A 72,089-nucleotide genomic window follows, 5' to 3' on the forward strand; every position below is an offset into this window, starting at 1 on the left:
GATTTTTTAAGCCACTCAAATTGTTGTGTTGCCTTACTCTGGGGAAGGTAGGTGTTGCAGTGGGTGTTCCCACGCTACTCCCATGTTTTTCTTACACATTTCTAGATTTACAAGCAGTTGTAAACCTGGGAATGCACCAAAAAGATATGCCTCTCAGGAGAGGTGTAAGGCGGAGAAATATCTTTATTACTCCTCATTTTCTCCTCTTTCTACGTGTGCTGCATTTTGCAGCAAACATAGAAAGAGGAAAACGCCTCTCAGGATTATTGTTTTTTCATGCAGGAAGGTGCCCCTACCTGCACCAAAACAATTCTGCCTACAACACAGGCACCCTTGCACCATGGTGCAAGGGTGCCTGTGTTGGTGCTAGGCTGTCAAAATAGAAGCAGTGCCAGCAGGAAAGGACAGCAATGAGTCGTATTAGATAAATCCTGTGTATTCTTGCCCTTTCCCTGTGATGCAGGGCAGAGCAGCAAGTTGACTTGCTGTGCTGCCCTGCACTACCAATTTCATAAATATGGCCCGTAGTAAATGGGATCTCACTAGGAATTTACAATGTCCTAGATGAAACGTATCCACACCAGATAAGATATACAGGTTTGCGACCTGTCCATCAATTTTTCCTTATTGGTTTGAGGTATTATTCAAAAATTTGCATGTAAGTATGTCAGATATGATCCATTATTAATTATGATGGGATGCATCAAAAACACACATATCCTATTTGCTTTCTTAGCTGTCCTGATTGCACACCTGCATAATTTATATATATGGAAGAGCAGTGTTTGGCCGACGTTACTTTATGGTCTCAGGAGAATATAAATATCTCTAATTTTGACAAATTAAGCAATGAAAGAAAATCAGGGGAAAACTTTAGATATGTTTGGGAGGGCAACGGGTATATGGGATATTGTCTTATTATAAGTAATATACGATTGACCTTACTTTTCTGTGTATTCTAGTTAACTCAGTCAACTATTTGAACATACTATTTCTTTTGTTTATCCGTTGTTAATGCACTTGCTGTGTGGCTCTCTTTCTTCTGTTACTATAACTGCTAATAAAAATATGTAAACGGAACCAAAAGCAAGTCTTAAGCATAGAGCTAGGTTTCCCTAATATCAATGGGATTCCAATATTTCAACTAACCTTTTAAAGGCCAACTGTTTTTAAGGAGCATGCAAAATTTGCATAATTTGCTTTGGTGTGATCATGTGAACTGGAGACCAAATTAGGTGAAATTAAGCATAGTTACGCAAAATGTAAATCCGCCATTTAGAGCTACATTTTAGCATGAAATGCGTCTTTGTGTGAACTTTTGGCAAAAAGACGAATTTGAACAAAAGCATACCAAATGACAGCAATTTATGTTTGGTGCTTCTCAAGGGTTCGTTGTAAAAATTTACAGTACATTTTTAGGTCGAGCTTCTGTCGACCTGTTACATATCTCTTCTGTTGGGTTTGACACACCCACTGGTTGCCATTGGTTGTTTCAGGTGGCATTCAGAAATGCTGGCTTGTTATTTGTGCATTACTCTAAATGTCCCTCCTTTGTATGCTTAGCTCTCTTTCCGAGCATTTTGATTAGCCATCACATTTTACATGGTGTGATGGCCCCTGTCCCTCCTACTCGCTCTCCCATTGGACGCCCTCAGGGTCATATGACAATGCCATAACTTATGAGTGCTGGAGGTCGTTGTTGTGCATTTCCCTGCACAGCATGGTAAATGCAGCATTTACAGAGGGTCCGTGTAATTAACAGGCGATTAGTCACCTTATATTACAAACCCAAGTGAATTCCCCATGCAGGTAATTACATTAAAACCGTTTTCTTCGCCTTAGGGGAAATAGTATTAGGAAAGCGTAATGTGCATATTGTTTAATAAAGGACCTGTCACAGAAACGGTTTCTGAGCCATGGCGTCAGGGCTCAGTCCCCTTTACTTTCATTATGAAATTTGCAAAACAAACTCTTTAATCTATCTTAAAAATATGTGTAGGCTGCACACACATCTTTCTTGGGGCTGGGGCTGTTTGTTTTTGCTGTGATCAACTCATTGTGAGAGGCTGGCTCAGTATATGATGTACACTTATGTAAGTGGACACCCTGCACTAATCCAGGCAACCCTTATGGTGATTTTAGTGGTCTTAGACAACCTTAGAAAGCTCTCTCAGTGGTAGCTGTGGAAAGCAGCCTTCAGGCTTAGTCCAGAAGGAGGGTAAATCAACTTGTTTTACCAGAACACTATCTTATAGGTATAGATTAAGTAAAAAAGAACCACACATTTAAAACATATGTATTTATTATAAGACACTCACTAACACATACAGATATCTCCTAGCCGGCGATGTACACAATGCACACAATACTTTACAATAGAAACAGGTAAGTAGGACAGAATACACAGTGGTCACCAGTGGGGACCAAACCATATACTAAAATAGTGGTATGCGATCCACGACTCGAGTCAAGACAATAGTTAGAGGACATAGAAGTGCCGGGGCCAAAGGAATCACCCAAGGTGAGTATTTAGGAGCCCCACGGAGGTTGTGTGCAGTGTGAGGACACAACGCGTTCTCCGTACAAATCAACATGTAAGTCGCAGTTGCACTTTTGAAGAAGAAGGGTCCTTCCCAGTGGACCCTAAAGAAATCCCATGGAAGACAGCAGGTTGGAGAGCCACCCCACCAGTGGATACCTTAGGAACCAGGATACCGGCCCCAGGGGAGCCGGGTTCATAGGTGTGAAGTGGCATCGGAATACGCTGTCAAAACCAATGGAGGACTTCAGGAAGGTGCTGCTGCTGAAGAAGGTGAAAGTGTCTAGTGGAATCCAAAGGTAAGTTCAAGTTGAGAAGTACCTGGAAGCAGAGGGGACAGAGTCTATGCCACTTGGAAGTGACCAGGAGGCATGGAAGACAAATGCCCACCGACATCAGGTGTCATAAAAGAGTTGACAGTGCACTTGGAGCTGCAGCTGTGAGGACCAGGCGATGCACTGGAAGACTATGAGCCATTCATGAGCTGTCTCACATCGGATGCTGAGAGTTGAGGGGCCGGTGTCCAGCAGGAGCGCCAACAAGTCTTGGCAATTGCAAACACCGTTGAAGTAGAAGAAGGTGCAATGTCAGAACCAGAATGGTCCAGGAGACTTACCACAAACAGGGGAGTCAGGGCAGACCAGAGCAATCAGGGGAGCACAAAATAATTCAAACGTGACCCTCAAGAGGACCCACAGGCCGAAGGCACTGGAGTCGCAGAGGAACTTGAGCAACTCACCAAAGATGCAGGTCCACTGTGCAAGTGATGCTGTGAGGATGAAGATCTTGGTCACTGGAGATGCTTGAGGGTGGGGCTACTCGAAGCCTGAAGATCTTGGTGGAAGGAAGCCAACAATCCTATGCAACTGCAAGTCGACTCTGTGTACGGGGGTTCAGTTCCTGCAGCTCTGACGAGGGCTACTGACCTCAAACTTGGTGAGAGGACAGGGCATGTCTCAAGGGATATGAAGAACCACAATCTGTGTTGCTGAACCTCTTGGAGTCCGTAGGAGCCCAGGATGAGTAGACCCCTCATCTTGGTTGCAGTGCTGGAAGATGCAGGGAAGTGACTCCTTCACTTAAAGGGAGATTCCTTCAGGTGTCTTGGATGTCCACAGGCCCTGGACGGGTTCCTGTATGGAGCACAGGCACGGATGTGGTGGCAGACAAGCAGGGTGAAGAGATCAGGAGCAGCAGGAGTCTTCACGGTTGCATCCTTGATACCCAGAGCGAGGTCCAGCGAAGTCCAGAGTGACCAGACGGTTGAAGTTGAAGTGGTGTCTGAATTGTATTGTGTCCCATGACGAATCTAGGGATGCATCCAGAGGTAAGCCCTTAATTACCCTAAGGAAAGGGTTGGGAAAGTACATGGGTCCCTCCTTTAATGAGGGGCTGGACAAGGGGAAGGATGCTCCCCTGTCCTTTGTCCAGTTCCGTACCCGAGCGGGAGCCAATGGCTCCCTGAACTGGTTTGAATTGGACTATCTATGGAGGGCACCAAATGTACTCTGCACACAGACTATGTGGCGCTGGCAAGCGCTCCCACCCTGCCCCAATACACTAAACCCTGTCTGGGATGTGGTCACACCTTCTGTGACAGGATGCCTATTGTTTTGCCTTCCCCTGCTCAAGCTTGGCTCAGCAGTAGGAGGGCAGAATCGTGTCTCTGGTCGGCAGCAGCCTTGTTGTGCTGTCCAGGTCTAGAAGACTGGTACCGGGAGCACTGAGGACCTAACAGAGGGCCTTTAAATTGCTTGGAATCATACCTCCCACACCGTTTACGGTGTGGGGTATGATTCCAACAAGCACAACAGGGTTTGTTACAGCCAGTTTTAAGACGGTCATCACATAAACATTAGGTGCCCCTCAGTATGCCATATGGCTGCTTCACTTACAACCCGGGAGAATGGACTACATAGGCTGTAGGGGTATCCTGCTCATGCAGGGGCACCCTCACACTTAGAACCAAGCACCCTGCCCTCAGGATTGAAAAAGCCTGCTGTAGGGGTGACATAGGTATTAATTTTAGTGAACCTAGATATAGGGAAACCTATATCTTTCGTAAGTGGTGCTGGCTCCTGCTCACACAGGCTGCAATGGCAGGCCTGTAGTGATAGTTTGAATGGTCTCCCAAAGGTGGCATAATACATGCTTCAGCCTATGGGTGACTTCTGGGGTACCTATGCCCTTGGTACCTTGGTACCATATACTAGGGACTTATAAGGGTACCCCAGTATCCAACCTGGGATGTAGCAAAGTACTTTCCATAACATTTTAAGGGAGAAAGCAGAGAGACTGGGGTCCTAATTAGCAGTGTCTCAGTCAGAATAGTCAAAGCCAACATTACATAAAGCAAAAAGTGGGGGCAACTATGGAAGCAGTTCCTACTTTCCTACACAACCCCCTAAACATAAGGGGATGGGACTAACCTTGCCCAGTTGAGTCTTCATTTACTAAGTGGAAATATCTGTTGAGTCCATCTGCATTGGCATGGTTACTCCCAGGTCTATGTTCCACTCTATAGTCCATCCCCTGTAAGGAAATGGCCCACCTCAAAAGTTTGGGATTTTCACCCTTCATCTGTTTGATTTATAAGAGGGGCTTGTGGTCTGTCTGAACAATGACATGAGTGCCTAACAGGTATGGTCTCAGCTTCCTCAAGGCCCAGACCACAACAAAGGCTTCCCTCTCAATGACTGACCACCGTTTCTCCCTGGGGGTCAGCCTTCTGCTGATAAAAGCTACTGGTTGATCCTGGCAATCTGCATTAAGTTGTCATAACACAGCCCCTACCCCTATCTCAGATGCATCTGTCTCGGCAATTAATGTTTTGGAGTAGTCAAGACTTTGCAGGATGGGAGCAGTGCACATGGCCTGCTTTAGGTCATCAAATGCCTTTTGACAGCTTACTGTCCAGTGTCCACTGAACTTTCTTGGGCATCCTTTTTATGAAAGATCATTTAGGGGAGTCACAATGGACCCATATCCCTTCACAAATCTTCTGCAGTCAGGCCCAAAAAAGCTCTGACCTGAGTCTGGGTAGTGGGAGCAAACCAGTCCACAATGGTTTGGATTTTGCTCGCCAATGGCTGAACCAGGCCTCCACCTACCAGGTGGCCCAAGTACATAACCTTGCTCTGCCCTATCTGGCACTTAGTGGCCTAGATAGTGAGGCCTGCCTTTTGCAGGGCTTATTGAACATTTCTGTGGTGGACCAGGTGATCTTCCCAGGTGAAGCTAAAGACAGCTATATCATCTGGATATACTGCACTATAGGCTTACAGTCCTGTTAAGACATTATTCACCAGCCTCTGAAATGTGGCAGGTGCATTCTTCAGAACAGAGGGCATCACAATAAATTGATAATGTCCACTAAGGTTTGAGAATGCTGTTTTTAGCTTGGCATCTTCAGCTAGTCTGATTTTCCAATAGCCAGCTGTCAGGTCAAATGTGCTCAGAAACTTGGCTGAGGCCAAAGAATCTGTGAGTTCATCTGCCCAGGGAATTGGATGAGCATCTGTCCTACTGACTGCATTGAGGCCTCTGCAGTCTACACAAAACCTCATCTCTCTTTTTCCACCCTTGGTGTGAGTTTTTTGTACAAGGACTATTGGACTAGCCCAGGGGCTATCAGAAGGCTCATTGACCCCCAATTCTAGCATCTTTTGTAACTCTGTCCTGGTGCAGTCCCTGACATTGTCAGGCTGTCTGCAGATTTTATTCTTCACAGGCAGACTGTCGCCTATGTCCACTTCATGGGTACGCCAGGTGGTTTTACTGGGTGTCGGGGAGAACATGTGTCCATACTGATTGAGGACTTGCCTGCAATAAGTCTGCTGTTGATCAGTGAGGCTGCCTGCCAAGGCTACTCCATCCACTGATCCATCATCATGGTTCTGAGAGAGGAGATCAGGGAGAGGATGACTCTCTTCCTCCTGTCCCACCTCAGTTGCCATGAGCAAGCCCTTGTCAGCCCTGTCAACAAAAGGTTTCAGGCGGTTCACATGAAGTACCCTATGGGGACTTCTTAAAGTACCTAGGTCTACCAAGTAGGTAACCTCTGCCTTTTGTTGAAGGATGGTGTGGGGTCCACTCCATTTATCTTGAAAAGCTTCTGGGTCTACAGGCAACAACACCCACACTTTCTGGACTGGCTGGTACATAGTCAAGACAGCCTGTTGGTCATACCAAGCTTTTTGAAGTTCTTGGCAGGCCTCCAGGTTTTTGCTGGCCTTTTTCATGTACTCAGCCATGTGTGAACGCAGGCCAAGGACATAGTCAACAATGTCCTATTTAGGAGGTTTGAGAGGTTGCTCCCAACCTTCCTTCACTAGACCAATGGATCCCTAACCGGATGTTCAAACAGAAGTTCAAATGGGCTGTAGCCAACCCCCTTCTGAGTAACCTATCTGTTGGCAAAGAGAAGGCAGGGTAGTAGGACATGCCATTTTTGCCTAAGCTTTTCTGGGAGTCCCATGATCATACCCTTGAGGGTATTTTTGAACCTTTCAACAAGCCCATTGCATTGTGGATGATAAGATTCCCAGCAGGGCCCTAACCACCACAGGATCTGTGGTGGTCCTAAGGGGAATAGCTTCTGGGTATCTATTGGCATGGTCCACCACCACTCGTATGTTACTGTACCCAGATGCAGTTAGAGGGTGCAAGGGACCAACAATGTCAATCCCTACCCTCTCAAAGGGAACCACAACCAATGGAAGTAGAAGTAAGGGGGCCTTTGTGGTGCCACCTGACTTACCACTGGCTTGGCAAGTGGCACAGGAGCGGCAAAACTCCTTTGTGTCTTCAGACATATGGGGCCAGTGAAAGTGAAGTGTGTCCCAAGTCTTGCTTTGCGCCAAGTGTCCTGCAAGAGGAATGTCATATGCTAGAGAGAGTAGGAAACCTCTGAACTTCTGGCGTATAACCAACCTCCTGGTGGCACCAGGGTTGGGGTCTCTACCCTCAGAGTATACAAGTCCATCCTCCCAATAGAGCCTACGGAACCCACTGATATTCCCTCCTCCCTCAGCAACAGCTTTTTGTCTAAGGGCTTCAAGAGAGGGGTAGGACTGCTGCTCCAAACTCAAATCTGCCCTGAACAGACCCCCTGCCCCAAGAACTCTGCCTGGTCCAGCCCAAGCTCCTCTGGGACAGTTCCTTCACAGGGGCTAAGATCATCTCAATTCAGGACACTGGTCTTCACTGAGAGTTTTTGAGGAGGGCAACTCCTTACCCTTCCTGTTCCTTCTCTTAAGAAGTACCTGGTCTATTTTTCCAGGATTCAGTGCTTTTTCAGTGGTGAGCTGTTTGGCCTGAGCCCAGGTGATAGCAAACACACTGGCAGAGATGCCCATCATCTCTGCATGAGTCCTGAACTCCACTTCAGACCAGGCTGAGGTTTCTAGATCATTGCCCAACAAACAATCTACAGGTAGGTCTGGAGATACTACAACCCTCTAAGGTCCAGCTACCACTCCCCAGATGAGGTTTACAACTGCCAAGGAATGGTCAGTCATGACATTCCTAGCATTGGTGACTTGGTACACTTGTCCAAGTATGACCTGTTCATGGGATACAAGTTTCTCTGTCACCATAGTGACACTGGCCCCTGTATCCCTATAAGCCATTGTGTCTTTTCCATTGATTAAAGGTTGTTGTCTGCACTTGCCCAAGTTAGTGGGACTGACTAGTAAGTGGCAAGATCCATGCCACCATCACAGACTAACACAGCCTGAGCTGGTGTTCTGACTAAGTCAGAGCCCATCTCAGTACCCAAGGTTAACCCCACTAATCCTTTGTTTGCTGTACTACCACCTGTACTTGTGCTAGGGGGAGCAGGTGCCTTAGGGGCAGTGGTAGTAGACGTAGTTTCCTTGGCCTTTGGACAATCAGCATCTTTTGTCCAATGGGTCTTCACCTTACAGAAGTAACACCAAGGTTTCTTTTTGCCTTCCATGGAATTTTGGGACTCACCCCCTGATGCAGGTTTTTGGGGCCCTTGAGTAGACTCTTATCTTTGGCTTTGTCCCCACCCTTATCCTGAGATTTAGAAGAAACTTGCTTCTTCTGGTCTCCTCCATTACATGTTTTTTCTGCTTAACCCCGGTGTGAACCCGTTTGTCTACCTCCTTTCCCAATTCTTGGGAAGAGGTCAGACCAGAGTCCACCAGGTGCTGATGTAAAAGCTGGTCCTGACAATTATTAAGGGTCTGCTCCCTCATAATCAAAATGTACAATTCTTGGTAGTCCTGTACCTTTCTTCCATGAAGCCAGCCTTTCAGAGCCTTAATAGAACTGTCTACAAAATCTACCCAGTCATGGGTGTGTGCCTTCTGGGTGTCTCTGAACGTAATAATAGACTGTTCAGTGGTTAATCCGAACCTATCTAAGAGAGCACTCTTCAGTACTGAGTAATTGTCAGCATCCTCTTCTCTAACAGTGAGGAGCTTATCTCTACCTTTGTTAGCAAAGAAGAGCCACACAATAGCTGCCCACTTCTCCTGAGGGACTCTCTGAACTTTGCAGGTCCTCTCCAAAGCAGTGATCCATTTATGGATATCATGCCCCTCCTGGTAAGGAGGGACTATCTTGTTTAGGTTCCTATGGTCAAAATAAGTTTCTTTGCTTCTAGGGACACTGTTGCTGCCACCATGGACTCTAGTTCTAAGTTGTTCCTAGCTCTCTGAATTTCTAGGAACTCTTTGTCAAGGACCAACTGATCTTGCCTAAGTCTAAGTCTTGCTTTCTCAAGTTCAAGCAGTTGGTACTCCCTGTCAAAAGAATTGTCCCTCTTACCTTGGTGCCCTCCATAGATAGTCCAGTTCAAACCAGTTCAGGGAGCCATTGGCTCCCGCTCTGGCACGAAACTGGACAAAGGACAGGGGAGCATCCTTCCCCTTGTCCAGCCCCTCATTAATGGAGGGAACCATGTACTTTCCCAACCCTTTCCTTAGGGTAATTAAGGGCTTACCTCTGGATGCATCCCTAGATTCGTCATGGGACACAATACAATTCAGACACCACTTCAACTTCAACCGTCTGGTCACTCTGGACTTCGCTGGACCTCGCTCTGGGTATCAAGGATGCAACCGTGAAGACTCCTGCTGCTCCTGATCTCTTCACCCTGCTTGTCTGCCACCACATCCGTGCCTGTGCTCCATACAGGAACCTGTCCAGGGCCTGTGGACATCCAAGACACCTGAAGGAATCTCCCTTTAAGTGAAGGAGTCACTTCCCTGCATCTTCCAGCACTGCAACCAAGATGAGTGGTCTACTCATCCTGGGCTCCTACGGACTCCAAGAGGTTCAGTAACACAGATTGTGGTTCTTCATATCCCTTGACACATGCCCTGTCCTCTCACCAAGTTTGAGGCCAGTAGCCCTCGTCAGAGCTGCAGGAACTGAACCCCCGTACACAGAGTCGACTTGCAGTTGCATAGGATTGTTGGCTTCCTTCCACCAAGATCTTCAGGCTTTGAGTAGCCCCACACTCAAGCATCTCCAGTGACCAAGATCTTCATCCTCACCGCATCACTTGCACTGTGGACCTGCATCTTTGGTGAGTTGCTCAAGTTCCTCTGCGACTCCAGTGCCTTCGGCCTGTGGGTCCTCTTGAGGGTCACGTTTGAATTATTTTGTGCTCCCCTGATTGCTCTGGTCTGCCCTGACTCCCCTGTTTGTGGTAAGTCTCCTGGACCATTCTGGTTCTGACATTGCACCTTCTTCTACTTCCACGGTGTTTGCAATTGCCAAGACTTGTTGGCGCTCCTGCTGGACACCGACCCCTCAACTCTCAGCATCCGATGTGAGACAGCTCATGAATGGCTCATAGTCTTCCAGTGCATCGCCTGGTCCTCACAGCTGCAGCTCCAAGTGCACTGTCAACTCTTTTATGACACCTGACATCGGTGGGCATTGGTCTTCCATGCCTCCTGGTCACTTCCAAGTGGCATAGACTCTGTCCCCTCTGCTTCCAGGTACTTCTCAACTTGAACCTACCTTTGGATTCCACTAGACACTTTCACCTTCTTCAGCAGCAGCACCTTCCTGAAGTCCTCCATTGGTTTTGACAGCGCATTCCGATGCCACTTCACACCTATGAACCCGGCTCCCCTGGGGCCGGTATCCTGGTTCCTAAGGTATCCACTGGTGGGGTGGCTCTCCAACCTGCTGTCTTCCATGGGATTTCTTTAGGGTCCACTGGGAAGGACCCTTCTTCTTCAAAAGTGCAACTGCGACTTACATGTTGATTTGTACGGAGAACGCGTTGTGTCCTCACACTGCACACAACCTCCGTGGGGCTCCTAAATACTCACCTTGGGTGATTCCTTTGGCCCCGGGACTTCTATGTCCTCTAACTATTGTCTTGAATCGAGTCGTGGTTCGCATACCACTATTTTAGTATATGGTTTGGTCCCCACTGGTGACCACTGTGTATTCTGTCCTACTTACCTGTTTCTATTGTAAAGTATTGTGTGCATTGTGTACATCGCCGGCTAGGAGATATCTGTATGTGTTAGTGAGTGTCTTATAATAAATACATATGTTTTAAATGTGTGGTTCTTTTTCACTTAATCTATACCTATAAGATCGTGTTCTGGTAAAACAAGTTGATTTACCCTCCTTCTGGACTAAGCCTGAAGTCTGCTTTCCACAGCTACCAATGAGAGAGCTTTCTAAGGTTGTCTAAGACCACTAAAATCACCATAAGGGTTGCCTGGATTAGTGCAGGGTGTCCACTTACATAAGTGTACATCATATACTGAGCCAGCCTCTCACAATGAGTTGATCACAGCAAAAACAAACAGCCCCAGCCCCAAGAAAGATGTGTGTGCAGCCTACACATATTTTTAAAATAGATTAAAGAGTTTGTTTTGCAAATTTCATAATGAAAGTAAAGGGGACTGAGCCCTGACGCCATGGCTCAGAAACCGTTTCTATGACAGGTCCTTTATTAAACAATATGCAAATGACGCTTTCCTAATACTATTTCCCCTAAGGAGAAGAAAACGTTTTTAAGCATTGTATTATGTAATTACCTGCATGGGGAATTCACTTGGGTTCGCAATAGAAGGTGACTAATCGCCTGTTAATTACACGGACCCTCTGTAAATGCTGCATTTACCATGCTGTGCAGGGAAATGCACAACAAAGACCTCCAGCACTCATAAGTTATGGCATTGTCATATGACCCTGAGGACGTCCAATGGGAGAGCGAGTAGGAGGGACAGGGGCCATCACACCATGTAAAATGTGATGGCTAACCAAAATGCTCGGAAAGAGAGCTAAGCATACAAAGGATGGTACATGGTATTTCAGAAACGCGCGTCGGCACATTTGTGTTAGTTGTGTATTGTATATTTGAAATATGTTGTGTCATTTGTAATGGTGTCTTCAGTTTGAGTCAATTGTAATATTGTGAGTCTTTTTTATTCTGTTAAAGTTTTCATTATACATGTGTTTTTTTATCTTTGTTGATGTTCTCTGTGGAGACATGTACCAAAATTATGGTTTTCTCCCGATTGGATGGGGGCTCTCTTGTCTGATATGAATTATAAAGAATACTGTACATGTAGAATTGATTGTATGTGACAAATAATATAAATATTTATTTTTAAAAAAGACAAATATTTGTATCATTTGATATTAAAAAAATTAACCGCTCCTCTGCGGGACACTCTATTATTTATCAACGTACGATGTTAATAATTTGGTAAGGGGTTGATTGTTGTATATTTCATTGTGAGCAGGACCCCCCTGCAGCCTACGGAGTCCATTCTCCTGGGTTGTAAGTGAGGCAGCCATATAACATGTAGAGGGGCACTGCATGACTATGTAATGACATTTCGAAACTGGCTGTAAGGAACCCTGTTGTGTTTGGTATCAAACATGTTGAAATCATAGCCCCACACCGTAAACGGTGTGGGAGGTGTGATTCTAAGAACTGTAAAGGCTCTCCGTTAGTTCCTCAGTGCTCCCGGTATCAATCTTCTAGACCCGGACAGCACCACATGGCTGCTGCCGACCGGAAACACGATTCTGCCCTCCTGCTGCTGAGCAAAGTTTGAGCAGGGGAAGGCAGAACGATAGGCATCTTGTCACAGGGAGGTGCGACTACGTCCCAGATAGGGTTTAGTGTTTTGGGGCAGGGTGGGAGCACTTGCCAGCGCCACATAGTCTTCTGCAGTCAGGCCCAAAAAAGCTCTGACCTGAGTCTGGGTAGTGGGAGCAAATCAGTCCACAATGGTTTGGATTTTGCTCTCCAATGGCTGAACCAGGCCTCCACCTACCAAGTGGCCCAAGTACATAACCTTGCTCTGCCCTATCTGGCACTTAGTGGCCTAGATAGTGAGTCCTGCCTTTTGCAGGGCTTCTAGAACATTTCTGTGGTGGACCAGGTGATCTTCCCAGGTGAAGCTAAAGACAGCTATATCATCTGGATATACTGCACTATAGGCTTCCAGTCCTGTTAAGACATTTTTCACCAGCCTCTGAAATGTGGCAGGTGCATTCTTCAGAACAGAGGGCATCACAATAAATTGATAATGCCCACTAAGGTTTGAGAATGCTGTTTTTAGCTTGGCATCTTCAGCTAGTCTGATTTTCCAATAGCCAGTTGTCAGGTCAAATGTCCTCAGAAACTTGGCTGAGGCCAAAGAATCTGTGAGTTCATCTGCCAAGGGAATTGGATGAGCATCAGTCCTAGTGACTGCATTGAGGCCTCTGCAGTCTACACAAAACCTCATCTCTCTTTTCCCACCCTTGGTGTGAGTTTTTTGTACAAGGACTATTGGACTAGCCCAGGGGCTATCAGAAGGCTCATTGACCCCCAATTCTAGCATCTTTTGTAACTCTGTCCTGGTGCAGTCCCTGACATGGTCAGGCTGTCTGCAGATTTTATTCTTCACAGGCAGACTGTCACCTATGTCCACTTCATGGGTACGCCAGGTGGTTTTACTGGGTGTCGGAGAGAACATGTGTCCATACTGATTGAGGACTTGCCTGCAATAAGTCTGCTGTTGATCAGCGAGGCTGCCTGACAAGGCTACTCCATCCACTGATCCATCTTCATGGTTCTGAAAGAGGAGATCAGGGAGAGGATGACTCTCTTCCTCCTGTCCCTCATCAGTTGCCATGAGTAAGCCCTTGTCAGCCCTGTCAACAAAAGGTTTCAGGCGGCTCACATGAAGTACCCTATGGGGACTTCTTAAAGTACCTAGGTCTACCAAGTAGGTGACCTCTGCCTTTTGTTAAAGGATGGTGTGGGGTCCACTCCATTTATCTTGGAAAGCTTCTGGGTCTACAGGCAACAACACCCACACTTTCTGGACTGGCTGGTACATAGTCAAGACAGCCTGTTGGTCATACCAAGCTTTTTGAAGTTCTTGGCAGGCCTCCAGGTTTTTGCTGGCCTTTTTCATGTACTCAGCCATGTGTGAACGCAGGCCAAGGACATAGTCAACAATGTCCTATTTAGGAGGTTTGAGAGGTTGCTCCCAACCTTCCTTCACTAGACCAATGGATCCCTAACGGGATGTTCAAACAGAAGTTCAAATGGGCTGTAGCCAACCCCCTTCTGAGTAACCTATCTGTAGGCAAAGAGAAGGCAGGGTAGTAGGACATGCCATTTTTGCCTAAGCTTTTCTGGGAGTCCCATGATCATACCCTTGAGGGTCTTTTTGAACCTTTCAACAAGCCCATTGCATTGTGGATGATAAGATTCCCAGGAGGGCCCTAACCACCACAGGATCTGTGGTGGTCCTAAGGGGAATAGCTTCTGGGTATCTACTGGCATGGTCCACCACCACTCGTATGTTACTGTACCCAGATGCAGTTAGAGGGTGCAAGGGACCAACAATGTCAATCCCTACCCTCTCAAAGGGAACCACAACCAATGGAGGTAGAAATAAGGGAGCCTTTGTGGTGCCACCTGACTTACCACTGGCTTGGCAAGTGGCACAGGAGCGGCAAACCTCCTTTGTGTCTTCAGACATATGGGGCCAGTGAAAGTGAAGTCTGTCCCAAGTCTTGCTTTGCCCCAAGTGTCCTTCAAGAGTAATATCATATGCTAGAGAGAGTAGAAAACCTCTGAACTTCTGGCGTATAACCAACCTCCTGGTGGCACCAGGGTTGGGGTCTCTACCCTCAGAGTATACAAGTCCATCCTCCCAATAGAGCCTACGGAACCCACTGATATTCCCTCCTCCCTCAGCAACAGCTTTCTGTCTAAGGGCTTCAAGAGAGGGGTAGGACTGCTGCTCCAAACTCAAATCTGCCCTGAACAGACCCCCTGCCCCAAGAACTCTGCCTGATCTGGCCCAAGCTCCTCTGGAACAGTTCCTTCACAGGGGCTAAGATCATCTCACTTCAGGAGACTGATCTTCACTGAGAGTTTTTGCGGAGGTCAATTCCTTACCCTTCCTGTCCCTTCTCTTAAGAAGTACCTGGTCTATTTTTCCAGGATTCAGTGCTTTTTCAGTGGTGAGCTGTTTGGCCTGAGCCCAGGTGATAGCAAACACACTGGCAGAGATGCCCATCATCTCTGCATGAGTCCTGAACTCCACTTCAGACCAGGCTGAGGTTTCTAGATCATTGCCCAACAAACAATCTACAGGTAGGTCTGGAGATACTACAACCCTCTAAGGTCCAGCTACCACTCCCAAGATGAGGTTTACAACTGCCAAGGAATGGTCAGTCATGACATTGCTAGCATTGGTGAATTGGTACACTTGTCCAAGTATGACCTGTTCATGGGATACAAGTTTCTCTGTCACCATAGTGACACTGGCCCTTGTATCCCTAGAAGCCATTGCGTCTTTTCCATTGAATAAAGGTTGTTGTCTGTACTTGCCCAAGTTAGTGGGACTGACTAGTAAGTGGCAAGATCCATGCCACCATCACAGACTAACACAGCCTGAGCTGGTGTTCTGACTAAGTCAGAGCCCATCTCAGTACCCAAGGTTAACCCCACTAATCCTTTGTTTGCTGTACTACCACCTGTACTTGTGCTAGGGGGAGCAGGTGCCTTAGGGGCAGTGGTAGTAGAAGTAGTTTCCTTGGCCTTTGGACAATCAGCATCTTTTGTCCAATGGGTCTTCACCTTACAGAAGTAACACCAAGGTTTATTTTTGCCTTTCATGGAATTTTGGGACTCACCCCCTGATGCAGGTTTTTGGGGCCCTTGAGTAGACTCTTTTCATTGGCTTTGTCCCCACCCTTATCCTGAGATTTAGAAGAATCTTGCTTCTTCTTGTCTCCTCCATTACATGTTTTTTCTGCTTAACCCCGGTGTGAACCGATTTGTCTACCTCCTTTCCCAATTCTTGGGAAGAGGTCAGATCAGAGTCCACCAGGTACTGATGTAAAAGCTGGTTCTGACAATTATTAAGGGTCTGCTCCCTCATAATCAAAATGTACAATTCTTGGTAGTCCTGTACCTTTCTTCCATGAAGCCAGCCTTTCAGAGCCTTAATAGCACTGTCTTCAAAATCTACCCAGTCATGGGTGTGTGCCTTCTGGGTGTCTCTGAACGTAATAATAGACTGTTCAGTGGTTAAGCCAAACCTATCTAAGAGAGCACTCTTCAGTACTGAGTAATTGTCAGCATCCTCTTCTCTAACAGTGAGGAGCTTATCTCTACCTTTGTTAGCAAAGAAGAGCCACACAATAGCTGCCCACTTCTCCTGAGGGACTCTCTGAACTTTGCAGATCCTCTCCAAAGCAGTGATCCATTTATGGATATCATGCCCCTCCTGGTAAAGAGGGACTATCTTGTTTAGGTTCCTATGGTCAAAAGAAGTTTCTTTGATTCTAGGGACACTGTTGCTGCCACCATGGACTCTAAGTTCTAAGTTGTTCCTAGCTTTCTGAATTTCTAGGAACTCTTTGTCAAGGGCCAACTGATCTTGCCTAAGTCTAAGTCTTGCTATCTCAAGTTCAAGCAGTTGGTACTCCCTGTCAAAAGAATTGTCCCTCTTACTAGTAATAGAGGTCCCTATAGAATGACCTGAAACATGTATTTCTCTAGGGGAGGATCTAGACTTCCATAGTCTACTCTGGACTCTCCCAGGAGCAACGAAGGGAGACCCACGTCTGGGGCCACCCTCTGTGCCATCTGCACTATCCTCTGGGGGATCTGAGTTCTCCATGTGGGAGTCATGAGACTCCTCCTGGTTAGGGTCAGAATTAAGGTCAACAAGAGGGTTCCCTCCTGATCCATCTTCTGTCCCTGGCCCATCCACTCTGTCCTGTTCATCTGACCCACTAGCTTTCTGTAGGTCATCCAACAGTAACACCTCTAGGAGGTGTTCAGTATTAGGGCCATTCCCTGTCTTAAGCTCCATAGAGGAACACAGGCCCCTCAGTCCCTGGAAGGTGAGGTCACTGTATCTAGAAGGCAGAGAGCCTATGGCATCACATTTAGAAGACATACTAGATGTAGTGAGGTGTTGCACCTACCCAACTTAGTGGGAACTAAAGTCTCTGAGGTTGGAGAAAGAGTTGTGCTAGACCTTTCACTACCCAACCCTAAGTTCACTAGAACTTACTTATTCTAAGCTTGTATTAAATGTGCGTAATATTAGTGATGGTTTTCCATTAACCCACACCAAGATTATCTGGTAAAACAATGCAGGCTTGAATCCCAACCCGTAGACACAAATGTGAGAGGCTGGCTCAGTATATGATGTACACTTATGTAAGTGGACACACTGCACTGATCCAGACAACCCTTAGGGAGATTTTAGTGGCCTCAGACAATCTTAGAAAGCTCTCTAAGAGGTACGTGTGAAAAGCAGCCTTCAGGCTTAGTCCAGAAGGAGTATAAAGCAGCTTGTTTTACCAGAACACAATCTTATAGGTATAGATTAAGTGAAAAGAACCACACAGTGTATTTATAAAAATATGTATTTATTATAAGACTCAAACTAACACATACATATATCTCCTAGCTGGAGATATACACAATGCACACAATACTTTACAATAGAAACAGGTAAGTAGCACAGAATACACAGTAGTCACCAGGGAGGGACTAAACCATATAATAAAATAATGGTATGCGAACCACGACTTGAGCCAAGACAATAGTCAGAGGCGGTAGAAGTGCAGGGGCCCCAAGAAACCACCCACGGTGAGCATCTAGGAGCCCCACGGAGGTCAAGTGCAGTGTGAGAATACGACGCATTCTCTGTCCAAATCAATGTGTAAGTCGTGGTTGCACTTTTAAAGAAGAAGGATCCTTCCCAGTGGACCCTGAAGAAATCCTGTGGAAGACAGAAGGTTGGAGAGACACCCCACATGTGGATACTTTAGGAACCAGGATACCTGCCCCAAGGGAGCTGGGCGCATAGGTGTGAAGTGTCGTCGGAAAACGCTGTCGAACCCAATGGAGGAGTTCACAAAGGTGCCGATGCTGGAGAAGGTAAAAGTGTCCGGTGGAATCCAAAGGGGGATTCAACTCAAGATGTACCTGAAAGCAGAGGGGACAGAGTCTACTATGCCACTTGGAAGTGACCAGGAGGCACGGAAGACGAATGCCCACCGATGTCGGGTGTCGTAAAAGAGTTGACGGTGCACTTGGAGTTGCAGCTGTAAGGACCAGGCAATGCTGTGGAAGACCAGGAGCTGTTCACAAGCTGTCCCACGTTGGATGCTGAGAGTTGAGGGTTTGGTGTCCGGCGGGAGCACCAACAAGCCTTGGCAACTGCAAGCAACATGGAAGTGGAAGAAGGTGCAATGCTGGGTCCAGAAAGGTCCAGGAGACACACCACAAGCAGGGGAGTCCACGCAGACCAAAACAATCAGGGGAGCATAAAGGATTCAAAAGTGACCCTCAAGAGGACCCACAGGCGGAAGGCACTGGAGATGCAGAGGACCTCGAGCAGCTCACCAAAGAAGCAGGCCCACGGTGCAAGTGATGAGATAAGGATAAAGATCTTGGTCACTGGAGATGCTTGAGGTTGGGGCTACCTGGAGTCCAAGGATCTTGGTGAAAGGAAGCCAACAAGCCTTTGCAACTGCAAGTCAAAGTGGTGCACAGGTGTTCGGTTCGTGCAGTTCCGACAAGGGATGCTGGTCTCAAACTTGGTGAGAGGACAGAACAGGCTGAGGGATAGGAAGAACCACAACTTGTGTTGCTGAACCTTTCAGAGCCTGTAGGAGCACAGGATAATCAGACTGGTCAGCTTGGTTGTGGTGCCTACAGATGCAGGGAAGTGACTCCATCACTTCAATGGAAATTCATTCAGGAGTCTTGGATGTCCACAGGCCCTGGACGGGTTCCTGTATGGATCACAGGCACAGACATGGTGGCAGACAAGCAGGGTGAAGAGATCAGGAGCAGCAGGAGTCTTTCCAGTTGCAACCTTGATAGTCCAGAGTGCCCAGACAGTCGAAGTTGAAGTGGTGTCTGAATGGTATTGTGTCCCACGATGAATCTAGGGACTCACCCACAGGTAAGCCCTTAAATACCCTAAGGAAAGGGTTGGGACGATGAAGGGATCCCTCCATAAGGAGGGGCTAGACAATGGGGAGGATACTCCCCTGTCCTTTGTCCAGTTTCACACCAGAGCGGGAGCCAATGGCTCCCTGAACTGGTTTGAACTGGACTACGCTTGGAGGACAACAAATATGCCCTGCACGCAGACTATATGGCGCTGGCAAGTGCTCCCACCCTGCCCCAAAACACTAAACCCTATCTGGGACGTAGTCGCACCTCCCTGTGACAAGATGCCTATTGTTCTGCCTTCCCCTGCTCAAACTTTGCTCAGCAGCAGGAGGGCAGAATCGTGTTTCCGGTCGGCAGCAGCCATGTGGTGCTGTCCGGGTCTAGAAGATTGGTACCGGGAGCACTGAGGACCTAACGGAGAGCCTTTACAGTTCTTAGAATCACACCTCCCACACCGTTTACGGTGTGGGGCTATGATTTCAACATGTTTGATACCAAACACGACAGGGTTCCTTACAGCCAGTTTCGAGATGTCATTACATAGTCATGCAGTGCCCCTCTACATGTTATATGGCTGCCTCACTTACAACCCAGGAGAATGGACTCCGTAGGCTGCAGGGGGGTCCTGCTCACAATGAAATATACAACAATCAACCCCTTACCAAATTATTAACATCGTACGTTGATAAATAATAGAGTGTCCCGCAGAGGAGCGGTTAATTTTTTTAATATCAAATGATACAAATATTTGTCTTTTTTAAAAATAAATATTTATAATATTTGTCACATACAATCAATTCTACATGTACAGTATTCTTTATAATTCATATCAGACAAGAGAGCCCCCATCCAATCGGGAGAAAACCATAATTTTGGTACATGTCTCCACAGAGAACATCAACAAAGAGAAAAAAACACATGTATAATAAAAACTTTAACAGAATAAAAAAGACTCACAATATTACAATTGACTCAAACTGAAGACACCATTACAAATGACACAACATATTTCAAATATACAATACACAACTAACACAAATGTGCCGACGCACGTTTCTGAAATACCATGTACCATCCTTCATCAGAGCGCTGACTTCATCTGATGATAGAAATTCAGAAAAACATTCTGTCTAATATTTTAATATGATTGTATTCTGATACATTTGAAGGCTTCGTCAGATATATACATAGAACTTTTTTTTAGAGGATAATCAGATTCCCAGGTGCTAATAAGTATCGACAAGGCTCCACAGGTGCGTTTGGAATTCAAAACAGCGTATACCGCAACTCACGATAAACTTTTATCTGGTAAAAGCACAATGAATGCACTATATTCACCGGGTCTGTGATACGGTCTTCAAATTAAAAACGTAATGCAGATTGCATGTTCAAGAAAATGTTCAAAAATGGATATCCAAGGGCGGTTTAACGGAGGCAAGGTCCAAATCTCGAATAGTAGTTTTGTCAACGGTCAGATGGACCACATATGTGTGTATTTAATTCCGATTTCTGAAGCTACATCAGATAATCATATGTAGTGTAACCGGAGAATCTCCTCAATCCAATAAAAAAAATAAAGGAACAGAACAAAGTTCCTTCTGAAGTTACGAGACCGCCATCATGCTCGAATGCAGTTCATCCGGGAAGACGTCAGGGGCACCCTCACTCTTAGAACCGAGTACCCTGCCCTCAGGATTGAAATGGCCTGCTGTAGGGGTGTCTTATAGGTTTTAGGTGCAGTGAACTTAGATCTAGGGAAACCTATATCTTTTGTAAGTAGTGCTAGCACCAGTTTACACAGGTTGCAATGGCAGGCCTATAGTGATACTTTGAATGGTCTCCCAAAGGTGGCATAATACATGCTTCAGCCTATGGGGGACCTCTGGGGTACGTATGACCTGGATACCTTAGTACCATATACTATGGGCTTATAAGGATGCCCCAGTATCCAATCTAGGATGTACCTAAGTACTTACCATAACAATTTAGGGGAGAAAGTAGAGAGGCTGGGGTCCTGATTAGCAGGATCCCAGTCAGGCTATCCAAAAACAGCATTGCATCAAGCAAAAAGTGGGGGTAACCATAGAAGCAGATCCTACTTTCCTACACTCATGACACACTGCCAGCAAGCGACTCCGATGCATGCCATCCTAATCCTCCTGCCTCTATAATGGCCCTAGCGGTGTCTGTGTTACACTGGGCCTGCACTGGCCACCAGGAGCTGAGAATCAGTGACAGTCCTGATGGTTCCTTAATGAAGCCCCCAACCCTGTGAGTGCACCACGGCACCAAGCGACTCGGTAAGCAAAAAAAGACTTATCAAGTATCCAGCCACTGGCATGCTGAATTCACTGTAATTCTGTTTAGCTAGTGATACACTTCAAGAGTTACAGGGATACTGACTCTGTTAAGCCAGAGTATGTACAGCACAAGATAATTCCTTGCCACGCAAATTGTTTGTTTGTTTTAAAGTTCTCTAAAAGGTATAAGCTCTTGGCCTGCAAGTGCAAACCCCTCTGGCCTCTCAGTAAAAGACAAGACAGTAGAGCAGGAGTGGGGGGGGGAGGGGGTTGTTCGGAGGGGCAGGCTGGCAGAAAGGAAGTCCGCGCCGAGACAACACTGGCCTAAATCCACTCACAGGGGCCTGTCTGCAGCCCCATATCACAGCATCTCCCAGTAAAGGACTGTGGACAGTTCTGGTAGTGAAGAAAGTGACATATTTACAAAAGGCATCACCCCTAGTTCCACTATTTGCACAAGGGCCTTCTCCAATATGAGACAGTCTGAGAACGCACCCTCATAATAGAGCATGATTCATAGCTATAAAAATCCTGTCTCTCAAACTACGTTTATGTCATAGCTTATTAGCCTTCGTGAAAAATCAGAGCTTTCCTTTCAGGCAGCGAATTTCTATGTTGTTACACATGACCATTGGGTCCTTGCCAAAAGAGTCGAAGTTACTCAGAGAGCCTCCCAGGAACAGGCAAGTGGCAAGGGGTTAATAAAAACCTCAATCAGTGGGAGCTGCCTGCTCTGATAAAGTACCGCGCCTGCTGCTGCCTGGCAATGCACTGGAGGTGGCTGTGGCCAAATCCCATGTTTTCTTGAACTTTCAGCTGCAAGTGAAAGGTATAATGCTGTGCTGATCACGTTTCAAAATGATGACTATTGCCGCCCTGATCTCTTCAAATGTATCTCAGGTCCTGTGTCCTAAATGTTTAGGCTGAAACATGTCTGTGAGTTTGTACTTTGAACATGGCATGTTACTATAGTAAAGTACTGAATGCAGACAAAGGCTTTTCCTTTTTAATGTTATATTGTATCTGGAAATCATCCCTACGTAGTAGGTGCAGCATTTAGTGAAATATCTTCAAGTATTTCTAAATGGCGTCCGACCACTGTTCAGCGGCCGCCAGTCGAATGAACATAAGTGTACCTTTAAACTTCCAGTGTTCCTCAATAGAGGGATGCAGTGTCAAGATGGGAATTGGTCCTAATGTGCCACCTATAAAAAGGGTTTGTAAAGTTACTATTCAGTAGCACATACACAAAGAAGCTGGAGACTGCCAGGTCTTACCACAGTTTAGAGAGCCGGCCCTTTATGTCTCTTTTTGACCAGTCTATCTTTATTTTGCAGATTCCATTCCCCCTGCATTTTCTTTTCCTCCCTGTTGTCCCCTTTCCTCAGATTCGTTCCACCTCCGTTTCATTTTCCTACTATCTCTAGCATCCTTTCTGTTTCCATTTTCTTTCCTCTTTCACTCCTTTGGTAGGTAAAAACATTGTCATTTACAAAGCCAATACCTCTGACTCTCACAAATGCGAGACCAGTTTGCATTAGAAATGCTTGTTACCTCAAATGATGGAGTGTTATGATGCGAAGCGCATAATGAAAATTTCGGGAACTTTACCTAATAAGCATAATGTGCATTACATCGTCATGATTTAACTTTCACTCAGACCTTCGCCTCTTACATTTATTGCAAAAATGTTTTTTCCATGTGAAGAAAATATTTTGCTTTTTTTCCCTCTAAGGGTGCAAATGCAGATTTTCTCCTCTGCCCGCATCCGCACTCATAAATTTGTTGAAGATGAACAAAGGCATATGCCAAGACCGCAAGCCTCTCACGTTTGTGAATTAGAAAAGCTAGAAACATTAACTCATTTTGTGTGAATTACCCAAGCAGTATTTCATTGGTTTTAATCGAGTTGCAGCTCCTTGGTTAAAAACATGCCCACACACACACTTACATGCACTTACACATGGCCACAAACACCTTGGAACAAAAACAAACATTAATACACACAGACACCAACACACCCGCATGCAGTCACACACACCCGCTCACAATAATATGCATGCACAAATGTGCATTTGATGATGCCGGATTCTTAACTACCTTACCATCACCAAGAATCCTCTCAAGTCGCCAGGATCTTTTTATCTGCTAAATAGTGTAGTGGGGAGAAACCAAATTTGAACACATAATCAATAAGTTGGATTTAAACTCTAAAAGGACCACTGTCTCCAATTCTCAATTTTGGGAATTTATTACAACCAAGAATAACTGCACATACAAACACCTCAGTACAAGGTGAAGAAAATAAATGGGCACTAATACAAAGGAAATCCTACGCAGGAGTCTCATCCAACTCAGAATAAGAAGAATAATCAATACCAGTAACATCAGAAATGCGATAATTACTCCAGTCTCTACGTTAGAAGTCATTAGCCTAAAAGAAAATCAGTTAGTCTATCCCTACTCTATCTCTTTGGTGACATCCCTACTTAGCATTTTCCCTCCCAGGCAAGAGAGTAAAAGATGTCAGAAGTGAAGACTTCCTTAGAAGTGAACTCACTTAGTCAGAGCTCGCTCTAAGATGCTCCTTCTAGCTTCCCATCTAAGCCTCAACTGCTCAACCCTCGGGGCACTGTCCCTAATACAAAATCCCAAACATAGAACACGCCCTCCGGCACACCTCTTCAGCCAGGTCTTCTTCCAGTACTTTTGCAACGAAACTTGTATCCCATCCAGCAACGGTTAGCTTGACGTTGCATCCCAGGCACCATCTCTGCCGAAAGTATCATCCCTAAATTCTGGTGTACTCCCATATTGGCTTCTCGTACCATCCTAACTCCTAAAACAAAGGGTTAGTCTCTCTAACGAGCTAAATGTCCTTGCACCTGCAACAGAAACATGAGAACGAGAAACTTTCCACTTCTCTAAGATTTTCTAACATCCTGAAACCCAAAGCCTTACCAAGGGAAATCATTTTTGGCCTACAGCATTTGGCTAACATAAGAAAATGAACAGGCCTTTCTCTTTAAACATATATGCGATCAGGCCTTTACACAGTTTAAACACACATTTCATAATCATTCTCTAAGCACTGATTTCATTACATTTCATATATGAGTAAGCAAACTACACGAGCAGACTTTAATATGGTGCAAGTTTAAACCTAATGAACCGCACTACATGAAAAACAATCATTATGCATTGACTAAAATACATTTGCAGTAAACTACGATATTGCTCTTCATGAAAAGCATGGATACATGTCTAATAATACTAATATAAGCAGATTTGAGTGATACATTACTAAGTCACACTTTGATACAATTTCGATTAATATGTGGGTGCGGACTAACTGTGAGTAAGATGCACCCCTACAATTTTCTAAATAATGTGGCGCTCTATCACACTATTTTACAACTCCCTTGGAGAACGAACAAACCTAAACAGTACTTGTTGCTATCCTCCCCCGTTGGAGTCTCTCTCTATTCTTAAGGTTCTGATATTGACTGTCCTTCAGTCTGGCCATTCGCACTTCACTCGCTCTGAGCGCTCTCTCAACTCTGTTTCCTCTGTACCACTTATAAGCTCTTATGAATCCCCACAGGCAAACCACACAAACCACAACAATGATGAGGGGTTTTGGCATAAAGCCAAGGAACCCTTTCCCCAAATTGGCAAACCAACTTCCCACGCGACCAAATCCTTTACCGATCTTTTCCCACACACCCTCTTCGGTCAAATCTTCTATCTCATGATGGATCGTGGTAATATTATCTATATATTTCTCCAGATCCTTGCTGTTATCTGGAATATACGTACAACATTCCTGAACTTTCAATAATGTACAGACTCCGTCCTCTTTTGCTAATAACACATCTAAAGCAAGGCAGTTCTGCAAAACCATCGTCCTTATCGATAACATCTCTCTATCCACAAGTATCAATGACTTCGCTGTATTCATTGACAACTCATCAACCACAGTCGCCAATCTTCGAATCTTCACATCATTCAAAACCACACCCAAACTCGGTATCATTGCTCCAAAGATGTCTCCAATCACAATCCCTGCACTCGCGGCTCTCTTTGCTCTCGAATGCTGTCCAGTTTCCAAAAGCTCCAAATCTTCTGCTTGGTAAATCTTCGGAAAGATAATTCCCAAATAGCAAGTACCATACGAATTCGCAGGCAACCTGACATAGGCATTCCTTCCACACACATTATAAACAGTTGGAATCACTTGCACTGAGCTTTGCAGAATGTTCTCAGCAGAATCTTCCATGGTGAAGACATGATCGCACGTACTCTGGCCTACCGGAACCTTTTCATAATAGGTCTGATAACGTCTCACACACAACTTCCCTCTCTGTTCCTTGTCCAATGCTATGGGACCATAACTCCCTTTGGATCTGTGTAATCTTTCCTCATCAGTCCAATCTACTGGACTGTCTCCTGTATCTCGTGTTTGAGTTAGTTTTCTATATCTATCTTCCACCTGATCTACAAATTTCTTCTCTACATCCGACAATGAACAGGTCAAATTATGCCGATGAGCATAAGCCGTATCCAGTTCCAAAGACGGTATGAAATACTTCCAGAGTCTGTCTTCTGACTTGTAGTAATCATACTTATTCAAATGCTTGTAAGCTGGAACTTCAGGAAGCACTGCATCGTAATTGGAAAAGAAATACTCAACTGCCCTCTGTCATAGAAGATACTAAGCAACAAGATGCAAGAAATTCCATACGTCAGTGGAAGATGATGGTATCTGATACCTTCGTCCACTGAGGCAGGTAACTGCATGCACACGTAACAGTCTTTCACATCCATCGCATCCACATATTCATATTGCAGCTTTGCATACGCAATAAGCTTAAAATCCCTTCTAGGCAAATCTATGTGAAATCTACGACTCTCTTCAATTAGTAAAGCTCTTTTAGCTCCTATAGTGACCTCCTTTTGGCTAGAAGTGGTAGGTTTAGGTGTTCTCTGTACCTCCGCTTCCTGCTCTTTTGAAACGATATGTGAGGCTACAACTATTACGATTATAGAAACTATCACTAACCCTACAAGTGTACCTACTACTAATTTGGATCTACGATGAGTATTCCCTGCATCCATGATCTCGCAAAGTTCTCAAATTCTTGGTTTCAGCAGCAACAATTATGAGTCTCTTTTCTCCTCCAGATGTCACTTGCTAACCAGTTCGAACGATACTTCAAGAGCTGGAAATCCCCCTGCAAATTCAGTTCCTTATTTAGACAGTCCACAAAAGACTTCCCTAGCCTTCTTTGGTCATCTTGACGGAAAGCCCCTAAATTTCTTCTTCAGGCCTAGGTTATCTTCTTTTAGACTTTTATTTACAACAAAGTTCACCTTTAGTCCAAGATAAGATCAGCTCCCAGAATCTCTAAAACGTGCTGCAAAAGTTCAAGAAGAAGCCACACTAATTCCTGATGCGGTGGTACATAACCAAATGTTGGAAAAACCAGCTTCTCCAGAATTAGTTCACGAATTCTTCTTAGACGTGGAGGATTCGGAATAGTGAGAGTCAGTATTCCTTCGATCTCCACTCCCGGAACCAACAGCAACACATCCACTTTCAGGTTCGGAAATTCACTGACCAGCGTCAAGGACTTCAGCCTCCCCAAGCTCACCACTCCTGGCATCAGTCACAGCATATGTCCACTCCGGTGAGGTGTATCTTTGACACAGCACTCTTGTTCTTCTGGATCTCCTCGGACCACCTCGGGCTTGCTCCTCGTCACTCTGTTCAGATTCGGACGTCTCAGAAACTGGGGCAAGATCGCTTTCAGGTGCCAACCTCAGGTTCAGCCGCCTCTGGGTCACGGGCCAAACCTCTTCTGCTCTTGTGGCACTTCTACTCTCCCTCCGGGTACCCTGTTCACTACTTCCTTCTTCGGCTGAATTTGACTCTACTCCACCCACAGCAACGCTTTCTCCGTCCGAGTCAAATTCGGGGCTCTGATTGACACCACCCGTTCAGCCCGATCCAGTGCAAAACCAACTGTGTCAGCAACCCTCACAGATTGATTTGCCCTCTCAGATGGCCCTGCCACCTCAGCTGGATTTTCATTTACAAGAGGGGCTGTTTCTTCCAAGGGTGCTGGAACTCTGCGGGTATGGGAGGCATACACCCAGTTCGGCAACCCTCCACACTTCACTGCCGTGTTCGTGACCAGTATAACCTGGTACAGGCCATGCCAACGAACATCCAGGCAGCTCTTCCTCACGTGTTTACAAACTAGCACCCAATCTCCCGGGCACAGGTCGTTGCACAGGTCACTTGAGGCTCGAACAGTTGCTGCTTGTACCTGCTGAGACACAGAACGGACTACGTCAGCCAGTCCGTTACAGTAGTCGAAAATTAAGTCATCAGTGATGCTAATTAGAGCGGTAGCAGGTTTCGCTGGTAATCGCATTGCCCTCCCCATTAGGATCTCATGGGGTGACAACCCTGTTCTCCTATCTGGAACACTCCTAAGGCTCACGCACTCACGCATTCGCTCCCCATATCTCGGTCTGGGTAATCAATGACGTCTCACGATTCCCTTTCAATCGTCAATAAAATCTACCTTGGGTGTCTTCTACACCACAACTTCTCAGACTACTCTTTGAGTCTAAGAATCCCCGGCTGCGCACGCTGACAGCCTGGTCTCACATTAACTCAACTCTCATTCCAACTCCGCAAGACATCACACAATCAAATCAACACCACAATCTACAAAACACATCACCCTATTCATACTCACTCCTCCACGAACTGCTGCTTTCCGCCGCACCGCTACTTTCCATCAATCTCCATCAACTGCCGTTGTCTGCTGCTCACCATCCGATGGGTCACCATCCCTCGAATTCTATGGGCCTCTAGAAACTCTTATCTTGATCTAGATCTCCCCTCACTATCAGAGATAACTATCCTACTCTGCTACCAACTGATGACGCTGGATTCTTATCTACCTTACCATCACCAAGAATCTTCTCAAGTCGCCAGGATCTTTTTATCTGCTAAATAGTGTAGAGGGGAGAAGCCACATTTTAACACATAATCAATAAGTTGGATTTAAACTCTAAAAGGACCACTGACTCCAATTCTCAATTTTGGGAATTTATTACAACCAAGAATAACTGCACATACAAACACCTCAGTCAAAGGTGAAGAAAATTAATGGGCACTAATACAAAGGAAATCCTACGCAGGAGTCTTATCCGACTCAGAATAAGAAGAATAATCAAGTCCAGTAACATCAGAAATGCGATAATTACTCCAGTCTCTACATTAGAAGTCATTAGCCTAAAAGAAAATCAGTTAGTCTATCCCTACTCTATCTCTTTGGTGACATCCCTACTTAGCATTTTCCCTCCCAGGCAAGAGAGTAAAAGGTGCCAGAAGTGAAGACTTCCTCAGAAGTGCACTCACTTAGTCAGAGCTCGCTCTAAGATGCTCCTTCTAGCTTCCCATCTAAGCCTCAACTGCTCAACCCTCGGGGCACTGTCCCTAATACAAAATCCCAAACATAGAACATGCTCTCTGGCACACCTCTTCAGCCAGGTCTTCTTCCAGTACTTTTCCAACGAAACTTGTATCCCATCCAGCGACGGTTAGCTTGACCCTGGATCCCAGGAACCATCTCTGCCGAAAGTATCATCCCAAAATTCCAGTGTACTCCCATATTGGCTTCTCTTACCATCCTAACTCCTAAAACAAAGGGTTATTCTCTCTAACGAGCTAAGTGTCCTTGCACCTGCAACAGAAACATGAGAACGACAAACTTTCCACTTCTCTAAGATTTTCTAACATCCTGAAACCCAAAGCCTTACCAGGGGGGAATCATTTTCGGCCTACAGCATTTGGCTAACATAAGAAAATGAACAGGCCTTTCTCTTTAAACATATAGGCGATTAGGCCTTTACACAGTTTAAACACACATTTTATAATCACTCTCTAAGCACTGATTTCATTACATTTCATATATGAGTAAGCAAACTACACTTTAATATGGTGCAAGTTTAAACCTAATGAACCGCACTACATGAAAAACAATCATTATGCATTGACTAAAATAAATTTGCAGTAAACTACGATATTTCTCTTCATGAAAAGCATGGTTACATATCTAATCATACTAATATAAGCAGATTTGAGTGATACATTACTAGTCACACTTTGATGCAATTTCGATTAATATGTGGGTGCGGACTAACAATGAATATGATGCACCCCTACAATTTTCTGAATAACGTGGCACTCTATCACATTCACAATTGCTCTTGATCGCCTTTGAATTTGTTATTGTCGTCTGTTGTTGGCTGTGGGTTGCATGGTTAAATGTTCCTGCTCAAGATGCAAAAAGGAGTTGGGGGTGTGGGAGATGACTGGCAATATTTAAAACATGCATCCAGGTGTAGGAGGAAGACTGGATTGAAATCAGAAGTGATGGACTAATGTACATGATTTTAATAATATATTGCTATTTATATACAAATACATGCACTGTTCCAATGTGAAGGCAGAAAAGTGGAAATTACTTAGTATACATTGCACTATATTTAATGACTGTAGTAATGTAAAAAGCAAGGTCTTTTGGTATGCAGACTATGTCATGCGAAGCTCGGATGTTTACCAAGATCGGTACTCAACTAGAAAAGAAAGTGTAGTACACCAAAATCAATAATTGATGGCATGGTTAAACAGTTTCAACAAACAGAGTGCATTTATGAACAGAAAATATTTTCAATCAGGATACTGTAGTGTAGATTCACATCAATCGGGGAATAACACCTGAAATGATTTGTAAAATGTGGAATAGGACTAGGAAATATGCGTTATGGTGACTAAGCACACCTGAGGATACAAGATCTAAGGGGTTGTGAACTTCACTGTTGTATTTAACAAATAAGGATATAAAGGGGCAGCACACCCTCTCTCCTCCTTGAGACTTTACTTTCTTTGTAAGGACTGGTGTTTTAGATCAATGTCCTGGGAAACCCAAGTCTTGGGATCAGTTCACAGAATGGGGTCTCCTCACTTTAAGATTTTGAACAGGGGATAGCAACACAACCCCTCCTCCGTGTCTAGGTGTCAGACCACCCAGACAGCCAATAGACATCTCTTATAGTAGCTCTGCACTTCCAGACACTCTGTGGGGATACTTGGACCTGGAGGGATTGACTTGGTAATGACTGGCATTGTTACTAGTTAGTCAGTTACTTGCTGAACTGAACTTGATGAACAACAAAAGGGAGCTTGCCTCCCACACCTCAAGGACAGAAGGTTGGGGCAGCTCGCACTAAGGTGGCAAGTACCCGGGCCATAAAGTAATATTTCACTAGATTACGCTCTAATAGCAAAAACTAATGAAGGCCTCCAGCTTTTAGGCAGATGGGCGCGTCCCCTCTGTTTCTGTTTTAATGGACGGTTAGTGCTCTCAAATGGGTGTTAATGGGGCATAGAATTGGGAACTGGACCACTCGTTTTCAGAATAATGAAGCCCCTGTACCGCAAGTAGAAATGTAAAATATAGTGCCATCAGAGGAGGGGTAAAAATCATTTCATTTTTGGTTCAATTTTAGTTTCACTCCTGAGACTGATTCCTCCAAAATTAGTAAATTTGTGAAATAAGGGCCTCCTTTTTAGTTGTCTGATTTTTCTTTTGGACTTATAAAAGCACACTGGCTAGGTGTTTTGCAAGATATGGGATACTGAATTACTTTGCTTTAGCTACAGGCAGTTTGTGGTATTGTCAGAGATTGTAAAAATATTTTTAAAACATGATTTGACTGCCCTGTGTCTTCCATTTATTACTGTTATCAGATGTTTAAGCACAGGCCAATGGTCAGCAACACTGACCATTGGTGATAAAGGCCCAATAATTTGAGCTCATTGAGCTCCGTGATTTATTTCTACACAAGGCTGCAACATATTACTTGGAGAAGCATCATTTTATGCTTTATGTTTTGCTTAAGTCTCTCTTTTAATAGTTCCCATAGGAGTGCATTATAATCATGAGCAGTTCGCACTTACATGTATTCTTTGTGACTAATTTGGGAGTAAAAAAGTTCATGTTCAAGATGTCAAAGTATTTCTCTGTCCCACAGTATTCCACATGTGTGTTAGAAGTGTAACTGATAACTTCCAACTTCATATTGACACCCAAGTATAATCTATTCTTTAAATGTGTTTGTGAATTAGTTTAACATTATCATTGTAATAATATTTTAGTAGAAATTGATTATTCATGATGTTGAGAATTGTGATATAATGCATGTTACAAGTCACATAGAAGCTGTAATTTGACCCTGTGTGATGTTAAGTTAGCCAAATGGTATGCCTGAATAGTGTTTAACTCGTTTCCCACTAGTGTTTAACTTTGTTTTTGCTTATACTCTGAAATGTTGCATGTATTTGTGTTCCCACTGCAGGTAGACAAGACATCATTGGTTTAGAGACGGGTCTATTGTTCAGTTGATAGTTAGGCCTAGGAAGGAATGCGATAACGAAGCACAGATGGATTTTGCGGGAGACAGAGATGGCACTCAGTATGTGTGGGAAGTTTACCGTGTGAAGCAGGAGGTGGAGAAAGGAGTCCATAAAGGCTGCTGGGATGGTAGAAAGTTACCCAAGTTGTAGAAGGTGCCTGTATTGGATGGTTGCTTTTGAACTAATGAAGCTAGGGAGAGCTGACACTTCTCTGGCAGGCTCTTCAAGGTATAGACCTCTCAGCGATTGTGGTATTAGGCTACATGACCACAGTTAGAGTTTTCTCTGAGCAGGACTCTGACAGCTGACACCTTTTGCTTTCCTGCGGAATCATGCTTAATATAGGTTTCCTTTTTTACATAGTGTAGAAGAAGTTAGGGAATTTTGACTTTTTCTTCTTTGAAAACTCAATGCAATCTAACTTACATTTTTGCCTTTTGATATCCTATGTGGCTATAACTGAATTGGTAGTTTTCTTTTTGTTGTATAGGGTAAATCGGTTTGGGAGATTTGGCTACATCCTATTCTCTTTGTACTTTTATAATGTTATACTGAGACTGATATACTTGAATCTGTTTCAAAATTTACAATAAGCTTACTAACCGAGATCCAGTTGTGGACCTGAGTTCCTGAAAAAATCTTGTCTTGGAGTAAATGAGTTGATGAGTTCCTTACCTCTCATGCTGCATAAAAAGAACCATTGACAAAAAGTTGAGGAGACAAATATTGGACCTAGCAGTTGGTAGCTACAGAGGATGGTTCTGTATTTGAAGTAAGGAACAAGATCCAGTTTATTTATAGAGCCCGATCATAGTGTCCCCTGTGTGGAACACAAACATGGGAAGAGGAGAACAAGTGGAGTCCCGGCGGTGTACGGAGAAACCAATGGCAGAGAGAAAGTGAGTATTAATGGAGTGATGAGAGTGGTGGTTATTAGATCGCGGAGAAGAGTTGACTGTAGGATGTCTGGCGGAGTTGTTGTGATAGTTGTGTGAATGTGGTGATAAGTTGTTGAAGTTGTTATCAGGTCTGAAATGGCCTAAGATCCCAGGATATATAGTAAGATGCAGAAGACACTGTGCAGTTTTTGTCTGCTGTGTTTTGTAAGGGTCTGTTGTGAGACCTTGTCGACTGCCCCAAATTGAGATGGGGAACATGTGTGAATGGGAAAATTGTGAATGGTGTGGTGGACCTTTTTGCACAGAACAGAAACAACACTGATTCAGGATCCGCTCCTTTCTTTCCGGCAGAACACAAAGGATCAGACTCCCTCCCTTCCTCTCCGAAACTACAGAGATCAACTGTGGACTACCTTAAGGATCCTCGCTCAGCCCCACGCTCTTCAACATCTACATGGCCCCTCTCACCACCATCATCACACAGCATGGACCCAGCATAGTATCTTACTCCAACGACACCCAGCTCATCCTCTCCCTCACGAAGAACCCCGAAGACACTAGACTCAGCTTCCAAGAAGGAATGAAAGACGTTGCACCCCGGATGAACAACAGCTGCCTAAAACTAAACTCGGAGAAGACAGAGGTCCTGATCCTTGGACCCTCTCCCACTGCATGGGACAGCTCCTGGTGGCCCCCTTCCCTCGGAAACTCACCCACCCTGACAGACCATGCATGGAACCTCAGCATCATTCTAGACTCCTCCCTCAGCATGACCCGCCAGATCAACTCCGTCGCCTCCACCTGCTTCAACTCCCTCTGCATACTCTGCAAGACCTTCATGTGGATCCCCCTGAATGCAGAAAGACCGTCACCCACAAACTTATGACCAGCAGACTGGGCTACGGGATCGCCCTCTACGCCAGAATCAACAAAACCCTGCTACACAAACTCCAAACCATCCAGAACACAGTAGCCAGACTCGTCCTCGGAACCCCACGATATGAACACATGACCCAGCACCCACGAGTCCTCTACTGGCTCCCCATAGGGAAGAGAGTAACCTTCAAGCTACTCACCCATGCCTACAAATCCCTCCACAACATCAGACGCAAATACCTCAATGAAAGAGTCTCCTTCCACATACCCAAAAGGAACGTCCGCTCTGCCGACCTCGCCCTGGCAGAGACCCCATGCATCTGCAGAAACAGAGCAGGAGGAAGGACCTTCTCCTACGTCGGAGCAAAGACCTCGAGCGAGCTCCCAGTCAACATCAGATGCTCTCCCACTCTGCACCACTTCAGGAAGAGCCTCAAGACCTGGCTCTTCGACTTCGACTGATCTGGAGCTACACCCACCCCAGCACCTTGAAACCCTCACGGGTGAGTAGCATGCTTGATAAACCCCTGATTGATTGACTCCCCGCTGGTCGAGGTCTCATTTCTGAAAGAGTGCATTCTTTGAGTGATTGACTTCTACTGATTCTTTTAGAGGAGCAGACAATTGTTGTTTAAGAAAACGTGTGTGTGAAGAGCAATTGTGAAGGAGGGTAAGCCTCTGCGAGGAGCGAGGGTGAAGGAGCTGTGGAGGGATAGGTTGGATTATGAATTGCAATTTTGTTGGAACTCCAGCATTTTACAATTTGAAGGTGAATTATACATATTACAAAAGAGAAAGGACAATGAATTGTTTAAATGGCATTAGGGAGATGTTAGAGGAGATGTGCGTGTTCTGACTAAAGTGGGGGGAAGAGGCTTCCCCGGAAGAAACTCCCACTCCCTGTATGGCATTGAATGAAGGGCTTCACACTATTATTTGTCTTAAACATTGGTATAAGGTCACAGAGAAAGAGGACGCATTGGCGTTCCCCTCTCCGGTACCTTCAGTCTGGGAATAATTGGCTATCTGAGGGGAATGTTGTACGCCTTGAAACCTTTACCTAAACCCACACAGTTTGAAGCATGTAATGCATAGATGCCTGCTGCACATGCTAAGCAAAGGGAGTACTATCAGGGAAAGATGAAAAAAGTGATGCGTGCACAATGGGATGAGAAGCAGAAGAGATGGAGAGTAGACATGATTGAAGGAGTGAGATTGAACCCTGCATTGGTGACAGATGAGACAAAAGGGTTGAAAAATGGAAAGAGAGAGCAGAAGGGCAAAGGAGAGGAGGGCAGTGACAGCGATGTTGAGGATAGTTTGTTGGATGGGTTGTTAGTGGAGCGCCCACCCCCATATAGTCTATCGTACCCAGAAAGTGGGGAAAAATCCTATCACCACCAATGATTTTGCGAGTGCCCCAGCACTAGTGGTTGCCAATCCAAATGTAGTAGGAACACTTTCAGTGGGGAATTCCCAAGTTGTGGGACAGAAGGGAACTCACACGGTAGTTCCGGAAACCTCCACACATTGTGATCCTAGTCTTGCTTTGAGGATCACGGATGCCTTGACTTTACCTGTCACCATTGGCCCCATCATTCCTGTATATGATCCAAACTCTATTGGGAACAGGGGAGGGGAGGGGAGGGGAGAATCACAGGAAAGAGTAGAAGGTCCTCACACAAGATTTGTCCCTTTGACTCTGAGGAAATGTGGGCACTCCCTGTACCGCTACAGCGGACTCATCCATAGTTCAAATTGGGCTGAGACTCATTTGCCCACTTTCAGAGTTGACAGGGGTGGATTCGCCTTCATATGAGATGCTACCCAGAGCACATAATAGCACATCCAAAGAGCAGATTAATACACTAAGGATACCTGAAAGCCAGAGTATGTTTGATGTTTTGGATCTAGAGAAATGGTTGAAAGAGCATGGTCACCCTAATGAGTGTCAGGGCACAGACGTGAGTTCTGAAACACTCAAGTCTGTGGTAAAGGTGGAATTGGTGGATGTGCTTAAGTTGAAAACGGAATTAGACGCTATGATAACTGGGATCTTAAGGATCTATCTAATAGACTCATACCAGCCAAATGAATTGTTGTTTATGAGTGAGGATGTTACTAGAAAAGCGAGGGAAGCACATGGAAAATTGTCTCAATTGGCTACTAAATCTGAAGTCCATATAGAAAGAACAAAAGCGCTGCAGAAAAATCCTCTACTTGGATGTGGAGTGGGCTAAGATAGACAGAACCACCCAGGAACCTAAAGATACAGTGCATGCCTACTATGAGCGGTTGTTGCAGGCTTTTAAACAGTAAAGTGGAGTCTGGTAGGCCTTACAGCAGGGCATTACCACTATCCAGATGCAAGATTTCAAAGGTTTGAATAGAAAGTTCTGAAATTAATTGCTTTCTAGAGAAAATGGTTTTACTTTATTTAGAAGAGAGAGCTTGTACCAGCCTGCCTTTTTATTTTTGGTACTTGAGGGAGAGGTGTCCTGGGTGAAACCAAGTGATTTCACTTTTGGTGAGAGTTGGGTGTCCGAAATCATCAAGGTTCATGTCATTGGGCCAGGTTTGTAATGTGCCATGTTTGTTCTTCTTGGCAAATAATAGGAATTCTGTCTTGAGTGGGTTATGCCTATGGTAGTCCCTAGACATCAGGATAATGTGCAAACAGTGTATGAAGGGTTGGATATCTGAAGCAAAGGAGACTTTTAAATACAGTTGTGTATCATCAGCATATTGATGGTGTTATCTGTTTGTAGAGAATCAAACATCTCCATGTAAAGGTTGAAGATTTCAGGAGATAGTATTCAACCCTGGGGGACTCCACATCTGATAGGGATCTTTTGTGACTACTAGGTACCCGTACAAACAAACTAATGTCCGTTAGAAAGGTAAGAGGAGAATTAGTGAATGACACTGCTGGTGAATCTCATTCAGTACTTGAAAGTGCATATGAAGGTGAGATGGTTGACTGTGTTGAAGGCAGATGAGATGTCCAGCAAAATAAGGAGGAAAAAGTCATCCTCAACTGTAGTCAAGAGGACAACTTGTAAGGAAGCACTCTCCATTCTCCTGTGTTATGGGAAGCCACACTGGTAGTCATGGGAGATGGCTGCCACTGATGTGATCTTAGAATTGAACACAGACTTCTCTCTCAATGATCTTACAGATGAATGCTCGGTGATTGAAGTGCCAGTAGTTGGCGAGGTAGTGAGGGTCTAGTGTAGGTTTCTTTAGCAACAGTAGGCTATGGAAAGGCTTCAAAGCTTCTAGGAGGATGCCTTGAGTTAGGTACTTTCAATAGTAGCAGCAGTCTGTCGGTTGGCTCTGCTGTGCACTACTGGAGATTTACCACATAGTTTTAACAAATGAGTAGAGTACCTACATTCTGTATTCCAGGCCAAAGCAAGGCTCTCCTGAATACCATTTAAAAAAATGTAAATTGGTGAATTTCAAGTATTTCCTGTGGATCATGCTGAAGGAAACAAACATTGGTATGTTAATAACATGTGAAATTAGCTGTTTAAAAAAGTAAAGGGATGGATTAATTTGTATTCATTTGAGAGATAAATTATTAATAAAGAGGCCGAAATAGTTAGAGGGATGTCCAACATCCCCTTTCCACATCTGTTTACTCAGGCTACCCATTTTCTCTGTCACTTAATACCTCCCTCATTTTAAAACAGTAACATTTTAGCATTGATGATTTCTTTTTATTCTTCCAGTAAATGAATTTGTGCACATTTTATATAATTATAGGAAGCTATTAGCAGCCAGATCTATGTTTTATTGAATGGATTTGTGCTTGTTTTTGAGACCCATCCAAGGACTTCCTGTTTGGACATTCATTCTTTCCCTATTACCTGTTCACTTCCTCTTCGCAGTAGTTATATCTCCCTGTATAAAAACTCAGTGACTTAGAAGTATTTTGCATTATGAGCAAAATATAAGGACATTAGAAAACACATTTAAATATGTATATATTTGATTTCTATCCAAATCTGCATACCTGATAAACACCTGCTTTCAAAGCTAATAACTAAAACATATTTTAAAATAAGTAAGATTGCAAATTTTATCACACAGTGAAAACGTTTATGTTTTACATATTTTCTGATAGAAATGAATGAAATTAATATTTCTAGGGATGGCGTTTTTTTTTACAACTTGTAGCCACAGAGGCATGATACATTTTCTTTTACTTATTCACCTTTCTGCATAGGAATGTCAATAATTCTAGTGTTATCTTCTCAGACAGCATGCTACCCGTGCATGCCCATTCTGTTAACTAGATGAACCTTATAATTTTTCTATTAGAACACTGTGATCTTCCCAGGCAACTGTTATGGGAAGATGGTATAGCGTTATATGGGCCGATTCTGTAATGATGCTTATCTCAGACAGTATGAGACCTATTACGATGGCGGTTGGTCAGACGATAAGCAGTCAGAGGTTCCACCTACTAAATTACAATGGGACCAACAGCACGGCTGTCGTAAAAGTGCTCAATAACACTGCAGCTTGTGTAGACCTGGAAAAGAGCCTCAGCACAGCCGCAGTGTCATTGAGCCCCTTGTGCTTGGCACTCAGTGCTTGAATATGCATGGGCAGTATGAGAACAGTGGTCCCAGCATACAGAATCATTCAATACAAAACATTTAGAAAGACAATGCACCAAATTTTTTTTTAAAGAAGTTCAAATGCCCATTTAATCACACTGAACAATTATTATTGTTTTACTGAGGTCCATGATAAAGGCAACATTTTTGAAGTCATAACAGTGCCCAGAAAAGAAGGAGTAAGGAGGTGAGTGATAAAGTGTGGGATTTGGAAGAAAGTGAATACAAAGATAAATTCATTCAGAACACAATCAAATTGATCGGCAAAATTAAATCTCTGCCGTATTTACATCCAGATCAAATCATGATTTGAATATCTACAGTTCTGAGAAAAGCCATATATATAGAGAGGATCACAGTGCATCCTGAACTAGTGATGATATTGGCAATGATGTTGTGTCGACGTTTCGACCCCTTATGGGATGTAGGTACTCATTGCGACCTTACGGGATGGGGTCTTCATCAGGACTGGGGTGCGTGTGGAGGGGGGGTGGGTGTGGGCACCCTATCTGTCAAAGGACAGGACTCTAAGACGTCGAAGGATCGTCAAAGGTAGAGGGTGTCAACCTCCCAGATGGTAACGACAGAAGCGAGGAGAGTGGTATCCACTATGTCGCAGAAAGGCTTTGCTGTCGAGTTAAATCCGGAGGCTCTCAGTATTCAGCACTCCCGGAACAATTTCCAATTCATTATGAAAAAGACAGCTTGGGATTAATCGCCGCTGTTTCACCGTCAGGGAATTAATCCTGCTTCTCCGGTCCCGGGACCGGAGAAGCAGGATTAATTCCCTGACGGTGAAACAGCGGCGAATAATCCCAAGCTGTCTTTTTCATAATGAATTGGAAATTGTTCCGGGAGTGCTGAATACTGAGAGCCTCCGGATTTAACTCGACAGCAAAGCCTTTCTGCGACATAGTGGATACCACTCTCCTCGCTTCTGTCGTTACCATCTGGGAGGTTGACACCCTCTACCTTTGACGATCCTTCGACGTCTTAGAGTCCTGTCCTTTGACAGATAGGGTGCCCACACCCACCCCCCTCCACACGCACCCCAGTCCTGATGAAGACCCCATCCCGTAAGGTTGCAATGAGTACCTACATCACATAAGGGGTCGAAACGTCGACACAACATCATTGCCAATATCATCACTAGTTCAGGATGCACTGTGATCCTCTCTATATATATGGCTTTTCTCAGAACTGTAGATATTCGAATCATGATTTGATCTGGATGTAAATACGGCAGAGATTTAATTTTGCCGATCAATTTGATTGTGTTCTGAATGAATTTATTTTTGTATTCACTTTCTTCCAAATCCCACACATTATCACTCACATCCTTACTCCTTCTTTTCTGGGCACTGTTATGACTTCAAAAATGTTGCCTTTATCATGGACCTCAGTAAAACAATAATAATTGTTCAGTGTGATTAAATGGGCATTTGAACTTCTTTAAAAAAAACTTTGGTGCATTGTCTTTCTAAATGTTTTGTATTGAATGATTCTGTATGCTGGGACCACTGTTCTCATACTGCTCTATACCCAGGTCCCAGTGACTTTGAATGGGTTTACCCTTTATTTAACTGAATATGCATGGGGGCACTACTTGTGCCCCCAGGGCAACATCGGGCCACAGGGGCCCTGCTTGGGGCCACCAAAGTCCCTTTCTGACATGGGACTGCCATGAAAAGGCTTTCAGTAATGGTCATCGTAAACCATACGGCAGTGCCTGCTCAGGCACCGCCTTCATTCTAGGGATTATAGCCTGACTGATGCCCTGATGGGTTCCTCGAGCCTATTGGAGGTGTAAGTCTGTCCCTCCGATGAATCACATCTTCATGTGGTGGTCAGACCACTATCCAGGATGTTGGCCTGTCCAACCAACATCTTAATGAGGGCCAGTGACTCTCCTGGGCATCTATTGATTGGCTAAGAGCTAATCAAAATTTGGCTTTTCAGTAATTTACAGCTGTCTGATTTGCAGTGTCATGTATCTTAATATTTAAATACAATAGTCTCACTCTAAACACAGACAAAGCTGCTCTTTGCCAGTGTACATTGCACTGGTTATATAATTATTTGTCACATTTCTGTATCCTTGGGGTATGGAAAATAAAAATGTCATTCATTTTGCCAAACCTATCCTGCTGTCTCTGTGGTCACTGTCCCCCCCATAATGACAAACATGATCTTTCATCTTCATTAGAGACTGGGTCCACACTTGTGAAATTATTCATATATGTATATGGGTGCACCATATAGGCTTCCAGGCATTGAGAATGTATATGACCAGTGGTGCAAGCAAGGAAACAAAATAAATTGCAAAACAATAGACACAAATAAATAGCAAAAGAAAATAATAAACGACGAGTATCGTGTGAATGGCATGGCCATTTCTTACCTCTCCAATCCAGATTTAACTTTTAAATTATGCAGTGCTGCAGCCTGGAAAGGTTTTCCAACCATTATCTGATTATCATTTACCATATCTCATTATACTTTCAAGTAACCAAATTCAAAGTGGCAATTATTTGGTTCCTAATCCACATATCTATAGTTTCAAATATATTCTCAAATGCATTATTTTTGTATATTAAAAGTAGAATTTATATAATTCCCATTTGACTATTTTATTCTGGACCCTTTTTTAAGTACTTAGAGTGATGTATTGATAATGACATATCCTACAATAAATTAATATTCTATAGTTCTTATATGATGCAGTCAAGGAAATTACCTTGGAATGTTTCAGTTTTAGAGTGCCGCCAATCAAAATGTGCTCATTTTCTAATTTGTGACTGCATTAGGTAAATGTTTTGGGGAAAACTTAATTTTCCCCCAGCACAGCAATCAATAGGTAAATCGGCACTGTTTTGTGGGTAACTACAGAGCGCCACTGGATATATTTATGTAATAGTGTCTCTATTTTCCAGTCAAGCCTCTTGAAAAAACAGCATATTTCAGGTTGAACATCATCACGAATCTCATTGCTTCCCAGGACATTTGCTGCTGTTTTCAGGTTATATTACCATGAATGTTTCGATGTAAACATTCCATGCAGGTAGTAATATTCATGATTCATGAACTACATCTAAATTACTACCTCCCAGAAATTACACTGACATAACATGATATTTCACAAATATTAAAGTATTTTGTCACAGGTAATCTGCCTAAAATTTGTTTCCTGAAAGCACTAAGGTAAAATTATTTGGTTGCCATTTTTTAAATAATGTGCCCATTAGCACTGTATTTTCTACCTAGGTTTACGCCAGTATGTGAATTGTAAAAAAATATTGGGCAAGCTCTGACGTATATTGAGACTGCTGTGCTAAATTCTTTATGAGCATCCCAATGCTATGCTAATGTTATTGCAACTGGAGGTGTGCTCTTACTTCTAAATCCAGGACAATCGTGATACTTTATGTATTTTCTCCATTATTTGTAGAGTTAGCACCACCCTTTAGGTAACTTACCATCATATTTAAATAGTGGAACATAGTTTTATCACATTTTAGTAATATTGTATTTCTAAATCCAAAGAAAATTGACTATTTGTTGGGGAGGATATGAGTCCCTCCCAAATATTAAGGTCCAAAATACAAGTTCAATAAATAAACTTGGGCTTAACCCCTGGTAGCTACAGCACAGAGCAGATAGGCTTAACTAAAGAAAAATTGTGTAACACAACCAATTTCTAAAAATAGAGAAATATTGTTTACAAATTGCAGCACCAAATCAAAGAGAATCCGATAAAGGGAACCAAAGATTTGATTTTTTAAGCAAAACTCACCAAGACAAAGTAAATCACCAATCAGCAGTCACTGTTCATGGATGACCCAGAACAAGGCATGATTTCAGGCTGACTATGATGGAGCGGAGGACAGATACCTCAAACACCAGGATTTTTTAAAATCCTTTGACTCCACTGAAATGGAATTCAAAATTGTTCAGCAGAGTAAAGGTGTTGTCTCCACTAAAGTCCTAAAAAAGTCTTATAGCTGTTGTACGAGATACCGTTGTAGTAACTGGTTTTGTAGCAGTCAAAATCCTCTTTTTGGTCAATACTTTCATGCTTTTGCCCATTCAAGATTTCTAACTTCGAACTTAGGGCTTCATTTAGACTTTGGTAGATGGGATGCTCCATCACAAAAGTGATGTTCTGTCCCGTCCACCTTATTACTGGTGCATTATATACAATGGCACTTGTAATAGGGCAAATAAACTATCAATCATGTTTGTGTCAGAGTATCCCATCAGCCAAATTCTAAATCAGACAATAGGGGCAGGTTTACAAACCCCCTGCAACACTTTTGTGCCGCCGTTGTGTCACTTTTGTGACGCAGCATCGGCTTAAACAATGCGGCCAATTTACAACGTGACAAATCTAGGGAGATGTGTCACATTGTAAAGCCCTGCGTCACATTATACCTGTGTCGGGTAAAATGTATGCAGGGTGGGCATTCCCATGCAGCAAAGCCTCATTAAAGTGACGCATTGAAATTTACAAGATTTCACAGGGCCACTTCTAGGACGCCATTGTGTCAAAACCTTATGCTTGCTTGAAGCAGGCATAAGGAGTGATGCAGTACAATAAGTACAGGCTTCAACATGCATTGCTGGAGTTGTGTTGTGCTTGCGATACGACTCCAGGAATGCCTGACATTTGGATCAACAGAGTCAGAATTTCTAACGCATATGTCAACCCTTGCATCATGGTGCGCCGTATTGCAAATACAGCAAACAAATGATGGCCGGAATGCTGATAATGCAAACATTCTCCCCCGTCAAAAGATCTGGGTTAAATCCATCGTTCTTTTGCCCACTACGCGACCCCAGTTCGGACCCAGCCATATGCAAATCAGTCTTGATCCTGTGCCTCATGGGAACAGTCCAGACCGAACTGCCAGGCCAGGTCCTCCCTGGACCGGAAACAAGCATCCTGGGACCGGTTTCAGGATATGTCATTCTTCTTCAGCCAGGCTAGCTTGAATCCAGTGGCACAGTGAGCAAGGGACCCACATCTGGGCATACCCATCCCACTTAGGGCGAAAAGTGTTACAGCAAACAAATGATGGACGGAATGCTGACAATGCAAACATTCTCCCCCAGTCAAAAGATCTGGGTTAAATTCTTTGTCCCTTGTTCACTGTGCCACTGGAGTCAATCTCAGTTGTGTAAAATGTCAGGAAATAAATAACAAATAGCAAGAAATCTGAGCTCAGGAGACCTCAATTTTGAGCATGTAAATTAAAACATCTTGTATATTTAATAAAATTAAGTTTTGAAACTTACATTGCCTCTACTTTATAAACATTAATACATTCTCTCAGTTGGTCTGGAATTTTAAAAGTAGCAGTCTTCTGTTTATATGTAACTGGAAATAAACATGGGTGTATCTAACCATTCGACGTTCTTTGATCTTGAATTCAAAAGCAAATTAAAAAATTCCTTCTTTCTATTCGATATGACTCTTGATGTATTTGGAGAAAATAAGGTATTTTGACCTGACCAAAACATTTGTTTCCATTGCTTTGCATCTGAATAAACTTTGATGAGATCAGTAAATTGCAAGAAGAGTACTGTAGTTGCTCTAGGCTTAGATAAACCATTCAGAGTAGAGATTTTAGGCTCAATACAATGAGCCTATTGAATCTTGAATGAAGAGTTTTTCAGCAAACAGACAATTTTGGTAATTGCATTTTTCAAGGATGAAATTATATCGAACCATTCAACTCCTTCAGGGATGCCATATATTCTTAGGTTATACCATCTATTATGGTTTATCTAAATCTTCTGTTTGTTTTTTGAAAATGGCAATGTCCTTGGCAGCTGTATCGACTATCAGAATAATTTCCTGTGTATCACTATTCCTTTGCTGACCATCAGTTTTCATTCAAGATGTGAAGAGGCCAAAAAAAGAACCTACGCCACCTACCGGATGAGCCTGCGATGGTGGCGTACCTGGATTCGGTCTCTCTCCCCTGCTTGGCGCCTTCGCAGGCGGAGCACTTGGACAGGGACAAGCGAGTCGAGGAAGTGATCTCCGCTATAGCTAACCTTAAGAATGGCAAAGCCCCGGGCCGGATGGCTATACGTCCCTTTTTTATAAAACGTTTTGTGCAACGGTAGCCCCGCTCCTCACGCGCCTCTTCAACTCATTCTCCACACCCGGTGCCATCCCCCCAGACCTGCTGCGAGCCTCTCTTTCGGTTATCCCCAAGCCAGGGAAGGACCGGGCGCAATGCGGCTCTTACAGGCCGATATCACTGCTAAATATAGACCTCAAGCTATACAACGGGATCCTAGCGGCCCGATTTGCCCCACACCTACTGGGCCTTATCGACCCGGATCAGGCAGGCTTCATCCCGGGAAGGCAGACGGTGGCCAATACCAAGAGGATAGTTCACCTACTGGAGAAAGTGTTACGGATTCCCGGGGAGAGAATGATGCTCCTGGTGGACGCTGAGAAGGCGTTTGACCATGTCCACTGGCCTTATCTGGAGCGGGTGTTGCTGAAGGTGGGTATAGGGGATAAATTCCGCTCTATGATTCTCAATTGCTACAGGTCCCTGACGGCGGCGGTGCGCGTGAATGGTTGTAGCTCTAGGAGTTTTGACATCGAGAGGGCACGAGGCAGGGATGCCCGTTGTCACCTCTGCTCTTCGCTCTGTATATGGAGCCTTTTGCCCAGAGGATACGTGACAACTCAGCGGTGAAGGGGGTGAAGTTTGGGGGCTTTACCCATGCCGTTAGCCTTTATGCAGACGACGTCATACTGTCGCTGGAGGATCCGCTTTCTGCCCTACTGGCGTGTATTGAGGAGTTGAACTCCTTTGCCACGGTCGCGGGCTTCAAGATGAACATGGGGAAGTCGGTGGCTTTGGATGTGTCTCTAACGCCCGCTACCAGGACCTGCCTGCAAGGTCGTTTCCCAATGCTCTGGTCGACTGATCTGGTGCCCTATTTAGGGATCCAGCTAGCCCCCACCCTACCAGCTATGGTGACTGCTAATTATACCGCCTTGGGTAGGAAGATCTGGGAGGAAATAGGCCGGTGGGACCGTAGCACCCTTTGGTGGCTGGGCAGAATAGCGGCCGTTAAAATGACCGTTTTACCCCAGATTCTGTATCTATTCAGGGCGCTACCGCTGCAGCCGCCCGTCGGCTGGATCCGGCATACGCAGTCGGACCTGGCACGCTTCATATGGCAGGGCAAGAAGCCCAGGATGAAGAGGGCGCTCTCTATGCTGGCCCCGGAGGCCGGGGGACTGGGGATTCCAGATCTCCGCAAATACTTTCAAGCAGCGCAGCTCTGTTACCTCGTGGAGTGGAGCAGGTGGGAATCCGACAAGCATTGGCTTTTCCAGGATCAGGCGGTGGCGGGCAGGCCCTTGCAGGAGGTTCCCTTCCTGCGTAGGGCTCACCGCCCTGCGAATCTATACGCCTCCTTCATCACGAGGGTGCCCCTGCGGGTCTGGGACGCCGCCAACGCCGTGCACGGCTTGACAACATTCCCCTCGCCGCTCACGCCCCTGATCGACAACCCTGACTTTACCCCGGGACTGGAGGGGGGGGCCTTCGCTCACTGGCGGGCGGCGGGGTGCCGGGCCCTGTGCCATATGTATGACCCGGAAGGGGTTATCCCCTTTCCACAATTCCGACAGGTATACGCGCTCCCGGAGACCGAGAGGCTGCGCTATTTGCAGGTCCGCCACTGGGCAATGAACCCACAGGTGCGAGAGATGGCCGACAGGAAGCTCCTTCCTTATGAGCGTTGGCTTCTCTCTCGCACGTCCGATGCGAAGCTCATAACCGATCTTTATCAGTTTCTACAGCCACCTTCCTCACACTTTTATAACCCGGGGAGGAAGCGTTGGGAAAGATTGCTGGGCAGGTCCCTGAGTCACAAGGAATGGGAACAGGTCGCATATAGGGCTAGGCACTCGGCTTATCATATGGGGCTGACTGAAACATTAACCAAAGTGTCAACATATTGGTACTACACCCCGGAGCGGATACACTACATGGATCGCAGCAAAGATAACACCTGCTGGAGGGGCTGCGGGCGGGTGGGTACGCTGACGCACATCCTATGGGAATGTCCGCTCCTTGCCTCCTACTGGGCAGAGGTGATAGACGAAATTGATTCCCACTTTGACACTGAGTTGCCGCGCCTCCCAGCGTACATACTACTAGGCCTTCCAAACGGGTTGATGTACCCCTTACGGTCTCGCAGGGGTCGGCAGATAGCTATTGCATTAGGATCGGCGATGCAGAACATACTTACACACTGGCGCTCCACTACACTCCCCACTGTCACGGGCTGGCTTCATAGGTTATGGCATGTGCTGGGTATGGAGAAACTGTCACTTACAGTGGCAGGAGATGCGGAGCAGTTCAACGACCTCTGGCAGCCGTTCCGGTCCCTGCTGGTTACTGAATTCAGAGAACTGACCTGCCCGAGATATCTCCGCCTCTTGCGGCTTATGACGCCGGAGGAATAGGCCTCCTGTGGGGACACGTGCTGGGGGCCCTGCCTGGGGAGGCGATGGGAGGGGGCGGGGGAGAATGGACCCAAGCACTGGACGAGGGGAGGGTGGGGGGGGTCTGGGAGGAGGGGAGGGGGGGTTTATGATTTTGCAACGCCGCTTACCTTTGAGTGTTATAGCGGACTATTGTCTTGTCAGACTGCTCGCTGGAGGGCCTCCTTCCTGGTATATGGCTTTGCCGCTATGTTGGGATATGTTCTTCGGTTTGTCTGTTTTGGCACTATGGGTTCCACCAATCAAATTCCTTAATTTTCACAGTCAAGGCAATTCTACGAACAGCTGGCGTTAGAATTGTAATATAGTGGACGGACCCTTGAATAACTGCAATGTACTTAAAGCAAATGTGGGGATGTTTACTTCTCAGTTTGTGTTAACAAAATAATAAAACGATTTAAACATAAATACAATGCACCCTGCCTTTTGGGCAACATATTGCCTACCTTAGGTGTGACTTACATGTAACAAAAGGGGAGTTTATTGCTTTACAAGGGGGTTATTTTGCTAATTCGATTTGGCAGTTTAGAACAGACTTGAGGCTGCAGAGGCAGACCTGGGACATATTTTAAAGGGCTACTTAAGTGGGTGGCACGATGAGTGTTGCAGGCCTACTAGCAACATTATATTTAAAGGCCCTGAGTATGGTATACTAGGGAATAATAAGTAAATCAAATATTTCATTAAGATGTAAGCCATTTTGTAGGGTAAGAGCCCAAGCATTTTAGAGCTAGTTAGCAGTGGTAAATGGCACAGAGTCCCATGGTCATCAAAAACAAATTCAGAAACATAGAGGGGTAGGGGGAAAAGTTTTGGGGTGACCATGCAGAGAAGGCTCAGTCCAACAAATAAGTTGTGTCTTCAATTTAGTCAAATGAGTGTTGTTTTATTTTAAGAAAATGTATTGGTAAATTCGTTCATAAAATCAACCTGCTTTGAATATATTTTAAGAATTACGTTTTTATAAAAAAAAAAAAATATGCATTATTTTTATATATTTTATTAACATTAACTTATATTCATTTCTATTTGTACCCATTTTAAGCAATGTAAGTAATCTGTGTTTCAGTGCATTAAGTAACTTTTATTTAAGGAGGTCACAGGTATTGATGTATTGTGGTGTTTCTAAACAGCCTATTGACTGTCCAACAACCATGGTCACAGCCCAATTCCGACCGCTGAGGCTGCAAAGTTATCCCTGCCATATTACAATGCATGGAAGCTGAACCTCCGACCGCAGCGGTCGGAGTGTTCTCTGTATGGGCCGCAGTGGTCAGATTTCTGTGCATATGAAAGCATTATAATTCGGGGGGTCGGACTGATCACTTCTGATGAGACCCTGGTGTTCTGACCACCCCCAACAGGACTGTAGACGCTGGTCCAACCGACAACGTAATGATGGATATCATTTTGACAATTTTGAGCTACAGTACTGTTACTTTTAGGGAAGAATCATGGGATTTTTGGATGCCAGAGGAGACGGTCAAGAAAATGAAGCCTTATTTTAAAGTGGGAGAGAACATTGTGAAGCCACTTTGTCCCTAAAATTAGGATCAGTATTTAACATTTTGCGATTATGTGAATTTTATCTAACAATTCTTAAATATGTTGCTTTGAAGACCGTATGTTAAATGATTGATTGAGAAGATTGAGTTCAGTTTTTTTACGGGCTACTTAAGTACAGATGGTTGATCTTGATTACAGAGGAGAGAACTCTAGCTTTTTTATCATGAGCATTAAATAAATTACATGGGCAGTGAAGTGTAAAATATCATAGATGAAGGCAGTTTAATCTATGCTGTGAGTGTCTTGAACAATCTCACAAAATCTATAGCTGGCCTTTTCAACCATGGGTAGGTATGTAGGCAAATGTTATACTGTGCCAGAGTAGGGTATATAAATGGATCATTACAAGGACTGATAGCATGTAGAAGGATGCTATTTTTTTTACGAATGTTTAATAATTTTTTCCTGAGTTTCTTTTGAGGGATATTGGCATACATAAGATAGGGGCTGAATCTTTCTGGCTGTATGATTCGATATGTAGAGGGAAAGTTATGCAAAAAAGTAAGGAATATTTAATGGGGAAAGGGTTAAAATCCAAATAACTAAATACTTAGATAATGAATGGTAGAACATGGAATCTGTAGCCAAGGTGCAATATGTTATGTAGTTACTGGTGAGATATGTAGGTAGAGTTGAATTTGAAGCATTCTTCTTAGATATAGGTGATTTTATGATCTATTAGTTTTCACTGTTCTGGGAAGGTAAAAGTAGTATTTGTCTTTGTCACTTGTTCACTTGTATACGGAGTGTTAGGGTTAGGTGGGAATTGTATATTAAATGTGTTTCTGTTTGCATTTTACATATCTATGAAAAGGGCACCTTTCTACCTTATCTTTTGGTAAATGAGATAGGTGAGATAGGATTGTGATCCTGAAACGTGGAATGTTGTGCTCCATTTGATAAGTATTAGAATCAGCCCTCATTTTTAGAGTTCATTATGGTGAGTCCCTTTGAATAAGCAAAAACTGATTATATTTTAAGTGACATTACTTTGCAATACATCATCATCAATATGCTGCAGCATACTACAGGGAACTAGTACAGATGCAATATATGTTTTTAATTGTTTCAATTATGTATGCCAACAATAATCATTAAGGCTAGTAGCACCCCACCAACCAATATGGTTTGAACCAGCAGTGACATCCTCTTTGGGCATTAGATTGATCAGTCTACCTGTGTATTGCTGGATGTAAGAAGAACATTTCAAAATGTTATCAAGCTGTCCCACAGCCTAAAGGACTCAGGCACCAATTCTGTGTACTTTTCCATCTGCTTGCTGCAATGTGTAAGTTCTTGCATCCATAATTCTTTCATTTGTGCTCTGTTTGTGCCCCATAGCGTACCCACTAATCTCTTAGTCAACAACATGGCAAGGGATACGAATTAGTGTAGTGTGGGCAATCTCTCAGTGTGATGAGTGGGGATAGTTGAACCCTTGAACCAATCATTTCCTGCAATAAATGTATAATCTGTGACCAGAAATTATGGATCAGCTCACATTGCCGACACCAGATGCATAAAGTCTTCCTCTCCCCTGCCGCATTTATCACAGTTAGAGTTGTCCTTCACTTCCCATATATGCAGTTTCCAGGGTGTATCATAGAGGCAGTGGAGAAATCAAAATTTATGAGACACAATCTGCTGCTAGGGAGGAGTTCACTCATTTGCACACAGCAATAAACCCACACCTCATCTGTTGTTTTAGAACTTTTCCCCATGCCAAACTACCCGGGCGCCCAGTCCCAGCAAGTGTTTTCTGTGTAGCACTGTAGATTAATAAAAATATTTTTGGGGACTGTTAGCAGCTGCTAAAATGTTGAGTGGGCCAGAATAACAGGTTCATGTGGGAATACCAAGGTAAATGGCTTACAGGTCATTTTAAGTCTATGGAGTAGATAATGATCCAATTGTTTAGGAGGGTGTTGTTTGGCAATGTTATCCATTTACTAAATTGCTTATCTGTGTAGAGGTCACATCACTTGAATAGTTTGCGAAGATGGGTACATGTTTTTGTCTCCACATTATGCTAAAAAATGGATGAACCCGAAGCAGGCCGCTAGGGAGTATATTAGTGGTAGGGACATATTCTTTCTTTTTTTTTCTTGTCCGTATTCGCCTTGGAAAGAAAAACAAAAGAAAAAATGTGCCCTTGGGTCCGCCTTAACACAGCACCAGCCAGAGATCTTTTGTTTTGAGCCAAGGATGGATCACTTTACACACAACGTCTCCAACCATGGTTAGCTCAGTCTAACACAGCCATCTGTGAGGCCACCACCTGAGTAGTGAAGTAATATGGTATAAAGGCCTAATCACAGGACTGTGTTCAATCAGAGGATTTTAACCAGTTTTCATAAGGAGCCTAAAACTAATTCCTTATACTTTCTGACGCCCTATCCAACTGGATTATATACTTTAAAGAAATCACCCACTCCGCCTTGTACGGGGGGGTGATCTTTATCACGTTTTTACATATCTCTCCATGAGCAAGCAACATCGAAAACAAAACCAACATTATTGTATTGATTGAAAAGAAGTCATAACATTCCAGGACCCCAAAAAAAACAAGACTTCACACTCTACAGTGTTTTGCAGTCATGTGGCACTAAATTAGAAATGAGACTAAATTCTGTTTTTATAGTGGATTGGCACCAATTTGGGAAGCTCTTGATTCTCCAGAGTGGACCAAAGATTGCTTGGTTGTTTCATTAGGGGAAGCAGGGATGATCCTGGGCCAATTAGTTGAACATGGAAGTCTGATTCCTTGGAATATAGGGCAGGAGATTACCAGCAACAGGCTATCAAGATTCCAATATCTTGAAACAGAAAGTTGGTGTCTCTCTGCTGGGGTGGGGGGACATTCGTTCCTCAAATGAACTAGAGTCTTTGATGGTCGGCAGTGCCACAAGAAAAAAGGAAGTGGCGAATTGGTACTGGCTTTTGATGGACCTATCGGATGGCGTTTTAGATTATCAACAGACCTGTGGGGGAAGAGCTTGCCGGGGCTGCAGTTAGAAGACCTATGCCAAGTATCTTGTGACATTCTGTAGTCCACGGTGCATGCTGCAAATTTAAGGAGAACCCAATTTTTCTGTCTTCATAGGGTTTATTGGACTCCGTTTAGATTCTCCCAACTGGGAAAAGGTCCCCCGCCGAGATGTCCAAAATGTGGCCAGGAAAAGGGGGATGATATCCACATGTTTCTGGAGTGTCCGAGCTCCAATGTTTCTGGACAGATGTAAGTAATTGTATGTCTGTGATACTCGGCGAGACACTTCAGGTAAGCAAAATTCTTGTCTTTTTTGTGGTCCCGGAATTTCATATTCTTTTTTATCTTGTCTCACGCACTGTACACCATAAAGTATTTATTTCACTTGTGCTGTGATTAACTATATTACTTAATGATATATTCAAAGATGTTGGATGAGCTGTATCAGTTTGGACGGCAAGGTGGGGAAAATGTTTTGGAGGGTTTAGCCAGTAATAGGCAAAGTGCACTTGAGCACTAAGATAGTAAAGCTCCATTTCTGGTACAGCAGACCCTCCCATATGACATGGTAATGTTAGGGTGGATCAGGCTATTCGTGGTTGTTTACCCATCCAAGTAAGGCACAATAGTAAGGAGGTAAGAGTTTTAAAGAAATGTTTGGTCATTTTCATTAACCCAATTCATCCCACCATAGACAGTGGTAGTGTTAGCCAACCACTTACTTGATCCTCCAGCTTAGAATTGGCTCTGCCATAATTTAGGGCTAGAATTTCTGGAGTATCTAGACTTATCCATACTCCAAGTACTTAATGGGAGAGTCTGGCCAGGTCAATGAGTACACCAGCTTGAATGTATTTGTGCAAGGTGTAAGGGGTAATATGTCTCACATTTCCCAATTGATGGAGAGTCCAGACCATTCTCCAAATTGAATCAATTCTCTGAGAAGTAGATGGAGCCCACTCTGTCGGTTATATATGTATAAAGTAATATCCACGTATAGTGAGATTAAAAGGGGTCTGCCACTTAATCTCAAAGAGTATTGGCTATTTTTTGTGAAGATTAGGCACAAGGGGTTCCAGAGCTATAGCAAAAGTATAGGAGACAATGAACACCCCTGCCAGGTGCCTCTATTAATCACAATATGTACCAAGACATGCCCATTTAAGAATTGTCTAGTGTTGGCTTTGTGTGGATAAATGTACCAGTTGTAGGAAGGAGTGAGAGATACTCCTACATTGTAGTGTTGCCAACAAGATTCCTAACTTGAGGGAATCAAATGCCTTAGTACCATCACTAAAGACTGCAGTTGCTTCTGTTTTTGGAGCAATTTGATGAATTAGGTCTACAAGTGTGTGGTTGATCTTCCTGGCACAAACCCTGCTTGATCGGGAAGGATCAGGTTTGGTGGCAATGGTAAAATCTGGTTTTCAAGGATTTTTGCTAGTATTTTGGTTTTGCAGTTATCAGCAGCAGTAGTATATATGAATCACAATCAGTATTGGGTTTATTAGGTTAAGCAGAGTGATGATTCACACATTGAGTCTGGTAGTTCACCCCTCTCTATAACTTCCATGTATACGGATTGTAGGAGAGGTTACAATAGGTTTATACACTTTTTATATATTTCAGCAGGGAAGCCATCAGAGCCCAGTGTATTATTGTGAGGTAGTTATTCAATGGCATCAGTGATTTCTCCCTCAGTTATGGGACATGCAGAAATTGTCTCTGGGCATCGCTTAGCCAGGCCAACTTTAATTCATCCAGGTATTTAACTATTCTTTCAGGGGCGTGCAGCAGTGTACAATGCTCCAAAGTAATCCACGAATACCCTCTTAAGATCTTCAAGAGCATACCGTAAGCTACCTGCCTGGTCCTGCAATCGCATCATTGCTGTAGCTGCACAGGGTTTTTAATCTCATTGGCTAAGGCTCTCTGCAGTCTGGCCCCCTCACAGTATGCTTGTGCCCTTGCATATTTACCCAGGTAGTTGGCATCTCTTTCTGCAGTCTCCATATATTCTGAAACCTTGCGATGCAATTATTCCCTGTCACAAGAGACCCTAGTTTTCAGTTGCTTGATACCAGCTTCGTGTGTTGAGAACACAGTGTTCGCAAAACACCATGTTGCTTCAAGATGCATCCCCCCACAACAGCACCTTTAAGTCCTGCCATACAGTTGCATGACTGTCAACTGATCACTCATTTTCACAGAAGTAGCACCCAAGCATTATTAGGATTTTTTCTCTCGAAACAGAGGATCCAATAGTACCCTAGACAAGAGCCACGGTGTCTGGACTTGCCGGAGTGCCCTGGAGGATAAAAATGGAGTCGCACTGGCAAATGACCTGATACTTTATGGGCAAGGTATGTCACTTCAGCTGTCCATATACTGACATCATTGGTTACAAGCCAGAAATCCAACCTCGACCACGTTAAGTGCCCCTGAAAAAAATGTGCCTTGTTAAAGGTTGGGACTGGTTAGGTTACACAATTGTTAACTCTGCTTGGCTAAGGCACAGCACAATGTTTAGTTTACCGCTATGGATGAGAGAGTCTATGCCCTGGACCTTGATTACTCCCAGTCCCCTCATTTTTTCTGAAATAGTCTGACCTCCAAAGTCTCTGAATCCTTTTCCATTGTGGAGGGTGGCTCTTCATCCTCTGCCTGTGTAATTGTCTTACACCCCGTACTGCAACTTTGAATGTTTGGAGTTACAAAACAATGGGATTGACCCAGACACATCACTAGGACCTGGGTAAAATACGGTACATAAAAGGGGTGGTCCCAGTGGAAACACAATATTACATATATTTAATCATGTTAAAAAAACTGCACATTTGTCAAAAAAGTTAAACAGAGGTGCCCCGAGGGAGGAGGAGGAAGGAAATGGTGCAGCAAAGTGCAGAAGTGAGGATATGTGATAAAGGAAGGGCAGTGAACAGTATATACATCAAAAACATAAAAAGGCCTGTCCAGCCTTAACCAAGGCTAAATTATTTACAAAACAGAATGTCAGAAGCGAGACAGTGAATCTATCACCATTGTCAACATTCAGAAAACTAAACATAGAGATGTTGACATTTCGACCCATGGTTGGTGTAGGAACTTCAGCTCCTTACGGAAGGGTCTTCATAAGGACCGTGGGAGGCACCCTAAGTCCACCAAGACATGTGGTGGAGAGTAATGAAAAGAGGGAGCCCGCAGGCTCCAGGGTCAGAGAGGGATGGAATCTTGATGGAAAATGTCAAAGGATTGGTTTATTCCTTTAGTGCAGTAAATAGGGGCATGGATAAATCAGGGTGCTCCTATCGTCTCAGCGGTGATTTCACATCCGCCCGCTAGCTAATCAGACCCCTCGTAGTCACCATCCAGTGGTATGTTGAGTAGCACAGTTACAGCACCTGCTTGCTCTTACTGAGGCCCAGCTCTCAGGGGACTCTCCGGGCCCACCTCTCACTCTCAGGCTCTTTTGATTCAGGCGGTCAACCCCCTCTATCTATACAAGTGGGATAGCCAGTCAGCTGTGGCTCGGTGATTGCAATTGCCCTCTTCTTGCGTGGTCCCTTACCGCTTCACTAACCCTGGTGATACCCCACCACTCACATGGCTCGAGGCCAGGTCACTCTTTCTTGGTGTGGGGGCAGGCCCGGTATATGATGTCCTCTTATGTAAGTGAGGACTTTGCATCAATCCAGACAACCCTTATGGTGATTTAAGTGGTCTTATACAACCTTAGAAAGCTCGCTCAGTGGTAGCTGTGGAGTGCAGCCTTCAGGTAGGCCTAGGCGGTGAACTTCGCTCCAATCGCGGAGTTTGCAGAGTTTTCTGCACTCCGCAGAGCTCGCGGAGTGCATAAAACTCCACTTCGCGATGTGCAGCAGAGTTTTTCCCCCACTCAGGATCACAAACAGTAAGATCATGATTGCGAATGGTAAGTTTGCGAGCACGAGCTGCCGTTTGGGTAGAATTTCTACCCGAGCGGCAGAAATACCAGCACAAACTGCAGTTCGCACTGCACTCCGCCATTTTTTTTGTAACTTCGCAGAGTTCAGCGTAGAAAATCTCCGCAAACTACGCCCAGGCCTACCTTCAGGCTTAAACCAGAAGGAGTGTAAAGCAGCTTGTTTTACCAGAATTCAATCTTATAGTATAAGAACCACGCAACGTATTTATAAAAATATGTATTTATTATGTAATACTCTCAAACACATACAAATATCTCCTACCTGGAGATATGTACAATGCACAGAATACATTGAAAAATAACACAGTAAATAGCATGTAATACACAGTAGACCCCGGGGGGGACCAAACCATATACTAAGAAAGTGGTATAAGAACCCCGACTCGGGTCCCAACAATGTTGAGAGGATGTAGAAGTGCTGGGGACCCAAGGAACCCGCCAAGGTGAGTGATTAGGAACCCCACGGGGAGCGTGTGCAGTGTGGGAACATAACTGCATGTTCCGTACAAGAGTATGTGTAAGTTGCGGTTGGATTTTTAAAGATTAAGGACCCGTCCAAGTGGATTCTGAAAACACCCAGTGGAAGACAGAAGTTTGGAGAGCCACCACAACCATGGATACCCTAGTACTCACGTTACCTACACCAGGGAAGCCGGGTGCATATGTGTGAAGTGGTGTCGGAAACCGCTGTCAAATGCAATGGAGGAGTTCAGGAAAGCGTCCGGTGGAATTTGAAGGTGGATTCTAGATGAGAGGTACCTGCAAGCAGATGGGGCAGAGGCTATGTCACTCAGGAGTGACCAGGAGACTTGGAAGATGAATGGCCTCCGATGTCGGGTGTTGCAGGAGAGTTGACAATGACCTTGACTCTGCAGCTGTGAGGACCAGGCAATGCTGAGGAAGACCAGGAGCCATGCACGAGCTGTCCCATGAAGGATGTCGAGTGGTGACGGGTCGGTGTCCGGTGGGAGCACAAACAAGCCTTGGCAAATACAACCAACGCAGGTGCTGAAGAAGGAGCAACGTCAGGACCAGCAAGGTCCAGGGGACTCACAACAAGCAGGAGAGTCAGGGCAGGCCCTTGGCATTCAGAGGAGACCAAGAGAAGCAAAGGTGACCCTCAGATAGACCCAGAGGCACTAGAGTCGTGGGAGGACCTCAAGCAGCTCAACTTAAGATGCAGGCCACGATGCACACAATGTGATGTGGCCCAAGATTCTGGTCACCGGAGATGCTCGAAGTTGAGGCTACTTGGAACCTGGAGATCTTCTTGGAATGAAGCCAACAAGCCTTTGCAACTGCAAGTTGACACAGTGCACAAGGGTTCGGTTATTGCAAGCCGCACGAGGAATACTGACCTCAAACTTGGTGAGAGGGCATGGCAGGCCTCAGGAGCTGAGGAGAGGCACCACCTTTGTTGCAGAGCCTTCGGAGTCTGGAAGAGCTCCAGATCAGCAGGCCAGTCGACTTAGTTGACCTGCCTGCAAATGCAGGGGAGTGACTCCTTCACTCCAAGGGAGATTCCTTCAGGTGTTTTTGATGCACACAGGCCTTGGAAGGTTCCTGTATGGGGCACAGACACAGCCAATGTAGCAGACTGGAAGGGAGACGAAGTCGAGCCCAAACAAAGTCCAGCAAAGTCTAGAGTGCCCAGGCAGTAGAAGAAGTGGTGTCTGATTTGAATGTTATCCCCTGACGAATCTAGGGACCTACACCCAGGTAAGCCCTTAAGTACCCTAAGGAAAGGGTTGGGATGATTCAGGGGACCCTCCCAGGGGCGGGTCTGGACAGTAGGGAGGTTACTCCAATGTCCTTTGTCCAGTTTTGTGACAGAGCGGAAGCCAACGGCTCCCTGGACTGATTTGAACTGGACTATGCATGGGGACACCAAATGTGCCCCTCATGCAGACTGAGCAAGTGCTGGCAAGCTCACCCACCCTGCCGCAATACACTAAAATCCTGTCTGGGAGGTGGCCACACCTCCCTGTGACAGGATGTCTATTGTTCTGCCTTCTCCTGCTTGAGCTGGGCTCAACAGCAGGAGGGCAGAATCATTTCTCTGGTCAGCAGCAACCATTTTGTGCTGTCCAGGTCTGGAAGACTGGTACCGGGGACATGGAGAGCCTTACAGAGGGCTCTTCCAGTGCTTGAAATCATACCTCTGACACCGTTTACGGTGTGGGGGGTATGTTTCCAACATGTTTGATATCAAACATGATAGGATTCGTTGCAGCCAATTTCGGGGTGGTCATCGCGTAATTACGCGGTGCCCTCTATATGGTATATGGCTGCTTCACTGACAACCTGGGAGAATGGACTGCGTAGGCTCGAGGGGTGTCATGCTCATGCAGGGGCACCCTCTCACTTAGAACCATGCACCCTGCTTCAGGATTGCAAAGGCCTGCTATAGGAGTGACTTATCGGTTTTAAGTTCTGTGACCCTAGATATAGGAAACCCATATCTTTAGTAAGTGGTGCTAGCACCAACTTACACATGTTGCAATGGCAGGCCTGTCCTTCCATTTTGAATGGTCTCCCATGGATGACAAAATGCATACTTCAGCCCATGGGGGACCTCTGGGGTACCTATGCCCTGGGTACCTTAGTACCATATACTAGGGACTTATAAAGGTACCCCAGCATCCAATCTTTGATGTACCTAAGTAGTTTTCACAACAATTTAAGGGAGAAAGCAGAGAGACTGGGGTCCTGATTAGCAGGATCCCAGGCAGACTAGTCCAAAAACAGCTTAGCACCAGGCAAAAAGTGGGGGTAACCCTGCAGAAGGATCCTGCCTTCCTACACTTGGGATCACCTGGTCTTTCGCACAGCAGGCCTGCACTCTCAGCACTGTCAACACTGTTTTGTCTGGCTTGGATCTGCATCTCCTGGTTTTAAGGCCACATGTCAGTGCCTCCAACAAGACTCCCATCCAGAATCTGGCATCCGCTGTCTCTGGTTCTGGTCTAGGACGGTATCCAGTCAGCGGCCAACATTTTGTTGGATCTCTAGCGGGTGCAGGGCAAAGGCTCCACTATCATTCACAAACCTCAGCGCCTCTCATTTCTTCAGTCGAGGATGTTTAGGGCAGCCACCTTTGCCCTGGACCTTATGAAACAGCCAAGATTATAGACCTACTGCAAATGGCATATGCGAGCGGAGGCCCGATCACTGGAACTCCTGGTTAATGCTTCCATCTTTACTCCAGGCAGGCCATGACCCCCAAGTATTAAAGGAATTAACACATTGTTACAATGTACAGACAATAAAAGTTAGGTGCTTGGAAATAAGTACTCTCATGCATTCCCTTTATGCGTGGAGCAGAATGAGATTCTTCTGTTTGCTGTTTATTTTATCAGAAGAAATCCATGTTCACACAGAGTTATGACATTGATGTGGCTTTTATTAACGGTAAGTCCTAACTGGACACAAACAGCGCTTTGCCATCTCTGCCTTATGATCAGCTTTTGCTTCGGTAGTGTTTAACAGGGCTCTGTGTCATCAAATTTCTGCTTGTCTGAATACTGAGAGGTAATCTTGCAATATTAGGATACAGTGGGGGTATAGGCAGTAACATTCTTCTCAGCTGGTAGGGTTATTGACTCTCTTCAATCAATCACAAGTTCAATAACAGTAGCTCTCTTTCCAGGCAATCACAAAAAACTGTTTGACTTGTAGCAGACTTCCAGAATACTGAGAAAAGTATTTTCCTTGTTTTGAAGAAATTATGAAGATAATTTCTCTGAAGTACCACAGGTTTGCAAGCAGTTCATAATGTGGATATCATTTCAGCTGGATCCGTTCCCTTTATAAAGCAGTCTATTGATTAAAGTGCAACAGTCAGGACAAAACACTGACCGGATTCACAGAAGGATCATAGGGCCTCATTACGATTTTAAGGGGACCATCACCGACAGGCCGTCGGTGGCCGTCCACCTGACATGCAGGACATCAGTCTGCCCACCGGATTACAATACCGGTGGTCAGAGTGCAGAGACCAGGGGGAAAGGATCCAAGATCTCATTGGGCATCAGTCCACATCTTATCCCCCCAATGGCTGCGGTGCCTGCACAGGCACCACCATAGGTATTAGGATGTCCCTTTCCGACTGCCTTCTGCCATGAAAAGGCTGATGGAAATAGATTTTTGGGGTCCCAAGCAGGCCACCATCTCCGTGGCCCATGGCTACGTGGCATGGGTGCACATGTAGTGCCCCTAACTCATCCATACACCGTGTGCCAGGTGCCACATTGTACATGAATGTGCACAAAGTGCTCTTTTCTACTGAAGCTTGTGCTGTGGCCCTTTTCCTGGGACACAGCACATACCTCAGTAGTAAAAAGCACTTTCTGTCTTGGTGCTCGCAGTCTCTTCATAATTGGGCAGTTGGGACCGCCGACTCAGTGTCAGGCGGTCTCCTGCCTGATACGATGGCGGACGGCAGTCTGACCGACTACCATCGTAGTAAGGCCCTTAGTTCTCAGATCAATGTGGTGGGTGCTCATTCTTAACTTTCACACAGACACATTGATGTCCTTCATTTCTCACTGTGGTGAGTTCCCAAGCAGTATCCATAAGGGCTTCCTCAAACTCATATCAAGGAAATTTAATGAGGTAACAAAGATATGATAATGAAAATGATCTACACAGGAGCAGACCCAGACACTGTCATAAAGAAGGTACAAGAAGGTACAAGGGCATCAGCTGAATGTGGGACTCTCCTTTTGACAAATCCTTTATAGGCACTGAAAATATCATGAGCAGGACCAGATCAGAGGGTGTATAATGAAGTAGCCTTGTCCATGACTTATTGATGAGTTACTTACAGCCACATTGAGAGTTCATTATGATTTTTGAGCTTTTTCTACAGTGGACACTGACAAGATCAGCATAATCGGCGCAGCCTTGATTAATCTACTATTTGGAATGAATTGCAGGTAAACAGGACCACTAAGTCCCCATAGAATTACATATTTGTATGTTTCTGCCCCACCATGGCCATCTCGAGATAAAATGTCTGAACAAACAGTTGACTCACAAAGTTGGGGCTCTTGGTGCTCTTATTCCTGCAATGCAGACACAGGGGCCTATTCACAAACTGAATTTTGATGGGTGTTTAGTGGTATTACAATTGCACTACTGGCTACAAAATGTATTTTAATAAGATATGTGTGGAGCTCTCCACCTCTCCTCGTCCAATCGTTTCTGTGCATAATAATATACATGTTTTACATTTAACAATACATGTTCTGTAATTTTCAGAAAATAAAAAAATGAATTTAAATTAATACTATGCATAACTTTTAATAACTCAATTTATTTGAAAAAAATATTTTAATTTAATATATTTAAATTGATTGAATATTTAATTCAACATTAAGTTCATAATGTTGTTGCTTTTTTATTTTGTTCTACTTTTAAAAGTAATATGTAAAACTAGTTTATGTAACATACAAATATTTTACAATTTCCTTTTTAAGTGTAATAAACATGTTACTTTTTCCTTATACTTCATTGTAGGGATTTCTCTGCATTGGTGGTGGCGGCCTGCGCCAACATTTGAAAAGTTACTAGTAGTAGCTTTACAAGCCTAAATTATGCTCCACCCCCTAAGACACTTAAGTCTACACTTTAGTCTACACTTTAGTCTACACTTTGTTGTACTTTACACTCAGAAATGGTACATATCTAAAAGTAGTAAAGTCACTACAAAAGATAGTGTGTTGGATAGATTTAGTAGTGCCACTATGCAAGTGAACCAGTTCCTGAAATCCATCAGTTAAGCAAACGATAGTATACTCTTGCCACCTTCTAAGCCTTGATCTATTCCACTGAGCCATTGTGTCAATTCTGGAAAATCACTATGGGCCTTATTACGACTACGGCGGTCCATAGAACAACCATAGTTGTGGTGGCAGTCTGTGGACTGCCAGACTGACGGACCACCCTCCCTATTACGACTTGGGTGGTTGGACCTTCACAGGACCACTACAGCTGCCAGGGATCCGTGATCTCACAGCAGTTGCGCAGCGGTCTGAGGCCGCAATATGCTGGCAGTGCTGCAGCGGCATGGCCAGTCATATTATGAGTTTCCTCCCTCCCACAGTTTTCATTGTGGTGAGCCCACCATGAAAAGTGTGTCAGTGATGCCTCAGGGTCTGGGGTGTAGATTTATTTATATGTTTTATACCAAGCCTGAATCACCCCCAAAGGGGTATCTCCGCGCTAAGCATTGCACTAGCCACATAGACAGACCTTAAGGAAATAGGGCAGTTTTAAGAAGTTTTCTAAAGCACAGATAGTCTGGGCACTGTCTCAGGTCAATTGGAAGCTGGTTCCAATAGTAGGGAGAGAGGTAGTAAAAAGACTTCCCGCCTAACCTTGTCTTCCTCACCCGAGGGACCACAAGGAGAGCCTTGTCTCCCGATCTGAGTGGCCTGATAGGGACATAAGGCTTGCGTTTCCTAGCAATGTAAGAAGGACCCTTACTATGCAAGGCCCTATAAACAATGCAGCAGACTTTAAATTTTGAGCGCTTGCGGATGGGCATCCAGTGTAGTCATTGGAGCAAGGGGAGAGAAGGAGTTCTTGGTGGAACATTCATAATGAGACGTGCCGCAGTGTTTTCGACCACCTGCAATCTCCTTAACGAAGGCTCATCAAGGGTCATCCTGATGTTATCTGTAACTTCTAACAGAGCAGATTCCGTGCTGTATTTGGGCCAAAACCCAGATCGAGAAGGATCCAGGCTACCTGTAATATCGGCATGGTTCAACAACTGTTTGTTAATATATTTTTCCAACACCTTACCCAGGAGAGGAAGTAGGGAGATAGGGACAAGATTGGAAAACTCTTCCATAGGGATCATAGCGTTCTTACGGATGGGGATAACTTGTGCCGCCTTCCAATCCCGAGGAAGATAGCCCTCCCTCATGGAGAGGTTGAAGATGGTACCTATAGACGAGGACAGTTGTTTGGAGAGGGAGGAAACTAACCTAACAGGGAGGACGTCGAGGGGAGAGCCTGATTTAGCTGTGCAAAGTAAGGCTTCCACCTCCTCAGTAGATATGGGAAGAAACCTCTCCAGCAGATGAGTTGTAACAATTGCTGGTGAATCAAGAGGATCGGCATCCATTTGCTGGCTCCCAGAAACAGAAATCTTATCATAAATACGTTAAATTTTCTCCCTAAAATACTGGGCAATACCATCACAAAATGCTTGCGAAAGAGTCTCTGGATTGTCGCAAGCCTTCGGATTAGTAAAAGATTTGAGTCTTTGAAATAAAGTTTTAGGGGTATTCTCCACCTCCGCAAGCTGGGCGGCAATGAAAGCTTTCCGTGCACCCTTTATGTTTTTATGGTAGCTGGAAAAGGCTCTCCTAAAATTATCTTTATCCCTTGACGCCTGGGATCTACGCCACCGTTTCTCCAGATTTCAACATAGCCGCTTTTCAGTGCGGAGCTCCGGGGAGAACCAGGCGTTCTGGAGACGCTTGGCTGAATTGGTCGAGAGTTTAAGGGGCGCGATTAGATCAATGGCATTTTTCACCTAGGAATTGTACAGTACTAAGCCCTCTTCGAAGGTGGGAGCTTCAGTTTCACAGGGTGCTGAAAAAGCAGAATGGAAAGCCTACGGGGAAATCTTGTGCCATTGTCTATGGCCCTTATGGGGGTACAAGTAGTGCCCCTCTGTCAGTATACACCCCGAGTTCTACATGGCATGGACTGCGCAGTCCATTCCATGCGGTAATGCTCCGGCCCATTTGAGTATCTCGCAATTATCTACTGGAACCCACTCTGGTCCGATGGAACTTTTTACTTGCCCAATAGCGTGGAGGGAAAAACACACAATTATCAATTACTGTCCGCAATTTGCCATAATCAAGGACCCGAGACTTAATCTCTTGGCTCTCTGGTTTTTATTATCAGCATGAAGATTTGCAGATACAAAGTCCTCAATACGAGGCACAACAAGTACATAGGCACTAACACAAAAGCTACTCTACGGAGAATCCGCATACGGCTAAAAATAACTAAAAGTACAATCTCTAAAAGCATGAGGTAGAACACCACCAAGCAAATGTCGATACTAGGGACACTGAACCATACCATCTCTGTCCCTACTCTGCACTACTTAGCAATCCCTTGAGACCCTCATCGAATAAAAGGTGTCAGAGTGAAACTTCATAAGAAGACTTCACTTAGAGAGCTGGTCTAAGTTGCCCCCTCTATCTCTTCGCCTAGCCTTCCTCTGCTCAGGGCTGCTCTGATCTGCCTCCACCCTCGGGGCGCTGTCCCTAATACAGAACCCCAAATCCCAGAACACGCCCTTTGCGCCTCCTCTTCTGCGGGGTCGTCTTTCAGTAAATTTCCACAGAGCGCTGTCCAGTTCCATCGTCCATCGCTTGGCCTTGAGTCCCAGACGCCATCCGCACTAGGAGTTACGATTGGCACATTCCAATACACTCCCATGTCTGGCTTTTACTACATAAGTCAATTTGTGAACAAAGAGCTTCTCTACTAACGAGCAACTGTCCTTGCACCTGGGGTGAGATCATGCAAAGCAGACATTCTTCACATCTTTTAAGTTGCAATTTACTACAGCCTAAAACCTCTACTGGAATAAATCCTTTTTGGCCTATTGCCCTTGGCTAACATAAGAAAATACCAGGCCTTTCGCCTCAACGATATATGCGAATTCTGGCCACTACTTCGGTTACACAAGCAGGTTTCAATCACAGTATTTACATTTACGTCTTTCTTTCATGTGTGGTCAAGCTAAACAAACTACAGACACGAAGTCTAGGGTGCACATTTCTAACACCACATTACATTTCACATAAACTAAACTCTATACATTTCTCCAACACGTTTACAATGGGCTTGTACATAGCTAGCACTTCTATTAAAATCGATATAGGTTATACAATTCATAATACATTGCACACAAGATACCTGGATACACATTTGATTATATGCGGGTGCCGACTAACAGTGAGTATAATGCACCCCTACAATTTTCAAACTTTTAAGCGCTACATCAGTTCCCCCCTTTGATGACATCCGTCATCACACCATTACATTTCTCTTCTTTAGAACTGATTTAAACCGCGCTAGTCATAACTTGGCCATGTCGAACTCCCTCCAGTTTCTTAAGACTCTCATATTGCTGCTCCTGGAGCTTCGCCATCCTTTTCTCGTTTGCCTTAAGAGCCCTTTCAACCTTGCCTCCTTGATACCACTTCCATGCCTTCACGCATCCCCACAAACAAATCACGCAAACCACAGCAATGATAATTGGCTTCAACACTGATCCCAGAAATCCTCTTCCCAAATTCGCAAACCAGGTTCCCACTCTTCCAAAGCCTAATCCAATCTTCTCCCACACATTCTCCTCCGTCAAATCCATAATCTCCTTGTGAATAGTCGTGATGTTATCTATGTACTTCCCTATCTCCTTCGTGTTGTCTGGAATATATGTGCAGCATTCCTGAACCTTCAATAATTTGCAGACTCCGCCCTCTTTGGCTAATAACACATCTAAAGCAAGGCGATTCTGCATAACCATATTCCGTATCGACAACATCTCTCCAGCCACCAACAACAAAGATCTCGCCGTGTTCATAGACAACTCATCAACCACAGTCGCCAACCTCCTGATCTTCACATCATTCAACACCACACCCATACTAGGTATCATTGCTCCGTATATGTCCCCAATCACTGCACCAGCGTTCGTAGCCCTACGTTTCCTGGACTGTCGCTTCGTCTCTAACAACTCCAAGTCCTCGGTGTGATAGATCTTCGGGAATATAATGGCCAAATAGCATATGCCATACCAATTCGCAGGTAGCCTGACATAAGCATTCTTCCCACATACATAATATACTGTCGGAATTACCTCTACTGGACCTACCATAAAATTCTTAGCAGAAGCTTCCACTGTGAAAGTCTGAGAACAAGTGCTATGTCCGACTGCGACCTTATCCGTATCGGATTGAGGCCGCCCAATACACAAATTCCCTCTCTGTACCTCATCTAACGCTATTGGTCCATAACTTCCCTTGGATCTGTGAGCCCTCTCCTCGTCTGTCCAATCTACTGGGCTATCTCCGGTGTGTCGTGTCTGGGTCAACCGTCTGTACCTGTCCTCTACCTGGTCTATGAATTTCTTCTCTATCTCAGATAACGCACATGTCAGGTTATTCCTGTGAGCATGCGCCGTATCCAACTTCATAGTCGGTCTAAAATACTTCAGGAGTCTGTCCTCTTTCTTATTAGAATCATATTTGTTCAAGTGCTTGATTGCTGGAACTTCAGGAAGTACCGTATCAAAATTTGAAAAGAAATACTCGAACTGTCTCCTGTCATAAAATAAACTGAGTAATAAACTACAAGAAATCCCATAAGTCAATGGGAGATGATGATACTTGATACCCTCATCCACTGAAGCAGGCAACTGCATACACACATAGCAATCCTTCACATCCATCGCATCAACATACTCATACAGCAACCTTGCATACGCATTAAGCTTGAAATCACCCTTGGACAAATCCATGTGGAGTCTGCGATCATCCCTCATCTTCGATATTTCCTGTTCTCTAATACTGACACCACTCTGCCCTTGGGTAATAGGTGTGGGTGCTCCCTGAACCTTCCCCTCTTGCCTGTGAGCCACCATGTACGAACTTATCACTACCGCAAATATGGTGATTATCACAACTCCTACCAATGTGCCCATTATCAATTTAGCCCTACGATGTGGGTTTGCAGGATCTGCCATCTTCGGAATGTACTCAGTGTCCAATACAGTCTCTGAAAGGGTAAGTCTCTTTCTCATCAGTGTCTCTTTCGGGAACTTAGGCAAACCTCCCTAACTTTTCTTCGTTCTATAACGGAAAAATCCCTGATTTTGTTCTTCTTCCGCTCGGATCTAGGTTATCTTCTTTTCTGCTTGCAACCTTCTCAAATCAATCTAACATAAGCGCTGGTCCCAACAGCTCCAAGACTCCCTGCAATATTTCGAGCTTAAGAATGATCAGTTCTTGTGGATCTGGCACAGTCGTGAACGTCGGGAACTCCAAATTGTCCAAGATCATACCTCGAATGACACTTAGGAATGGCGGACTCGGAATATGAATCGTCAAAATTCCTTCGATCTCCAATCCCGGAACCTTCAGCAACACTTCCACCCTCTGGAGCGGGATACTGTTGACCAATGTCATCGACCTCAACCTTCCCGTGCTCGGTAACCCTGGCATCAGTCACTTGATATGCCCACTCGGGTGAAGCGTACTTCCGACTTGGCACTCTCGTTCTCTTTGATCTTCTCACACCTTGAGGATTCTCCTCATCCCCTGATTCTTCTTCTGGTTCTTCCGAAACTGGTGCAAGGTCTGTGTCCGGAGCCAACCTCAGGTTTACCCGGTTCTGTCTTGCGGGCCAAACCCTTTCTGCTTCGGTGGCACCTCCGGTCTTCTCCCCGATACCCTGTGCACTGACTTCCTCTTCTTCGCCCGAACTCGATTCAGTACTACCCACTGCACCTCTTGCTCTTTCGCCGGTTTCTGGGTCAGTACTCCTTTCACGTTCTTCCCCAACTCGATTCAGTGCACCATCAGCCGCTTCAGCAACCCTTACAGCTTGACTGGCCCTCTCAGGAGGCTCTGTCGGCTCACTGGGATCTTTGTTCTCGAGAGGGGCTGTATCTTCCAAGGGTGCTGGAACTCTACGGGTATGAGAAGCATGCACCCAGTTCGGTAAACCTCCACACTTGACAGCGGTGTTCGTGACAAGGATCACTTGGAAAGGGCCGCGCCACCTAGCATCCAAACAACTCTTCCTCACGTGCTTTCGGACTAGGACCCAATCGCCTGGGTCCAAGTCGTGGCACCGGTCACTCGCAGCTGGAACCGTTGCTGTCTGCACCTGCTGAGACACAGAACGGACCACGTCAGCAAGGCCTTTACAATAGTCCAGGATCATATCATCAGTGATATTTATCAGAGCAGTGGCAGGTATTGCAGGCAAACGCATCGCTCTTCCCATGAGGATTTCATGGGGTGACAACCCAGTCCTTCTATCAGGCACACTTCGGAGGCTCATAAGGACCAAAGGTAATGCGTCAGGCCATTTCAGAGACGTAGACGAACACACTTTCGCCATCCGAGCCTTCAGAGTTCCATTCACCTGCTCCACTATCCCTGAAGCTTCTGGTCTATAGCTACAGTGTAACTTCTGATCTATATTCAAAGCAGCACAAAGCAACTTCATAACTTCGCTGTGGAAATGAGTTCCTCTGTCCGATTCAAAGGACGTCGGGAACCCGTACCTTGGAATGAGTTCTCTCAATAATAGTTTCGCTACTGTGAGTGTGTCACATCTGCGTGTAGGGTATGCCTCCACCCACCTGGAAAAGACACATACTATCACTAATATGTACCTCAACCCATTACACTTCGGCATTTCGACAAAATCCAACTGCATCCTATTGAAAGGTCCCCCTGACCTCCCTATGTGGCTCAACGTCACAGCGGTTCTTTTCCCCACATTCATCTGTTGACAAGTGACACACCTCTGGCACACAGTTTCAGCCACTGCACGAAACTTCGGGTTGTACCAAGTCTGACGAAACACTCTCATCATGGCATCCCTACCCAGATGTACAGCACCATGTATCAACCTCGCCATAGGATTCAACAAACTTTCCGGCAACACCGCTCGTCCATCATTCGAAACCCATATATCCACATCTCCCTTCTCACATCCAGCTCGTATCCAACTGTCACGTTCCTGATCCGAGACCCCTTCCTGAAGCTGTTTCAGTTCCTCCCATGAGTCGGCCATTGCTAACATCTGACCGTACACCACCTCCTCCCCAATTTCCTCGACGTGGGTCTCAGTGAAGTTGCATCCCTGTTCTGCACAAAATCGGGCTACTTCATCAGCGTAGTTATTTCCCAACGAGACGAAATCATTTCCCTTTGTGTGGGCAGCACATTTAACAACAGCAATTTCATCTGGACCTTGCAATGCTTCTAACAGTTTCCGTACATGTTCACCATTTCTTATAGGAGAACCTGAAGACGTCATAAACCCTCTCTGGGACCATAGCTGTCCGAAGTCGTGAACCACACCAAACCCATACTGGCTGTCCGTGTAAATAGTTACACGGATCTTGTCGGCTGCCAAACAGGCACGAGTCAAAGCAATGAGCTCAGCCACCTGTGCGGAGTGTACTCCTTCCAAACAAGCGGCTTCAACCACACCCGTGATGGTGCATACAGCAAACGCTGCTCTCAGTCGACCGACACTGTCTCTTAAACATGAACCGTCTACAAAGAAAATCTCATCTGACACTGGGAGCGGTTCATCGACAATGTCGGGTCTCGGTTTGGTGCATAGTTCAGTCACATCGAGACAATCATGGTCCTCACAATCTTCATTATCATCTATAATTGGAATAGGTAACAATGTAGCAGGATTTAAAACAGCACACCTCTTCAATGTCACATTATCGGCTGCAAGGATAACTTGCTCATAACGAGTCAGCCTATTATTCGTGAGGTGCTGTGTTTTAGTCCTAGTCATCAACAATTCAACAGAGTGTGGCACATGTACAGTAAGAGGATGGCCCATCACAATGCTCTCACATCTCTCGATGCTGACACCTGTTGCCGCAACGGATCTGAGACATCCGGGCAACGCAGAAGCTACTGGATCTAAAGTAGCTGAGAAATAAGCAACTGGTCTACGGACACCTCCATGATTCTGGGTTAACACTGCTAATGCGCAACCTTCTCTTTCGCAGCAGAATAATGCAAATGCCTTGTTGTAATCCGGCATTCCCAACGCAGGAGCGCTACATAAGGCTTCTCTCAGCCTCAGAAATGATTTCAAACAGTCGTCGTCCCATGGTACCGGATCACTTACATCCTTTCGCGTCAGCCGCTGTAAAGGCTTCGCTTCAAAGGAAAAGTTTGGGATCCACTGGCGGCAATAACCCACCATTCCCAAAAACATTCTAACTTCCCTCTGCGTCGAGGGAACTGGCATTCTCAGAATCGCATCAATGCGATCTGGAGACACCTTCCTTTTACCCTTCTCAATTCTGTGCCCCAAATACTGTACCTCAGGTAAACAGTATTGCAGCTTGTTTGGAGACACCTTGTGACCGTTCTCTCCCAGGAAGTTCAACAATGCAATGGTATCGACCTTGCAAGCGTCTTCTGTCTCTGACGCAACAAGCAGGTCGTCAATGTATTGCACCAAAACAGAGTTTTTCGGCAACACAAGACCTTCAAGATTCTTCTTTAAGAGCTGATTAAAAATTGACGGGCTCTCCGTATACCCCTGTGGGATACGACACCACGTTAATATACGATTCTCTAGCCTAAATGCAAAAAGAAATCTACTCTCTTCGTGTAGGGGAATCGAAAAGAATGCCTGACACAAGTCAATCACTGTGAACCATCCAGCTTCGCATGGGATCTGGAACAGTATCACAGATGGATTCGGTACCACTGGACAACATGGAACAACTATGTCATTTATTTTCCGCAGGTCTTGCACTATCCTGAACTTCCCACTTGGTTTCTGCAGTCCCATAATGGGTGAATTACATGGACTACCCATGATCTCCACCAGTATTCCCTGCCTAATCATAGACTCAATCACAGGTTTAATCCCTGCAACTGTTTCAGGCGATAGTTTATACTGAGGTGTTCTCGGGAATTCTGCGTTTGGCTTAACCTGTATCTTCACTGGTTCCACTCCCCTGACTAAACCAATCTCCTCTCCGCTTAGATCCCACACCTCGGTCGATACAGACTCCCTCAAATCCTGTGGAAGCTCCTCCACTGTCAAAGCCGGGTACATTTCCACGCACACCCGCTGATTTGCAACCTTAAAGGTCGCGTCATCATCTCTTGTCTGTACCTCTACTCCCTTCGGGGTACAGTAAATTGTGCAATTTAGTTTACACAGTAAGTCTCTTCCCAACAAACAAACAGGACTAGAATCGCACACCACAAACTGATGTCGATCCCTAAAGTTTCCTATCCTGACTGGAATCGGTTCCGTTAAGGGGCTCACTAGCCTCTTGTTCGCCACTCCAACCACTTGTATGCATTCCCCCGAAAGGGCTACCCCCGGAATTACTGCTGATCTTATAGTTGACCTGGTAGCCCCCGTATCTACCAAAAAGGTAGTAGGGTGTCCATCGAGTTCTGCTTCCACAAAGGGTCCTCTCTGATCTACCTCTAGAATAGCCCTAAGTATGCAATCATCATCCTGACCTAAACTTAGCTGCGCCAGCAAGTCTGCATCCCTCTCCTCTCCTACTTCGAACATGGGCATCTGCAAATAAGTCCGAGCTCCCTGCTGTATGTTCTGCATCCGGGGTGGCTGGGGAACCTGCACCTGCGAGACGCCTGTCCCCCCTTGCATCATTCTCGGTACAGTCACCGTCTGTACCTGTTCCGCCCCAGGGACCTGACCCATTCCTCCCTCCATCTGCGGCTGATTATAGGGGTTCAAGGGACACTCGCGCCTCCAGTGTCCCACCTGGTGACACTGGTGACAAGCAGTCGTCTTCTTCAAGATCGCTACATCTATGCCTGTCCTAGGGTCAACGGGCCTCGGCCTTCCCTGACCCTGCGCGTTCTGATTCCCTGTCTGATAATTTCCCTGTCTCCGCCCCACCTGACCCCCATTCGGCGGTCCCTGAGCAGCTTGCATCTGAATGAGCAATAGGTTATCCTTCATCTTCTTGTGTTTGGACTCAATCTCATCCGTGCAGTACCTGGCGTACCGCAAGATCTCATCTACGGGCTTATTCTGCCAACAGATCAAATGCTGCTGTATCATAAGACTGACCTCGGGCTTCAAACCCAGCACGAACTTAGACACAAACTGTCCCATGTCCTTCGTTTCCAGCTCATCTAAACCACTGTACTGCTTAAAAGCCTTCAAAAGTCTCTCATAAAATTCATGTACTGTCTCCTTTGGCTCCTGCACTGTCCTGTCTATCTTCACCCAATCGATGTCTTGGGGTGAAACCTTCGATTTCAACCAGGTAATTACCTTATCGTACAGCCTCATTACCACGGGCGACGGACCATTTGTAACTATGTTCCTATCAGGCTCATAGATCGGCCAATCAACAGCAATTTTACATGCGTTCCACAGATCTCCCGGAACCACGATATCGAATAAGGTGTTCAGATCTATCCACAACACCTTCGAAATCTTAACGAAACGCTCAACTTGCTTGTACCACTCTGCAGGCTTCTCCCTGAGCCTGGGAAAATCATTCGTAAATGATGCCAAATCCCCCCTGCTCCATGGTACATGCACATATCCTCCATTCGCCACCTCTCTCAAGGGAAGGATCTTTACCTCCTGCAAATCTCCTTCAGAGCTCCCTCCTTTCGCTCCTCTAGAATTCTTTTTCCTAGCCCATTTCTCTTGCCATTTGTCAAGCATCAGCCATATTCTCATAGCTACAATCAGTTCCCTAGTATGTGACCTTAGACCAACCACTCTTTTCTCTTCCAATTCCCGCTCGGTACAATGCATCCTATGGCTCCCTTGCAATGCTCTAGTCTTGGATAGATCCACCCCATATTCTCTAGCCAAACCCGCCAGTTTCTCATGTGCCGCTCGTGCTTTCCGAGTCACATCTTTTGCTACAAAAAGCAATTCATCCGGAGTATATGCCACTACTCTCTCAAGAGGTAGATTCCCATATATTATTTCATCCGCCTCTGCTTTAAGTCTTACTACATCTATCATTCCTACCTTCAAGGCCCCTTTCAACACCTGACAACTTG

Source organism: Triturus cristatus, chromosome 10, assembly GCF_964204655.1.
Source record: "Triturus cristatus chromosome 10, aTriCri1.1, whole genome shotgun sequence".
In the NCBI taxonomy this organism is placed as follows: domain Eukaryota; kingdom Metazoa; phylum Chordata; class Amphibia; order Caudata; family Salamandridae; genus Triturus; species Triturus cristatus.